This window comes from Pinus tabuliformis, chromosome 8 (genome assembly GCF_031772625.1).
Source record: "Pinus tabuliformis cultivar Carrire ecotype Pingquan chromosome 8, CPIR1, whole genome shotgun sequence".
Lineage (NCBI taxonomy): Eukaryota > Viridiplantae > Streptophyta > Pinopsida > Pinales > Pinaceae > Pinus > Pinus tabuliformis.
In genome coordinates this window covers 1,707,192,110-1,707,264,198 of record NC_142294.1, presented here as the reverse complement: position 1 = coordinate 1,707,264,198, position 72,089 = coordinate 1,707,192,110, and the positions used below count along the sequence as shown (strand labels likewise).

Below are 72,089 nucleotides of genomic sequence, written 5' to 3'. Positions count from 1 at the left end.
GCAATATCTTCATGCCATGGAGTATGAGTAGAAATTGCAAAAAGATATTCATTTGGAAAATATCTTCTACCAGTCTACCTTCATCATTAGTGTCTAATCTAGACAGGAAGTTAGCAACTACATTATCCTTGCTTGGTTTATCTATGATGGTAATGTGAAATTATTGAAGTAATAATAACCACCTTGTGACATGCTAAGAAGTTACAGGTTTATTCATCAAGTACTTGATTCTTACATGATCAATATGCACAAAAGTAGGATATCTAGTAATGTTACTGTACATTTTAATTCAACAGGTGTCAAATTCTTGCTAACATAGTGTACCACATACGGCTTCTTGTCCTCTTGTTGTCCCAAAACTCCTCCTATTGTTGTTTAAGAGGCACTAGTGTGGATGTGAAATAGGAGTTCGAAATTAGGACCTCGCAAGATCAGAGCTTGGTAGATTAGTTCCTTGATTGTTTCAAAAGTGTCTTCATACTCATATGTCCCCAAAAAATCTGGATCTTTAGTTAACATTTGAAAAGGTGGAAATGTTATTCTAGATTTTTTATTTTTTATTTATTTATTTATTTATTTTCTCTGTAAAACATCTGTAATAGCCAGCTCAACCAATAAAACTACCTACATCTATTAGTGCCTTTGGTACAATAAAATGAAATATTACCTCCACCTTGGCCATATCAACTTGAATTCCAGCAGCTCAAAGTAAGTGTCTCATCATGATGCTCTCTTATCTCATCATATGACACTTAACTGTACTTAGAGAAACATGAATTTGTATGCAAATTTTAAGCACCTTCTCCAAGTTTTCCAACCCTTACTCAAATGATCCCCCATATGGTGTAAAATCATCCATATAAATATCGACACTATCATCAACTAGATCAAAGAAAATCCTTAATATTTCCCTCTCGAAGGTAGCAGACGTAACACAATGACCAAATGGGAGGACCCGATATGCAAAAGTCCCTAAAGGGCTTGTAAAAGTGGTTTTATCCTGATCCTCAAGAGCTATTCAAAGTTGGTTATACCCACTAAATCCATTCAAGAAGGAAAATAACTTCTTCCTAGCTAAGGTGTCAAGGACTTGGTCAATGAAGGGTAGGGGAAAATGAACTTTCAAGGTTGATTTTTTCAACTCCCCATAGTCCACACAAATTCACCACTTACCATTATTTTTAGGAACAATAATTAGTGGGGAGACCCATTGACTATCCGAGATAGGGTAAATAAATCCTACATCCAGTAACTTCCGAACTTCCTCTTTGACAATGTTTTTCATAGCGGGATTCATTCTTCTATGGGGTTGTCTCATAGGCCAACAATCTTCTTTAATGTAAATATGGTGAGTGCATAAATTAGAAGGGATACCCTTCATATTTGTATAATCCCATGCAAATGGTTCCTTATGCTCATGAAGAACATTTAGGTGTTGTTCGGTCCGGGATGGTGAAACATTCATATTAATATTAAATGTTTTCTTTGGCTTAATTTCTACAATGATAATGTCACAAGGTGGAACTACATGAATATATTCGTCTTCAATTCCTGATTCAATAGTTTCTCGCATTTCACAACTCATAAGAGATTGTAGAAATTGATGAGTTGTATCAGAAACATCATGGGGGATACTAATAAAATTATTAATAGTATCATCTTCAGTTTCATTTTTAGAACAGAGGGCTTGACTAATAGTAAGGACTAGTCTAGTCTCCTCCCTTTTGGCTTTAGGTCCTTTTAAAGGTAGGGAATTTTGTTTAAATGTTTTTTACCTAATGAACTTGGTTCTGCAGTGGGTAAAGAATAAGGTTATTTGTATTTTCGCGATTATGTATCACCATATTTCCTGATCGTCATCAGATATACGCTTTTGCAGTTGCTAGCTAAGGTCTTCCTAAAATCATAGGATGACCACTGGCTGGGGATTATGTATTTAATACTAGAAGATCAACGACATAGCACCATGAGTCTACTAAAATGGTTATGTCTTCCAAATTTCGTATTGGTCTTACTGTATATCTATTTGATAATTCCAAGACAGTAGGATTTGGTTTCAGATTTCGTAGACCTGATGTGAGCATAGTTTCATATGTGAGAACATTAATTGCAATGCCCAAATCTACCAGCAGATTCAGGATGTCAACCCCATTAATCTGCACTGACAGAATTGGGTTCTTTGGATCTCCATATTTCACAAGTACATATTTTCCCATCATAATGTATGATAGCTTCTGCATAACATGAATGGTAAGCCAATCTTTTGTTTTCTTTCCAGGTTCTTCAAACAATATTCTCTAATTGTCTTAGCATATATAGGCACAATCTTCATATCTTGGAATAAGGGAATTTTGACAAAAAAGTTCTGTAGTTCCCCTGAAAGGTCAAATTCTTGTTGAGGATTCTGTTTACTTAGGGTTAATCTCTATGGATAAGGCGGATCAGTTGGGTAGCCCTGAGTAGTACTCGAATGAGGAGGGGTGTGTTTGAGAGAATTTTGGTTTGACTCATTCTGAGCTACATGGGATTTTGGTTCTAGATATTCATCACCAATATGTTCAATGATAATTGGTGAAATTTGATCATTCACTAACTGACTAGATTGAGGATTTATCTCCTTACATTTTTTGGTAGAAATTGTATATGTAGGAAGTTTGAGAGTGTCAGTCTGTTGAACACCCTTATTATTAGGATTTGGATTAGGTTGGATAGGAAGTTGAGGATGAGGAGGGGTACTTGAGGGAATGTTGGAAAGCAGCTGTAACTATTTTTTTTTCATAGGTTGAGGAAATTGACTAGGAGGAGGGGAAGGCCCTCACAAATTCTGAGAGCATGAATGGTTTGAACTAGACTAAGGGAACCAAGACTTCCAAGGTGGATATTGATAAAATTTTGGCAACGATTGTGAAAAGGGTACTGACTGAGGGCCAATATTTAAATTACTAAAATATTGAGAAAGGTACTAAGACATAACTTGATTTGGGCTTGGTGGCCGTGGCTTCCATGATTTCTTGGAACCCATAAAGCATAGTTTCTCTGCTTGTTCATTTGTTCCCTAGAATACTGCCTTCAACCGGGGAAGCGTTGAACATGACCTAGTGGAGTGAGCCATTTCACATATTGCACAAGTCTCCACAATATTTAAACGGCATTCCTTTAATGGATGTTTCTTCCTGCACTAAGGGAAGAAGATGGCCATGGTCCTTTCTAACTTCATTTTCTTTTCTTTTTCTGGTATCATGTCCATTTGAAAGGAAAGTGTACTTAGGATGTTAGACTTCTAGTTATCCAACAAATTCCCAATTTCTTCCTTTGTAATTCCTCCACTAGATATTTTGGAGGTCTAAATCCCTTGCTTCTTCCTTGCAGCCCCTCATGAACACTGAATGAATAACTCACAGTAGAGTCAAAATCCTCAGATATATCACCCTTTCCTACTATATTCAAAAGATCTAGAGAGTCCTCCCTTAGGCCTCGGAGAAAAATAATTTTCAAGATATCCTTATCCAGGTCACTATGGTCAGATCTCTGTAGGTTATATTTGAAATGTTCCACACAATCCTCCATACTCTCATCCTCCTTCTGCATAAATTTAAAAATGTCTTCCTTTATATCCTAGGATTTACAATAGTCCTGGGACTTCTCCAGAAAATCTTTCCTCATCTCATCCCATGAGGAGATAGATTTTCCACCTAGACCCATAAACCATCATAGAGCCCTCCCTTTTAGAGTAGTAGGGAATATTCTCAATTTCTGATCATCACGTAGTTGTATCCCCTACAAAAAAATATCAAATTTGAATAGAAATGTATTTGGATCTTCTAAGGAAAGGCCATGGAAGTTAGGCAAAGAAGTTAGTGGAATGGGCTTCATTGGCGCATCACCTTTAATGTATCCAAATGGAAATTCAACTAAGGAGGTTGGACGTCCCATGAATACCCTCCAATAATGACATGGAATTTCAACAGGTTCCTGTTGTATGATAACTGATGGTTGAGATCGCTTAACAACACTTCCCTAATCATGCGGTGAAAAAAATCCTTGCAAATTTCCTTCTGCGGGTGCACTTAGATTGATTTTTCTGACCCTCTAGTCACTTCTTCCTCTTCTTCTGCTATTGAAAGGAGAACTTATATTTTCTCTGATGCTTTTCTCTCTACTTCTCCTCCTTTTGTCATTGAAAGGTGTTTCCTCAATCCCAAGGGTAGTATTGGTTGCTCAACGGACTTCCCCTCAGACTGCATATGAGTCCTCACCCTAACAGTGGCTTGTAAAAATGCTTCAGCTTCATCTTTCGCAATGATTTCTTGAATGTAGGTGTTCCTACATAAATCATTCCTTCCTTTCCTTGGGGATCCTCCTATCCCCCTTTTATTCAGATCTTTATTCATGCAATTAAAACATTAAAAGTTCTCACAAATCAGGGTCTGGAGCAGGGTAAGAGACCTTACCTCCCCAGGGTGAGAGAATGGCTTGCAACAGAAAAGAAAAAAAAATAAAAAGGTAAAGAAAACCGTAAACTCGGGGCCTAGAGTAAGGTAAGAAAATGTCATTCCCAAAGGGGAGAAAGTGATTCTTAAGAGAAAAAAAAAACAATTAAGAGAATTATAGACTCAAGGCCTAGAGAAAGGTAAGAAAGCTTCCCTCCCTAGGACGAGAGAAAGGTTTAAAAAAGAAAGAAAAAGGAAAGGAAAATAAGCAAATAAATATTAAGCTCAGGGCTTGGAGTAAGGAAAGAAAAATTCCTTCCCCAGGGTGAGAGAGCGGCTCCTCGGCAATCAATCAAAACAAAGATAGGAAAACCAACAATAATAAAGCTCGAAACCTGAAGAAGAGTAAGAAAAATTCTCTCCCCAAGACACAATATTGATCCAGCAATCAATGTCGTTTATTCTATTGCACCTTTGATAACCTCGTCGACAATGGCACCAGAATGTTGGTGTCCAAGTGTGAAAAATACTATTCATCCCTTTCCCATGTTAATTACTAGTTATTGGAAGGTTAACACACAGTGTATATGCATGGGCAATTGTACAACCCAAAATTGGCCAAGGATTCATTAAAAAATAATAAGCAACTATAACAACAAATGGAAATGACAACAATAATCAATTGTAACAGAAAATAGAAATGGCAGCAACAATTAATTGTAACAAAAATTTTATTGACAACATTTACATTAAAATATCACAGCGAGAGAAAGAAATACATACATGAAAAAGAAACGAAGCATACATTATCTCAGCAACACCTGATTGGGAGAGTGGGCCCAACTCCCTAAATAGGGTTGTGATCAACTAGCGAACTTAGAGAAATATCAGAAAGATGTAAATTTCATTAATATAGAAGTCATTCTTACAAAGATAAATTCACTAGTATGCCAACCACCTATTTCAAAATCCATATCCTTTCCTATACAAAAATAGTTCCTGAGATTAAGGTAATTGTTGCCTGCAATTACATAAAGGATGTAATAAGCCCAAAACTGAATGCAAAAGATAGAAAGAGTAAGTCCGGATCAGTTCCATCGTTACAGGTGTAGTTCGATAATAGTTCTATGAGCTCGATTTTTAAACTTAGCCATTGACTTCGAAATATTCCCATATGACAAAGTTTAGTAAGAGCTTTTGGTCATAATCCCCTAGACTGTGATTCAATTATTAATTAATTCATAAAGACATGATTAGAGGTATCCCTGCAGGATTTAGGATATGTAATAACTTAGCTAGGAGTGAAAATGTGAAGGAAAATAGGATAAAAAGGCAAATAAAAACATGCAAGTTTAGCTCTCAACATGCCCTACGACCTCTTCCACATAATTTCTAGTTTAAGAGTGGAGCAGAAGACTAATTCTTATTATCATACTCTCAGGCTAGAAATTGAGAAGTTTATGAAAAAATATCAATGGGAGGAGAACACCTTGCAGGATGCTGAGGAGTGTATTTTATCTATAGCCACCTCACAGACACCAGTCCTTGAGGAGAAGCATGATAAATGGCCTAGAGAAGAAGTGTCTTCTCCAGTGATAGAAATTGGAGCTAAGAAGTTTTTAATTTATACAAAGAAGCCTAAAAAAAATCCAAACCAAGTTTTCATCTAGGATGATGAAGGACGTGCTACTAGAGTCATGACAGGTACACATGTTCCAACAACGCCGAGAGACATTTTTGTAGGTTCAAGACAACAATATATTTTCTTAGGCTCTCCATATTCCTCAGCCTCATAGGACTCTTCAGATGTAGCTCAGATAATAAATTTGGCTCAAGGCCAAATAGATCCCAACATCTTTGCAAAGTATAAATAAATCAAGCTGAAGAATGAAATGTTGAATGCCAATACTTACTCTTAGTTTTGGAAGAAGACTGCTTCATCTCAACATAGGCTCTTGTCATCATTTGACACTGAAAAAGGGAGAATGCAGATGGCTTTCTTGCAAGCACATGTTTCTTTTCCTAAGTCAAGAATAGATTATGAGAAGACCATCTTCTTCTTTGAGACAAATCAGATCCATCTGATTGATAAGATGGACATGCACAAATAGACTGAAGAGAAGTTGTCTTCTTCATTGACTAACACTTCCATGACAACTTCAAAATTGTAGTTCTCCATCAGCAACATACAGTAAAAATTGAAGCTGGAGAAACTATCATATGTGGTAAACGATAATGAAATTAAAACATAATAGGATTTAGTTATTAAGCTAGGTTATGATCGCGATGATGTAAAGGAGGAAGAGGAACTTATAAGGAAAAACAATGTTGACTAAGCACCATTGAAAAAACATCTCAAGCTGCCATCTAAAGGATCCACATGCCAAGGAGTTGGGAGAAATTGAATAATACAAGGAGGACATGTTTAAAATAATAATTGAACAAAATGTACAAATCAGAAAGATGGAGATATAACTAGAAAAGCTGCTCAAGGAAAAGGTGAAATCCTCACAACTAGTCATTGTACAACTTACAGCAGTACCAATTGTCGTTACAGTAGTAGCAGATGCTTCAACATCAACAATAGTACTAGGACAAACTTCTAAATCATCCAATGAATTAATAATGGCCATGAAGGATATGTCCCTTCAGGGAAAGGAGATTGAGAAGTTGAAAGAGTAGTTGAAGAATTTACTAGAACAAATGTTGAATAATGATAACGCTTATATAGAGAAATTACATAAATCTGATAGGCTTACTTAAAGAATAGAGTTTTTAGAGAGTGAGTCATAAATGGATCAAACTCTAGCACAGGCTAAAGAAAACATATGGACAAATATCAATGAAGCTATAACTGATATTTATCCATCAATCCAAATTATTTTTGACCAGGAAGAGTTGATACAGAGGTCAAAAACATTGATAAAAGAAGTGAGAGAAATGTTGGGCCTAAGACCAGGTGAAACCACAACATTGATGAAAGTCCTAAATTCTAAGACTAAAGAACAATTAGAGGAGATATAGATTGAATATAGGACTGAAACCATCTTAGAAATCAAGAAGGTTTTGCAGAAGAGAAACCTGATGGTTCAATTAGAGAACAAATGCCAGACTCTGGAAACTGTTGTCTAGAGATTTCATACCAGGTTTAATCTACTGAATTAGAGAGGTTTTTCAAGTTTAGTGGCTTTGAATGATAGGTTAATTATCTTGAGTGACTACAGTGAAAAACTTTACACTATTATGAGAGATAAATCCAATTTTGCAGTGGTAAGATGAAGTATGATAGGTAAAGCATTCTTGGAGTCTCTAGATTTTGATCTCATCATCAAACATGAGATTAAACATATTTTCATCAACAATTCTACATTCGAGAAATATAATGAAGTTGATGACACATATAGAAAGCTAATAAAAATTTCTATCCTCGGCGAAGATCGATGGGATCACTTCTGTGAATTACTTGAGTGAAACATTTTTCATCTCAAACAACAATGAAGCACCATTTTAGGTCTAGTCGTTAACAACCATCATAAAAAATAGTGCCAACATCTCTAGTAGTTCCAAATTCCTAAATTTTTGTACTATTTATGTAATTTGTTTTAGATATTTTAGGATTCTCTCTTGATCGTTTGACATCAAGATATTTTGTAAATTATTTTTCTATAAGTACTTCATTGTTCAAAGTAGTAGAGGTTGATGTTCATGTAAAGAACGACCATTGATGTAAAGTTGTTCCACAGAGTTACTGTGGACACATTTCAGTTATATAGAATCTTTTTTTAGGATTCCTGTGTCAAATTTTGGGTGAAGTGGTATTCTCTCTTATTATTGTGTTTTTTTCATATGTGTTTATTTTCACTATTGCTTTAAAGAAAAATAAGTTCAGGATTTGTTTCAAAAGCACCCTGTTCTGGATTAAAACAATATCAAAATTTTCTACTGAAGTTAAGGAATAGAATTCTTAGTTTCTCTATGCTTAATGGACTCTTAATCATTTCTTCTTTCCCATCTCATCAAACATATAAGATCCAATAAATGTCCCTACCTTTCCCTGTTATATCTATCTGTAAATGCTGAAATAGATCCATTCGAAGTATATTGAATCCATTAGACAATGGTGTATTGTTACATTATCAACCAAACAAAAAAACCAAATCTAAAGCCAAACCATTGAAATTTCATAACTAGCTTAATATCTCAATATAAAAAAATCTAAATCTGAAAGAGAGATCCCTCTCTGAATATAGAGGGCTATATCCCATCTTCCAAAGTGGTTTTGTGGTTACCTTTGTATTTCATTCATAGTATTAGGAAATACTGAGTGGTAACATTCTAGCGACTCCACTTGTGACAAACAAACTTGATTCATATTTAAATCTCCCAAGCAAGTAATATTCATCTCAGTTATTAAAATTTCTATTTCTAAAATCTCAGCCAAGATTGTCTGTCATTCATAAGGGTGTATAACATTTGATAACTTTACATATTTTGTAATAGATATGGATCCCAAAATAATACATACTAAAGCCAATCTAGATCCCAATACCTAAAATATTGTAGTCAACCCTGAACTGATCCTTAGAAGGAAAAGTTGAACTGAAAGCCAGAAAAGTAACAACCCTCCATCTAAAACTCAATCTCTCCCTATAGGTTTTGAGAATTTAAATGATGTTGATATTGGGTTGGATCTAGATTTTGAGCATAGTTTATTTAAAACCAAGTTATATTCTTGGATACCTCAAATAGTGGTTGATGAGAATATATTAAAACCTCACATTTTAAAACCTCAAGATGATAAATTTGATCCTGATGATGATGACATTAAACAATTTTAAAAACTTGAGAAATTGGTATCTAAACTAGATCAGGCCATAGAGACATCATGTGAGTAGCATAAAATTACATCCTCTTGCTCCATTGCTTCATCCCTAGAGCCACTTAAGAGTTCTCCTAAAATTTTCACCCCTCCCAAAACTTCCCTTGATCATACCACACTTTTTGAAACTCCTATTGCTTCAATTCCCCTAGGATTTTCTTTCAATTCCACTACCTCTCCAATAATTACTCCCATTACCATCCAAGTTGTTTCATCTTCAATCCCTACCACTACACCTATTTCATCTTGAATTCCTACCATCCCTGCATCTGCATAACAAACTCTTATTACATCTCCTTTCATACCTTCCATACCTATACCTATTTTAGTTCTGTTTGTACCTCACATACCATCCATGGTAGGAAGATGTGTTCCTTTGGCATTATAAGAACCTTTAAGTGATATGCCATAGAACTACGCTTAGAGACTTTCACAATTTGGTGGTACAAGTTCTATGACAACACAACAACATATTGATAGAATGAATGCTTTATTTGACTTAGAAGAAGTCGATGATGATGATGATGATGTTAAAATTAGGTTGTTTCCTCAGAGTTTAATGGGAGAAGTTAAGAAGTGGTATAGGGCATTACCAGCTGGGAGCATAGCAGATTTACCTCAGTTTCACCAAATGTTTCTTACTAGATGGGAAACTAAAAAGAATCCCCTTCAAATTCTAAATGAATACAAAAACTTAAATATGGATGCAAAGACTGGTGAAGATTATTGTGCTAGGTTTAACTGTGTCTATAATGCCATTCCAGTTTATGTAAAACCCCCATCGGGATTAGCCCTTATTCATTTCCCAGAGGGATTTGATGTAGACATGGTATATCATTTAAGAGAAAGAGACCCAACCACTATCGAAGAGATGCAAAGCAATTTTGTTAAGGTAGAGACTATTTTATTAACCAAAATAGATAAATTAAAAATAGAAGGAAGGGTCACTATCAAGGAGAAACCTACCTCCTATTCATTAAATTCAAAACTAGATAATCTATTTAGAAATATGGAAAAATGATGTAGAGGATGGCAGTGGTAGATAGAACACCTCGTAGAGAGTCCCAGGGTGGACCTCAAAGTCGAAACCCCAACTTTGGGAGAAAACCACCACTAGTTAAACAAAGGGAATAGAGAGGCCATGGTGATCAATAACTAGTGAGGCCTCCATTTTAGGAAAATTATACTCATGAAGAACTTGAACTATCTGAAGAACTAGAAGAAAATCAAATAAATCTATTTGAAGAAAGCGAGATAGATCACATATTCTTGACCAAAGAAGAGCAAAACCAATTTTTTCTCTCTCAACCAGAAGATCTCCCATTAGAATCAAAATATTATAAACAAGAATATCAAAATTCCATTATGGAGGTGCATAAACAATAAAAATTAAGAAGAAAAAAGGAAATTGGAACTTCTTCCAGTAAAACTCAAAATAATGGCCCTTGCTCTAGCCAACGAAAACCTAATTCTCAAAAAGAAATTTCTAAAAAAATTCATGTAAATGTCAAGGAAAGTGATAGATCTCAGACATATTTTAATATGGAAGCTGAATTGGCTAAGGTAAAGATCCCCATTCCTTTAACATAATTGATGTCTAAAACTCTATACAAGACTGAAATCATGAAAGCCTTAAAAATAGGAGAAGGGTTAGACACAACCAATTTGACCGATGACCATCATGAACTCTTGTTTGGATGTGAAGTTGAGGGTAAGCTTGAAGATGGAATTGTTCCACCTTTCTAAATAAGCTTGAACATCCTTGATAAAATCATACAAAATGCAATTCTTGACTCTCGAGCCTCTCACAATTTGATGCCTAGAGCTCTCATGGGGAAATTAGGGTTAGAGACCATACAAAGACTTGTACTCTTTTGATTCAAATAAGGTTAGATGTCTTGGTGTGATAAAATATTTATGTGTCACTCTAGTTCATATAACTTCTAGGAGTCTAATCATGGACATCATAATAGCAAGTATAGCTCCAAAGTATGGGATGCTATTGTCTAGATCATGGGGGGGAAACTGCAAGGCACTTTGTAGATGGATATGAATTATGCCACCATTCCTGTGTTTGGCCAACCTAGAAGACTTTATTGGGAAACAATCATGAAGTACATGGTCAACAATCAAGATAAGCCTAACAATTATCCCATCAATTCAGTACATTCAGACATCGACTCTTTCATCTTATACAATGATGATTGTGTGGAAAATGAATTTTTACCCTTAGAGGCAGAAGTTAGTTATACAAAAACAATAAAATTTAATATTGAAGAATCAAATCTAGAGGGAGAATATTCGTGTATTATGAATTTTGATGGACCTGTGTGTAAATATGGATGAGGGGTAGGTGTATTTGTTGTAAATGTAGCAACAAACAGAGCATAAGGACATGGTTACAAACTTAATTTTATGTGCACAAATAACACTGTAGAATATGAGGCACTGATTTTAGGGCTGCAAATTCTAAAGAAACTAGAAGCAAAACATATTTCTATGCATGGAGATCCCGATCTAATTATAAAACAAATTAAGGGTGAATATTTTGCAAAACACCTTAGATTAAGGGAATAAAGAAATGCAATTTTGGATTTGCTACAATGCCTTCCTGAATATTATTTGTCTGTGATACCTCAAAACCATAACATTTTAACAAATTCCTTGGTTGTTTAATCCATTACTTGCAATATGCCTTTCCACTCAAATATAAAATATTTAGTATAAGTTAAAGACATGCCAACTAGGCCTCATAACATCAAATTCTGGCATGTTTTTGGCAATGATGAACAAATTGAAAATTTCTTGAAATTAGAAGATGAATTTGAATGTACACATATAAATTTAGATAATGATGTAGAAATAAATGAGAGTGAAGTAGTGTTAAAATAAGCTAATGAGGATTCAAAACCTTTAGAAGCATTGTAGTTAGAGGATAATTTTTTTCCTAAGGGGTTAACACCTTTATGACATCTATTTGATTTCAATGATGTAGCAAAAAATCCCAAAATTGAACCAGAAGGGGATGGGGTAGAGGAATGCAACATAGGGACTGCATAGATCCCTAAGATTACCAAATTATCTAAATCCTTGCCTCCCAATGAAAAAGATAAATAGATTAAACTTTTGAAAGATTTTTCTAATGTTTTTGTCTAGAGTTATGAGGACTTAAAATCCTATGACACCAACATCATTCAAAATATTATTCCCCTTAAAGAAGATCAAAAACCTTTAAAAAATATATAAGAAGCATCAATCCAGTCCTATTTCCTCGAATAGAAAAGGAAGTTAAGAAGCTATACAATGCCAAAATTGCCTCGAATAGAAAAGGAAGTTAAGAAGCTATATACTGCCAAAATTATTGTAGCTCTTAGATTTTCTAGTGGGTTTCAAACCTAGTACCTACAAGGAAGAAAACAAGAGAAATCAGGTTATGTGTAGAATTCTGAAACTTGAATAAATCCTTTGTAAGGACAACTATGCCTTCCCAAAAATGGATCATATATTATGAAAGTTAGTCAGATCAAGTAGGATCTCTTTATTAGATGGATTTTCAGGTTATAACCAAGTCCTAGTTCACCCTAATGACCAACAAAAGACAAAATTTACTACACCATGGGGTACCTTTATGTATGTAAATATGCCTTTTGATCTAATGAATGTTGGAGCCACCTTCCAAAGCGCAATGGATTTTTCCTTTGCTGATGAAATTGGCAAGTTCATTATCATTTATCTGGATGACATCACTCTATTTTCAAAGACTGAAAAAGAACACTTGCTTCATTTAAGAAGAGTCTTTGAAAAATATAGGAAATTTGGCATCTCACTCAACCCCAAGAAAAAATTGTTTCATTTGGAAGAGGGAAAACGTATAGTCCACATCATTTCCAAGGAATGCATTAGAATTGATCATAACAGAGTTGAAGCTATCCTCAAACTTGACCCTCCCAGGAATAAGAAAGAAGTCCAGTCCTTCATTGGGAGAATAAATTTCCTCAGGAGATTTATTCCTAATTTAGCAGAAATCCTAAGGTCCATCAAAAATATGTTGAAAAAGGATACTGAAATAAAATGGAACTCTGAAGCCAAAAAATCTTTCAGTAAAGTAAAACTAGCTCTAACAATTGCTCTTGTATTGATTAGTCTTGATTTCACCAAAGATTTTATGCTGTTTTCTTTTGCATATGATCATACTATTGTAGTTGTTTTATTGCAGAAGAACAATGAAGGACAAGAGCAGCCAATAGCTTTCTTTAGTAGGGCTTTAAGGGATGCTTCATTGAAATACAATATAATGGAGAAACATGATTTTTCCTTGGTAAAAGCATTAAAGGACTTTAGAGTTTACATTTTACACTCCCATATAATTTCATATGTCCCTAATGCTATTGTAAAATATATTTTGACAAAAACGGATCCTGATGGAAAAGGGGCAAATGGATTTCTATTATGTTGGAATATGATATTGAAATCAAGCATGCCAAGTAGATCAAAGGTCAGGGATTTGAAAAAATGAAGGAAAAATCTAATTTCCATGCACTTGATATAAATTTCAAAGATGAACTGGATGAACACAAAGAGCTGGCAACTCCACAGGTATCATAATCCTTTTCTACCTCTCCATGGTATGAAGACATCCTTTTTGTACTACAAAATTTACAAGTTCCTCCAAGTTTGACTAAAACTAAAGTCAAATTTCTTAAGTTAAAGGCTGTGAGATTGTGTATTTTGGATAATAATGTATAGTGGAAAGATGCAGGTAGAATTTTACTTAACTTTTTGCTAAAAGATGAAGTAGATAAACTTATGTAGGAATTCCATGACGGCGATTGTGGAGGACAATTGTACTGGAAGACAATAACAAACAAGTTTTTAAGGGCTGGGTTCTACTAACCCACCTTGTTTGTAGATGTCCATAGGAAAGTCACGACATGTCATCAATGCAAAATATTTAAAGGAAAAAAAAATTGTTACCCCTACCCTTGAAGCCCATATTAGTTAAAACTCCTTTCTAGAAATGTGGTTTGGATTTCGTTAGAGAAATACACCGGAGTTCCTCAACCCAGCGTAAATCGATCCTTACAGCCACTGAATATTTTACCAAATGGATTGAAGCTATACCTACAAGACAAGCCACATATGCAGTAATGATTAAATTTTTAGAAGGAAACGTTCTTCCTATATTTGGATGCCCAAACAAGATTATTACTCACAATGTAACAACTTTCGAACCAAAGAAGATGGTGGAATTTTGCAACAAATACAACATAAAATTGGGTCACTCTACTACTTACTATCCACTAGGAAATGGGCTAGCTGAGTCTTCCAATAAAATTTTGGTAAATATCGTTAAGAATTTGTTGCAGAATAATAAGAATCCTTGGCATAACAAATTAATCAATGCTTTGTGGGCTGATATAGTCACTACTAAGAAATCCATTGGTATGTCCCCTCTGCAACTAGTTTATGGGATAGATGTTGTTTTCCCCATATCCTTAGGAATCCCTATTTTTATACTACTTCAATATTCCCAAGTTGAACGTAATGACCCGCAGAGAAGAATAAACCATACCATACAACTGCAAAAATGAAGATAGGAAGTCTACAATAAAACCCAAGTCATCCAAGAGAACATCAAGAAAATTTATGATAGGAGAACCAAAGCTGATGATTTCCAAATAGAAGACATTGTACTAAAATGGGATTCAAGAATTGAGGACAAGGGTAAGCATGGAAAGTTTGATAATTTGTGGAAGGGACCTTACAAAATTGATGCTTATAGAGGGAACAATGCCTTTTTTCTGAAAGATATGTCTGGAGCAGAGCTACCTGGTGGACCTGTAAATGGCAGAATGCTCAAACATTACTTTCCTCAAGCATAAAACACTTTTCACTCAAACCATTGTACATACCATTTTATTTTTCTACTGTCAATGTGGGTGGTTTCCAAGAGTAGTTGAAGCCCGAGGAGAAGGCCATAAGCTCCTGATGAGATGTTGCCATATCTACAGCAATAAACAAATCAATTCAGATGTAGAACAAAGACTAAAGGCAATGGACCAAGGCTATTGATCCAAGTGTTCTTGACACCTCACATGGAGGATGTCATCCCCAGTTGGAGCCACTATTAGGGTCCTATGATTCATAGTTTCAATTGATGATTGGCTATTTCCTTTCAGTTGATGAAATTGTAAATAATATTGTATTATGTAAATGATTTACATATATATATATATATAATGATGAAAAGAGTGTATAAAAAAGTGTATTTGAGAAAAAGAAAAAAATATAATAAAAACTATAAAAGAAAAACACTAAATTTATTTTGGAAAATTTTCAAATAAAAGTGTGCAACTTGTTTAAATTCCAAAGAGAAATAAATTTCATAGTTTAATCATATCATTTAATCGTGATTAATCCAAATAAAAAGGATGTATACGTTATATAATAAATCAAACATGAAGCCCATTTTTGGTTGAAATAAATAGCTAGATTAGAGGAATATTAGCCAAAGTGTCTAAAATTCGTTAATTCCCTAAATATGCATTAGAATAGGGTTAGAAGCAACCTTAGAAAAATAAAAAGGGTTGGATAGATTAAATTCACCCTTAGGATACATTAGCTATATTTTGAAAAGATTAATCTTAGTTTAATTCTATTAATCATGTCATTTAAACATGATTAATAAAATTGTAATATTATACTAGGGCACTAATGTTATGATTTTATTATAAGGTTGAAAAGTGACAAGATTTATTTTGTCATCTTATGGTATTTGACGTGCATCATCCACGAAATGTGATTTACACCGCCTAGATCAATGACGCAGAAGCAATTTTGTACCCCCTACCTATTCTATCTTTATCAACATGGGGGTATGAAAAGCGGTATTCTTGTTCATAGACCCCATGATACATGGCGAGTTCTCATCACTTTGCACTCCCCTACTCCAAACTACTTACCCCCCCCCCCCCCCCCCCCCCCCCCCCCACAAAATCTGCCTACCTCCCCGCCAACATTTATCTTCACCCATCACATCATTCCTCTGCCACATCCCTACTTCCCCACCACTCCTATTCCACCACGTGGCCTCCCTACTCCAATATAACATTGCATATCCTCAGTGCCACATCTTTTTTCTCATTTACACCTAAGTAGTTCTATTACACTCTCCTTGTTACACGATGACCCTTGTCATCCAAACGTTCACCACCTGTCATCACACTAGCTCCATAATGAATCAAAAGTAATGATAAACTAATAATTATCTATAAAAGTCCCCAAATTGATCACTGTGGCTCCCTTCTACTCCTTGTCCATTTCAGATAAGCAGGTATAGGACTTTAAACTGCCACCTTATCTGCTCGATTACTCGGTCACCCCTACATATTTCAGTTAGCCATTTTTGACCGCGTACCTATCACATTGATCATATTCCTCATCAGACATTCAAATTTTCATGGGTAAAGAATAAATGCTCATATCTATTCCTGATATTCTCAGAAATGAAACCTAAAGGAAATTCGAAGGAAACCAGTGAAAATCTGATGATCCCTCCTTCAAATGACCTAGACCATATACCATTGGAAGACTAATACTACAAAATTACAGAGACCAATTGTGAGTTTGACGTGTTCGAACTGCACAATTGGCTCAAACAAACCTTTCGGGGCCAAAGTGATGAAATCATCCTCTCGAAATCGCTCTTACCACAATTCATGTTTCCCCAAATTCATCCTCTCCTAGACATTATCATATGGTGTAAATCTAGATATTTTCCTAGCCAGAGAGCCATTGTGGCCCAAAATGGTGACATTCTATTGACCATAACCCCAAAGTCCATTAACCAAATGCTGCAAGTCCCCCATAATGATTTTTTAAGCCATTTTCCTGTATATTCTCTCATGAAATTCTATCAAAAGTTGACCTTCCCCTAGAGAGCTAGGATATTTTAGATTTTCTTACTAAAATATGTTCAACTACCAAAGAATAATGCACCATACTCAACCTCTATGTTTCCTAAAAAAAATAAACAAATTGTGTCATTAGTGTCTTGTCTACTAGGATACCACTCATATCAATGGGTAGATGAACCTATTCTAGGTCTTCTTTCCATCTTTTCCACAAAAGAAAAACCTTCTGTCATATTTAATTATATTCAATTCCTTGTAGACAACATCCATGATCAATTCCTCAAGAACACCACAGAAGGAATGCTTAAACATTCATAATTGTTAGTGTACATGTTTTTGTTTCATCGAGCATACATATTTCCAACAACCTTGCATAAATTAGATGATCAAGGTAATGCATATTCAGATATATAGTTGACCTCTTTAGTAAGGAAGAATTCAACTGATTTTACCTTCAATGACTTCGTTGACAAGTTTATCTATACAATGGTGTGTCTTCTAAACAATAACGTAGAACCCAGAATAGGTTATGATATTTAGAAAACCTTACACCTCAGTGATCAAGCCAAAACAAGAGACTGGTACTTGTACCATAAATACACAGAAATCAAAGTGTATGGTTGTGTGATGCCACCATATAAATTGCCAAAATATGCTCCTATGAGAATTTTCTCATTGGAGTATATCACACAAATGATCAATATGGATGATTTTTATTTTGCCCTAGCCAAGAGGAAGGCCCAATTCAAGATTCAAACACAAGTGGAACCATTTATATGAGAGTAGTAGGCACTAAGGAAGATAAACTTCTCCAGCAGATGAACTTTCAGTTAAGTTTCACTTCATCCTATGACCCCTTCGGCATAATGTCTAGTCTAAGAGTAGAGCATAAGACCACTCCTTATTCTCATGCTCCTAGGCCCGAAATTGAGAAGTTTAAGAACAAATATCAATGGGAGAAGAGCACCTTGCAGGAAGCTGAGGAGAGGATTTTATCTACAACCACCTCACAGACATGAGTCCCTCAGGAGAAGCATGATAAAAGGCCCAGAGAAGAAGAGTTTTCTCCAATGACATAAACTAGAGCCAAGAAATTCTTAATTTATAAAAAGAAGCATAAAAAAAATCCAAAACTAGTTTTGATCAATGATGATGAAGGACATGCTACTATTTTCATGACAGGTACACATGTTTCAACAACAATAGAAGAAATTTTTGTAGGTACAAGACAAGAAGATATTTTTGTAGGTTCTCCATCTTTCTCGGCCTCACAGTAGCTTCTAGATGTATCTAAAACAATAGAGTTGGCTCAAGGCCAAACATATCCAAACACCTTTTCAAATTATAAGGAAATCAAGTAGAATAATGAAATGTTGAAGGCTAGTACCTAAACTTAGTTTTGGAAGAATACTGCTTCATCTCAACACATGCTCTTGTCAGCATTTGACACTGAAAAAGGGAGAATGCAGATGGCTTTCTTGCAAGCACATGTTCCTTTTTCAACGTCATCACCAATTTACAACAAGGCCATCTTCCCCTTTGATACAAATCAGATCCCTATGGTTGATCATATAGGCATGAACAAATAGACTGGAGAGATGTTATATTCTACATTAACTAACACTATCATGACAACTTCAAAATTGCATGCCTCCATTAGCAACATATAACCACAATTGAAGCTGGAGAAAATCTCATCTTTCGTAAAGGATACTAAAATTAAAACATTAGAGGATTTAGTTATTAAGGTGGGTTATGACACCAATGACTTAAAGGTAGTAGAGGAACATATAAGGAAAAAGAATGCTGACATAATAGCATTTAAGAAACAACTCAAGTTTCCGTTTACAGAGGATCCACAAGCCAGGAGTTGCGAGAAATTGAACCACAGAAGGATGACATGTTTAAAATAATATTGGAACTAAATGTATAGATCAGAAAGATGGAGATAGATTTAGAAAATATTCTCAAGGAAAAGGATCAGTCATCACAACTAGCCAGTGTTCCCCTTACATAAGTACCAATTGCAATTGCAGGAACAACAAAGGCTTCAACATCAACAACAGTACCAGGACAGACTTTAGATTCATCCAAAAAATCAATAAGGGACATGAAGGATATGTCCCTTCAGGGAAAGGAGAATGAGAAGTTGAAAGAATAGTTGAATAATTCACAGGCTTTCTCAAAGAATAGAGGTTTTAGAGAGCAAGTTAGTAATGGCTCAAACTTTAGCAAAGGCTAAAGAAAATATATGGATATATATCAATGAAGCTATAAATGAGATTTGGACATCAATCCAAATAAATTTCGAGGAGGAAGAGTTGATACAAAGGTCAAAAATATTGATAGAAGAAGTGAGGGAAATGTTGGGAAAAAGAATAGGTGAATCCACAACATTGATCAAAGTCCTAAATTCTAAGACCAGAGAATAATTAGAGGAGCTACGTATTGAAGATACGACTAAAACCATCTTAGAAATCAAGAAGGTTTTTCAAAAGAGATACCTAATCGTTCAATTAGAGAACAAATGCCAGACTCTCGAAACCGTTGTCTAGAGATTTCATAGCAGGTTTAATTTAATGAATCACAGAGGTCCCCCAGGTTTAGTGGCTTTGAATGATATGTTACTTAGCTTGAGTGAATATAGTGAAAAACCTTACACTATTGCCAAAGATAAATCCAATTTTGTAGGGGTAAAAGGAATTATGATAGGAAAAGCTTTGTCGGAGGCTGTAGATTTTGATCGCATCATCAAACATGAAATCAAACATATTTTCATAAAAAAGACTTCATTTGTGAAATATACTGAAGTTGATGAAACATATAGAAAGCTAATAAAAATTTCTATCCCGAGTGAATATCAATGGGATCACTTGTATGAATTACTTGAGTGAAACATTTTTCATCTCACACAACAAGGCAACACCTTTTTGGGACTAGTCATCAACAACCATCCTTGACAATAGTGCTAGAAGCTCTAGCAGTTCTGAATTCCTAAATTTTTGTACTATTTATGTAATCTATTTTAGATATTTTATGATTTTGTCTTGATCTTTCACCAAAAAGATAATTTGTAAATTGTTTTTCTATAAGTACTTCATAATTCTAATTAGTAGAGGTTGATTTTTATGTAAAGAAAGGACCATTGGTGTAAAGTTGTTCCACAAAGTTCTAGTCGACACATTTGAGTAATAGAAAAGCTTTTTTAGGATTCCTGTGTCACATTTTTTCGTGAAATGATATTCCCTCTTGTTATTGTGTCTTTCTCTAATTTTCATATGTGTTTCTTTTCTCTATTGTTTTAAGGAAAATTAAGTTCAGGGTTTGTCTCAAAAGCACCATGTTCTGGCTTAAAGCAATATCAATGTTTTCTACGGAAGTCAAGCAATATAATTCTTAATTTCTCTATGCTTAATGGACTCTTAATCACTTCTTCTTTGTCCATCTCATCAAACATATAGGATCCAATAAATTTTCCTACCTTCCCTGTTAGATCTGCCTGTAAATGCTAAAATAAATCCATTCGAAGTATATTGACTCCATTACTAATGGTATACTATTACATTGTCAACCAAGCAACCAAATCAAATCTAAAACCAAACCATTGAACTTTCAAAACTAGCCCAATATCTAAATACAAACAAATCTAAATCTGAAAGAGAGATCCCTCTGTGAAGCTCCTAGGGCTAGATCCTAGCGTCCAAAGTGGTTTTGTGGTTACCTTTTTGTTTCTTTCACAGTCTTAAGAAATATAGAGTGCTAACATGTATAAAGGGTTTTCATTGTATAAATTAAGGGACACCCTAATTAAAAATAAATTGGAGTGTTGAAATAATACAGTCACTTAAAATTATACAGTGGAGCATTGAAATTTGCGTCAAAAGAATACCATTGGTTGATATATTTCACAATTCGTTGGTCAAACAGAGGGTCATATAATTTGGTAGTAACAATCTAGTCATATCATAAATGAAATAAAATTAATTGAAATTATATATATATATATATATATATATATATATATAGCAATTATATATGTTATTAAAAGAAGAAAAAATCCAAAGGAATATTACTAATAAGTCATACGTGTCGAGATGATTAATGAGGCTAGTCATATGTACCGAGATGATTGACGAGACGAGTCATATGTGTCGAGATAATTTTCGAATTAACACTTATCAGAACTCACCTATGTTATGAGTTAAATTCATAACAAATAAATAAATATATTATATAATGAAAACAAGGATTATGTTAACTATTCATTATGTTAAGTGAAAAGGCATGTCTAAACGGCATGCCCAGTCATGAAAGGCCACCTGCCTAGGTATATAAGCAGGGCCTCATTGTAATATTCAACATCACTTGTATATTTTTACATATAATAAGTTATTATTTACAATACCTTTGTGTATTTTAATTGAAATATGTTATAGACTACAAGTAGCAATTTTTTTTTAAGTAGTAAATTTTGGTTTTATTTATTTTCTTATTTTGGGTGCTTATTGGTTCACCACTCCTCTTACCATCCCCGATTTGGTGTGAAAAATAAGATTGTAATTCCCAGAAGATTATCTCTATATATTTCTACTAATAAATAGCCATAATGGGTGAGGTGGTTATCTTTGGAAGAATGTTGTATAATATTTTCTTTCATACTTGGTCCATTATGAAACCATATTAGGTATCTTCCTCCATCCATGAAATTACATATGGAGATGAAATCTAAGGTTCAATTAGTATACGATCACATCCAATAATAGTGAAATGTTCTCTAACTATTGGAGGATAATGTGACTATAATGAAAAATACATGAAGCAACAAAAAGACTAATATTGTAGTTAAATTGATTTTTATGTTGGATATTGGGTATTTTTGAAGATGAAACCTACAAATAGGTGCCCCTTAAGAAACTAAAGAATAACAAGAAATTAGCACCCAAGCACTATGATCCCAATAAGGTATTGTACATGATTGTAAATATCTATTACATAATAGGAGTTCCACATTTTTCATGTGTATATTTACTCTTACATATCCCTTGTTTAATAGTGTTTGTAAGTCATAAGATCATATTTCAAACTATTTTTGGGATATTGATGGAGAAAGAAAAATCATTCCGAAACTTAAAATTATTATTAAAAAATAGATAAAACAACCAAAGACCTACAATATTACTAAACACCTCATCAAGTAGAAGAACCTCTCAATAAAATGTGTTACATAGGAAGATAATTCTTGATTAAAAAAATTAATAGATGATTAATAATGACATAAAAAATTAATAGATTGAGAGGAACATATTAATTCCCATTTATAACATACATATTAATTCCCATTTATAACATTAATTCATGAGAGAAACATATTAATTCCCATTTATAACATTAATTCATTATTATTAAATTTGCTAGAAATATTTAAGTTTATTATTAAATTTCATCACATTACATTTTTTGATATAATATTAAAAAACTCATATAAATGATAATGTTTTCTATAAATTTAAAAAGCTATTATATTTATTATAATTACATTAGCTCTGATTTTTTATTTTATTATTAAAATTTGATTACTCTTTGTTTTTTGATATAATATCAAGGAGACTTGTGTAAATGATTATATGTTTTTTTTTATGAATGTTTGATTCATAATGTTACAATATATTTTTCCATGCTTTAACTCATCTTTAGATGCACCTGTTGGCGAGGGTAGCATCCCTTATCCTTGTACCGACTTTTTCTTTAAAAAAAATACTTTCAAATCCATATGGATGTTGCTCACATAAAAAGCACATATATACGTGGGTCCCTCTAAAGAAACCGAGAGATGTTCTTCTTCTAAAGAAACCGAGAGATGTTCTTAAATACATTTAAAAAAATGTAAATATGCATTTTTTAGGTGGTGTTTATGGGTTATCGATAGCTATCTATTGCATCCCATGTGGTAACTACCAAACCAGTTTTTGGCCATATATATACACACCTTAAGTGGCGAACCATATACGTGATTTTCGTTTGTGTCATAACGTTGGAAAAATTATCCTCAGTCAAGTTTGTTATTCTTGTTATTTTAATCATTCTCACTTCTTATGGAAACCCACATTTTTATGTTGTAGTGTCGAGCCTCTTTATCTCACGTTGTTAAATATTTTGTTGGAGGAGATTTTAGTGACCCAAGAAGGATAGATATATTTTCATGGTTTAATGAGGTTATTTTTCTTCTTTTCTTCTTTTGTTGTAGATTTGTACATTAACAGCACGAGCAAGGGTGTGGACCCTTTGGATATACATCAGATAAAGCACGCACTTCTTAGTTCCTAAATCTCTCTTTGTCAATTCAAAGCATATTGTATCATTATTTGAGTTTTCTTTATTCTTTCATTACTTTCGCTATGTCAGGGTTATCAACCTTAGATTTAGGGATTTTGTGTTGCAATCACAAAAGAAAATATGAAAGTTAAAAGAGCTGATAAAAAATAGTCTGCGAATAACCATTATAAACTCTCATGATATCATTTAAGCATTAAAATTAAAAATATCACTCTCATATTTTATAATAAGTTATATATTATAATGTTCACTCTCATGCTTTATAAGAGGTTAGAGATATGTTGTCGAGGTTGAGATTCATGTCGATGTAGAGTTTAATTTTTAGGTATAAAATAAGTTAGATATTGAAATATCATGATTATATCATAGCAATATTTTTACTTTGATATACATTTTAAATAGTTATTGTTATTAAATTATTTTCAGCTATTTATTTAAATAAAATGTTTAAACAAAAAAGATATGTATGATGATGATGATAATAGTTAACGTCCACTGAGACCAAATAATGGTCTATCGGACCTAAAGAAACAAATTATCTATTTTGATTTAAGATTTTATTCCTATGCTCAAAAAGCTTGGAGAGAAGCCTCCCGAGCTCACTATAATTTTGACATTGTAAAAGGCTAGGAAGGTCAGTATTGTAGCAAAGATTGTGAAACTCAGATCTAATGTGGTTATACGCGGGGCACTCTAAAAGAAAGTGGTTTTCATCCTCGATGTCCCTATTCTCACATATATGACAAATCCTTTCCGTCCATGATGTATACATATATATCAATACAATAGGAACATAAAATATAAAAACAGCCGAAGTGTAAAAGTTGAATAAAATAATATAATTCATAAAAGATATGGCTCTACATTACATTAGTTTATTTGCCACACATTTTCTTTGAATAACTTTTGATATTTTAACAAGGTTCCTGAGTTTATGTGTCAAAGATTTTTCTTAGATGTCTGTTGATATTTGCAAGATTTCTATATTTCATATTCTAAATACTGCCACTCTATTTTTATGCAAAAGTTTAACATAGAAAGAACTAAAGCATATGGTCTCCACTCTATGCTAGTTATGAGGAAATACAAGAGTTAGAGAGAGTAATTTATGAATTTATTACAAAAACATGTACGCTTTCCATAAATGACATTCAACAAGAAAATTTATCAATAATTTTTTTTATTTTTCTACAAGTTAAAAGATTTTAATAAATATAAGAATATATTGCACCAGCCTATTTCTAAAATGATTACTTAGAATGTTCAATTTGTTTGTCGTTGATATTTCCATTAATCATTTTTATTAAAATAAATATAAATTAAAATAATAATAAAATTAAAACACAAAACATAATTTTTTAATTAAAATTGTTTATTGCTTTTAAAATAGAGCAGCGAAGGAGCATTTATTTTTCAGAGTAAAAACATATTTTAATTAGTTTTTAATAAAACAAGAGAGGAGGATTTTGTTGTCATATTAAAAGAAGAATATTTTTTTTTAAAATATCAACATTGATATTTATAAATATATATTAATATCAATTAACCAAATACTTATTATAAAATAAGAGAGGAGGATTTTGTTGTCATATTAAAAGAAGAATAATTTTTTTAAAAATATCAACATTGATATTTATAAATATATATTAATATCAATTAAGCAAATACTTATTAATTTTGAAATAAAATATATCTCAATAAACTGGAAGAAATTAAGGAGTCAAGTCACGCTAATGCTTTCCATCTCTCTTTTAAAAAAGACTACCCCTTCAAAAATGATAAACGAAAAGGATGTACAAGTATTTTAATATTCTTGACATGGATTAGCATTGTCAACAGTTACTATATATTTTTAACTCACCTCAAACTTTCACTAAAGTTTTCTATCTCTTTATTGACTTCCAGGGAACAAAGGAGCTATCGTGTATCGTAAACTAATGCGATTCCTTAAGAAAGATAATAAAGTAAACTCCATTAAAAAAATTAGATTTTATTTAATCATCTTCGTACATCATAAAATCCATAAAAGATAGTTTTTTCATAATCATCTTCGTACATCATAAAATCCATAAAAGATAGTTTTTTCATAATCATCTTCGTACATAGAAATTCGGCGAGGTGTATAAGGAATCTAATCAAACTACTAAATTTTGTAAGGTATCATGCTTCTTTTCTAAGCTATCATGCTTCTTTTCGTGTGTGGAAAGTTCAGACGTTTGTTAACTAGTGTGTATAATTTGATATTATTATTATTATTATTATTCAAAAAATTAATATTAGAATCTTGAAGATTATAAACTTTATAGAATAATATTATCTTATAATTTCTATCTCTTTATCTCCTATGATTCCCCACTTCTAATGCTTAACACCGAATTCATTGCTTCTATCTGTATTTTCTATCGGTTCAGTAAAAAAAATAAAGGAATGCTTTCTATCGGTTGAGTAAAAGAAATAAAGGAATGCTATTTAATCTACTTGAGGCTTCTACCTCTACTTTTTTATTTTTTATATTTAGTTTATATTGGGGTGACTAGGTAAATAGATATTAAGGTGATTCAAGATCAACAAAAAAAACTAATATTATAAACTCAATGTATACAAACTTTAAGATAAATATTAAAAATATTAAAATAAATATAGTCGAATTAATAAAATTTAAAAATTATAACAAAATAATAATAATAATAATTATTATTATTATAATAATTATTATTAATTACTATTACTAATATTATTATGAGTTTATATTATTATATAATATTATTAAAATAATCATAAATATATAAATGATGATGATGATAATGATGATGGTTAACGTCCACTGAGACCAAATAATGATCTATTGGACCTAAAAAGACAAATTATTTATTTTGATTTAAGATTTTATTCCTATGCTCAAAAAGCTCGGAGAGAAGCCTCCCGAGTTCACTATAATTTTGGCATTGTAAAAGGCTAGGAAGGTCAGTATTGTAACAAAGGTTGTGAAATTGAGATCTAATGTGGTTGTATGCAGGGCACTCTAAGAGGAAGTGGTTTTCATCCTCGATGCTCCTATTCTCACAAATATGGCAGATCCTTTCTATCCATGGCATTTTAGGAACTGCCCAACGGCCAGTTTCACTATGGAGCTCATGAGAATTCGTTCTAATCTTTGCTATATTAATTTTCTTCTTTGAGCTAGTTAAAATAGAGAGATACTTTAAAAATATCATTGTTATTATTTATATAGTTATTAATATTCATACAAAGTTCGTCTTAAAAAATTATACATAATAATTCCCTTATCACAATTCTAATTATTATTGGATCATAATTGTTATTATGAGTTAATATTATTAATATTATAATAATAATAATTCGATGTATTATTATTATTTTATATAATAATAATAATAATAATAATAATAATTATTATTATTATTATTATAAATACATTTTATTATTATAATAACCCTATACTATAATTGTTTTTATTATTTTTATAATTTGATATTATTATTATAATAATAATATGATAATAATAATAAACAATTTTATAAAAAAATTTATGTCATTATATCATATTTGAGGTATATTATTTTTATAATTTGATATTATTATTATAATAATAATAATAAACAATTTTATAAATTTTTTTTATGTCATTATATCATATTTGAGGTTTATAAGGTAGGAGAAAAAATGGAGTTATGGTTTTTTTCACTGCAACAATGAGTTTTTGGATGTGGCCACCTTGCTCTTCTCTTGGGATGGTTCGCAGGGAGGTCATGGGGTCATGGTTCATGGCGGCGATGGAGGGCTTTGTCTCACGCAGTTTCATCGATTTCGACCTCGCTACCTGGATTCGTTTTACCCCATGGGCATTCGCTACTCTATTCAAACAGGCTCACTAGATTGTCGTGCTGGGCCCTTTCCTACTCGACGAACAAGAGGGACTTGGAGTCCGGGCGGTTGAAGCGGGTTTCCCTCCTGAAGATGCTGTGTGCTCAAGATGCAGCCCAAGAATGGGTTGCGGCCGGTGGCGGCTCAAGGTTTGAGTCTTTGATTTCTGTTGCTCAAGGATCGTTGCATGGGGTCCCGTGGGAGGTTCTCGATGGTTTTTATCGATCGATGGTGGGCATTAGTCGGACGCCCAGGTTGCTTCAGTCACTTGTCTTCTCGAGCTTCGAATTTTCCTCCTCGAGCCGATTATGGACTCCGGGAAATCAAAGTAGGCAGCCTATCTGTTTCCATGCCTCTGTTCAATGGAGACTCCTTTCAAGCCATGGTTCCCCACATTGCAGCTGACTCATTCATTAGGTTTGGAAGCCAATGCGATGGCCCGGGTCCTTTCTTACTCAGACCGGCCCATTGTGGCTCTTGAACCTCCCCTTGTTGCGCGGCTTGGGGGCAAGGAAAATTTTAAGAAACCCCCCAAATTTACATGTATAATAAATGGGCGAATCTCTGTGGTATATAGAAAAAATGGAAGGTGATTTTATCAATAATATGATATGTATATATAATTTTTTGGCGAATCTCTCACCAGGCATGGCGAATATTTTACTCAATTATAAAATCTTGTGTTTATTCAATACACAAATGAAATCATTGCATTTCTTTAAAATATCTTTTGAAATCAAAATTACCAAAATTACATATCGATAACCTAGTGGGTGTAGGATAAAATTCACCCGTGCCATTCACAGAAAGAATGAGAAAAAACCTAATACTATATATAAAACCAAGAAAAACTCAAATTCATCACTTCTAGGGACCTCGTAACCACCCTGCCAATACACAAGTATGTTCCTTTTTGCAATTAGAAAAATTACCCAAATTACAATCTGTTTACTCCACTTCTAGGGACCTCGTAACCACCCTGCCAATACACAAGTATGTTCCCGTTTTCAATTAGAAAAATTACCCAAATTAGAATCTGTTTACTCCAGCATATGTTGGAAAGTTATAGAAGGATGACTAGTGCAATCAATCCATTCCTTTTAGCCTTGGATTGTTTCAATTTAAAACAAAAGTATACAAATATACTTGTCCAATGTCTATGCTTTAACCATTCACCTTAAGATGTTTTTACAATATAATTTTCTTAATATCTTCATTATCATAAAAACCAACCTATATCCATCTTAACTCCACATCTACCACTCTTGGGGGATGAAATCTATTTATCCCTCTCAGCACTTGGTAGACCCAGAATTAAGATGGATCTAAGATAGAATTTCCCCTTTAAATTGTCTATGCTCACATGAATACCATGGGTCAATACCATGGGTTATCATAAACCTGGAGCTTAAAAATTACTATTAGTAATTTATAAAAATTAATAAAATCAATAGTTGATTTTTATTTTAACCAAGCTAAAATGTTTAACATACATTAAATTGCAACATCCATTTTTACTCTTGATCGGATCAAATATTTTTTCACTCTATGCTAGTTTGCATATCACGATATTTGATACCTCTCAGGGGTTAGTAGATCCAGAGTAAAGATGGATCTATGCTGGTTTAATTCCCCCATTTAAATAGGCTACATTCCAAGTGAATACCATAGGTCAATACCATGTGCCATTTTGGTGAATACCATGGGTCAATACCATGTGCCATTTTTATTTTTATTAATACTAATATTAGGGTTAATTATATTTTTTGCATCGTATTAATAACAATCTAGTTCATGGTATTTGTCCCATAGTATAAATATAAGGTGACTTATGAAGTAAATATAAAAAAATGTTTTATTTGTTTACCATACCTCTCGTTTATTTATATTTTTATTAATTTACCATACCATTCATAAATACAAGGTGACTTATGGAGTAAATATAAAAAATGTTTTATTTGTTTACCATACTTCTCGCTTATTTATATTTTTATTAATTTACCATACCTCTTTTACAAATATGGTATTTGGCCCATAGGATTCACTTAAATAAAACCTCTTTCTTGAGCCTTCATAAATAGAATGAGGGTTATGGACTAAATATAAAAAGAGGTTTTATTTATTTACCATGCGTCTAGTTTATTTATATTTTTATTTATTTACTATACATTTTAAGTATAAAAAGACGTTTTATTTATTTACCATACCTCCACTTTACTTTTATTTTTATTTGTTTACACCCTTGCATGTATATAAGGTGAATTATGGAGTAAATATAAAAAATGCTTTATTTATTTACCATACCTCTCATTTATTTATTTTTTTATTAATTTACCATAACTCTTTTATAAATATGGTATTTAGGCCTTTGGCCCATAGGATTCACTTAAATAAAACCTATTCTTGAAAATGGGCGAATGGAAGGTTGTAACTCCTAATTTCAAGGGCTAAATTTACCTTTTTTACCCTCTCCCTTAAAATAAGGTGGGCTATTTGAAGTGATTTGTAAAAATGTACTATGATACAAAATATTCACCCACTAAAAATTTAAAACCCCTTAATTTCGCCAAAGGGCGAACATTCGCCCCTAAAATCACCCCTACTTGGGGGGCTTTTTCTGGGAGGGTGCCTCATGGTTCCGGGTAAACCCTTCGAGTTTTCAAAATTTTATAAAACTTCCAGAGGGTTTTGCTCTTTCAATTTGGATTAGTCATGTAGATATTGTGGTTATCGTGAAGCAATCCATTAGGTAGAAAGTTGGATATCCAAGGCACATGCAAAAACTGATTTATGGAGGTAGAGCTTTACAGAATTGCAGGTTCCTGCAAGATTACAATATACAAATTACATCCACCATTGTCCTGAACATGAGATTAAGGGGATCGGGGTGCAGGTGAGGGGCAGGGATTGTCAAAAAATCGTCCAATGTAGGTATGGGTTCTAGGAGTAATACATCAAAAAATCCAGAAGTCAATCAAAACAAAATGAGAATGTAGGCCCCTCCTTTAAGAATATACTGCAAGGGAAAAGAATAGCGATAGAAAAAAAATAGGAAGGTTCAGCCTCCACCCCATACACAGTGGAGCTCATGAATTAAATGTTAGAACTAAATATAGTGGATACAAAATCAGATGTGCAATGTGTCTCGTTTGAATCAGACTCTATTATTTGTCAATTTAATTGTTTTTGGCCAAAACCTGAGGAACTTTTTCACTGGATTTTGACCAATTTTTCCCTTTATTGTGAAATACACATTTTCTCTAAAGGATTCTTCATCTGCATGAAGGGCCATGGTTCTTGGGAGTGACTGGTCTTTTCATCACTCCTTGGGTCCCATCTTTCAATGCAAACACCGTGGTCATCTAGAGAATGCCGGTGTGGATTTGTTTGCACAACCTTTGTATTCATTGAATACCGGTGTGGATTTGTTTGCACAACCTCCCTATTCATTTTTGGGATGAGTGCATACTTTGAGGCATTGGGAACAACATTGGGAAATATCTCAAGATGGATTCTCAAAGATTGGATGAAAAGATCTATATACATGCCAGGATTTGTGTGAGCATAGATCTTAGCATAGGCTTGCCGGGCTGTATTCATTTAATCCATGAGCAGATGAACTAGACTCAGACACTTGACTATGAAGAAACAACTTTCAGATGTAGATGTAAAATCTACAGACAAACGAGGCATCTTCAAAATCTACGGCCGGAGTCCAAAAAAGACAACGTCAGAAGGAAGAAGAATGGGAAGCAATCAAAAGGGTGGAATTTCCATCCAACCCCATAGGAAATGGAAGAAGACGAAGCTGAGGAGGATTCCCCACAACCCAAGATCAACCAGACATCACAAGTACCAGAAAATAGGAGGCGTTCTTTCAGGCACCTAAGGAAACTCAAGACAATTAGGTACAAACAGCAACCATGTGAGAAACTATGGAAACGAGTGGTTATAAACGTGCCCACACATCAGACACTTCAGATTTAGACATGGACAATGTAGGACCTGATCTTGGAAACCAACTTGAACTTGATCTTGGAAACCAACTTGAACTTGTCTCTTCTTCGCCATCCCAAGGGAAATGGCACACGGTGGAAAAAAAGAAAGGGAGAAAAGACTTGGTTTTTCCTCCCCATTTGTACATTAGTTTGCTTTTATTTCTGTATATTTTAGCCCATCATCAATCATGGACCTGATACTGTTATGAATCATTGCAAATGTAACAAGTGATTTTATTTTCACTAATAAAATTACGCGTTTTTCATTCGAAAAAAAATATAATAATAATAATAATTATTATTATAACTATTATATTATTATTATAATAATATAATAATAATATTATTATTATGTTATTATAATAATATAATGATAATCTAATATTATTATGAATTTATATATTTATTATAATATTAATATAATAATCATAATAATATATATAAAAAATATAGTTGTTATTATTTATATAGTTATTAATAAAAATGTGGTTCTATATATGTTTTATATAAGCTTATCAATATATCAACCACATTAACCATATATCAACCCCATACATATATATATATATATATATATATATATATATATTAAAACTATCAAAAATTACTATATTATTTTAGTGCACGTAAATCTTTCAAAAAAAATTTGTATTTCTTTATTGACTTGCACGGAACAAAGAAGCTATCTTGTAGCGTAAACTAATGCGATTCCTTAAGAAAATAAACTAAAATCTATATATATATATATATATATATATAATTATTTAATAATCTCCATACATCTTAAAATCAATAAAAAAAATTATTTTTTTCATAATCATCTTCCTACATAGAAATTCGGCGAGGTGCATAAGGAATCTAAGCAAACTTCTAAATTTTGAAAGGTATCATGCCTTCTCTTTTCATGTGTGGAAACTTGAAGTTTGTTAACTGATTTGTAATTCGATATTATCATTATTATTTTTTCGGAATTTATGTTTTTTTATAAGTTTTATATTCAGTAGTTAGGTAAAGAAAATGGTTAATATTAAATTAGATTAAAATTATTAATGAGAAAAAAAAACTAATTTTATTTTACATTTTTTTCCATTTATATAAAAGTATTTTTCCTTCGATTATTTATTTCTTATTCATATATATTTTATTTTTTATTAATGTTTCCATACTATTCATCTTAATTTTTATACTTTTCTGGACTTTTTTTACTTAAGTCCAGAGTTGAAAATAATTAATATTATTTTGTATTAATGGAGAAATGATTACACAAGTTGTAACATATCTCCTTATTTTAGGATTTGTTCCTAGAGTTTAGGAGTTTGGTTGCAACTTCCTCATCTCTAGTAATGTACTTAATAATGTAATTGTTCATTTGACGGAAGTAGAGTGTACGGAGAGAGTTCTCTTTGTTTGAGTGCAGTCTCGAGGTGCGGTACTTACCTGTGAGTTATAACTCCTTTTTCAATTCAAGTCTGATTTTTATCTTGGTATCAGAGCAAATAGTAGGGATAGCCTTAATTCTTTTTTTAGGATGCATCATTGATTACAGAACTGTAGTGGCGGTGGAGTGTACAGAAGCATTTGTATAATCAGGTGGACTGCAGTAACACCTAAAGATAGGTCTCAGATGACTGATCATCGCTAGTAATGTACTTAATAATGTAATTGCTCATTTGATAGAAGTAGAGTTTACGGAGAGAGTTCTCTTTGTTTGAGTGCAGTCTCGAGGTGCGGTACTTACCTGTGAGTTATAACTCCTTTTTCAATTCAAGTCTGATTTTTATCTTGGTATCGGAGCAAAGAGTAGGGATAGCCTTAATTCTTTTTTTAGGATGCATCATTGATTACAAAACTGTAGTGGCGGTAGAGTGTACAGAAGCATTTGTATAATCAGGTGGACTGCAGTAACACCTAAAGATAGGTCTCAGATGACTGATCATCTCTGAGCGGAAAATAGGGTCGGTGCGGTTTCGTCGCGAATAGTCACGCCATTTTTTAGCGAAAGGAAGGGTTGGCGTTGTTTATTAAGAAACAACCACACCATTTGGCGCGGTTTTGAGAGAGATAGTCGCGCCAGCGCGCCAGAAAGTGTTATTGGCGTGGAAAATCAAGCCTTAGTCGCGACAATTTCGTAAGAAGCATGGATTTTGTTTTCAGCGCGGGTATTTTGTTGTCGAGAAGCACCAACCTATTTCTCTTTGGAAAATCTACATTTTTTTGCAGGTCGGCCTTGCTCGGTGGTGGAACTTTGAAATTTCTAATCTGTTCGGTGGTATTAGATCGGATTTGCCCGGTGGTGGCGCATTAGAGTTCTTGATCTACTCGGTGGCAGCAGATCGGATTTTCTCGGTGGTGGCACATTGGAGTTCCGGATCTGTTCAGTGGCAGTAGATCAAAGTTATTCCATGGTGGTGCATTAGAGTCCCTGATCTGTTCGGTGGCAGCAGATTAGATTTTCCTGGTGGTGGCGCTTTGAAAGTTCCTGATCTGTTCGGTGGCAGTAGATCGGACTTGCCCGATGGTGGCGCATTAGAGTTACTGATTTGTTCGGTGGCAGCAGATCGGATTTGCTCGGTGGTGGCGCATTGGAGTTCCTGATCTGTATGGTGGTAGCAGATCAGATTTGCATGGTGGTGGCACATTGGAATTCCTGATCTGTTTGGTGGCAGTAGATCAGACTTGCCCGGTGGTGGCTCATTGAAGATTATTCATCAGAGGATTAGAAGTTTTATCAGTCTAATATGAATAACAATGATGAGTACTCTCTTAAGCCAGAAAAGACGTGGTCTATTATCAGGCCAGTATATTATTTGCTAAGGGAGCAGCAACTGCTATTTATTTTGATAAGAATCACAATCACATCGACTTTACTTATCCTTTAGCTTGGTTTTTTGGCTTCTAATGTTAAAATGGAAGGTTTGTGCCTGAAAAACCTCATCGGGTTGTTTATGAGACTCTTGTTTCTCGGTTTGCTCAGTATCATTCGGGTTCGATGGTGAATTCGGGGGCTAAAGTTCCCCTAGGTTTGAAGAGAAAGTCCCTGCGAGTTGTCGTGATGGGTGGAGCTGGCTTTATTGGCAGTCATCTACTTCACACGCTCATGGCAAGAGGCGATAGTGTTATTGTTGTCGACAATTTCTTCATAGGAAGGAAGGAGAATGTTTTGCATCATTTTGGCAATCCAAGGTTTGAACGGATAAGGCATGATGTTGTGGAATCCTTATTTTTGGAGGTTGATCAAATCTACCATTTGGCTTGCCCCGTTTCCCCTGTTCATTACAAAAACAATCCTGTGAAGAATATCAAAACTAATGATGTGGGAATCTTGAACATACTCAGACTTGCCAAGTGTGTTGGGGCACGTTTTCTGCTTACAAGTACTAGTGAGGTTTATGAACATCCTCAAACTGAAGCTTACTAGGGCAATGTTAATTCCATCGGAGTCCACAGTTGCTATGATGAGGGTAAGAGAACAACCGAAACTCTGACTATGGGAGAAAATGTTTAGGTTCGGATTGCTCAAATTTTCAGTACATACGGTCCGCGAATGTGCCATGATGATGGTCGGGTTGTAAGTAATTTTGTTTCTCAGGCTTTGCGTAAGGAGCCTTTGACAGTCTATGGAAATGGGGAACAGACATGGAGCTTCCAGTTCGTTTCTAATCTGGTTGAAGGCCTTATGCAACTTATGGAGGGCGAACATGTTGGTCCTTTCAATCTTAGGAATCCTGGAGAATTTAAAATGTTAGAACTAGAGCAGGTTGAAGAAGGAAAGGATGACTCTAATAGTTATTGGGACATTCCATTGCTAATGGAAGAAAATAGTAAGGAAGATGAAGAGCAGGAGCAGAAGCAAGAAGAAGAAGTAAGAGGAAATGTAATCAATAATGCAAGCCCAGAAAAGGCTGAAATAGATAGATTTGAGGTAAGTCCCCTACCAAGGAGATCAAGTAGGAATACTTGATTACCTTCTAAATTGAAAGACTATGCATTAATGTCAAAGTTTTTAAACATTGTAGAACCTGCAAATTATGAGGAAGCAAGTAATTTTGATGCATGGAGGACTACAATGTATGAAGAAATAGAATCAATAAACAGAAACCATATTTCGGATTTGGTTGAATTTCCTGAAGGTAAAACCCCCATAGGATGAAAATGGCTGTATAAACGAAAAATAAATGCAGATGGGAATATAGAGAAACTTAAAGCTAGACTGGTAGCAAAGGGTTACTCACAACAAGAGGGAATAGATTTATATAACACCTGTGCTCCTGTAGCCAAATGAAACACCCTTAGAATGCTAATTTCCTTAGAAAAAAAACATAAATGGCAGCTAGATGTTAAGTCTGCATTTCTGAATGGTGTCTTGAAGGAAGAAATTTATTTAGTACAAACGAAAGGTTTTGTGAAAAAGGGGCAGGAACATCTTGTGTGTAAATTGAAAAAGGTACTTTATGGTTTAAAACGGGCACGCAGGTCGTAGTATGAGAAAATTGACTCATTTTTTATACTGCATGGCTTTCTTAAGAGCTTGAATGATCCAAATCTGTATACCAAGTTTAATAAATAGATGCAAATTATTTTGATTTCTTTGTATGTAGATGATATGATCATAACAGGGAATGCTAACAATATGATTAAAGAAATCAGATGTCACAAGTGTATGAGATGGAAGGATCTTGGAAACCTTCATTATTCCTTGGGATTGGAGGTATGGAAAGACTCTGGACAAACCTTTCTTACTCAAGGGAAGTATGCCAGAAGCTTGGTGGAAAGGTTTAGAATGGAGTAATGTAGATCAACAACAACACTATTACAACAGAACTTAAAGTTGAGCAGTGACGACGGTACTAAAGAGGTGGATGCTACCATGTATAGACAACTAGTTGGCATTTTGATATATCTGACTACAACTAGACCAGATTTGGCATACTCTATTAGTGTGTTGAGCCAGTTCATGCCAAAACCACTCAAAAGTCACTGGGTCACAGAAAAAGGTGTGCTGAGGTATCTTAGTGGTACTAGTGATTATGGCATTTTGTACACTGACACTTGTCTAGCAGGTTTTTCAGATTCCGATTAGGCAGGTAACTTGGATGATCGAAGATCTATCACAGGTTACGCATTCAGCATTGGAGTCGGGGTCATAGCATGGAGCAACAAAAAGAAGATCACTGTAACTCTACTTCATTGAGAGAAACTATAGTCAAAAGAGATATGTGTTGAATATTGTAAAACTTGTGATAACATGGCTGATATTTTTACTAAGCCTCTTGGGCGTTTAAAGTTTGAATTGTTTAGAGGGATGCTAGGAGTTCAGGATAATCCTTTCTCTATTAAGGGGGGGAGTTGAAAATAAATAATAGTATTTTGTATTAATGGAGAAATGGTTACACAAGTTGTAACGTATCTCCTTAGTTTAGGATTTGTTCCTAGGGTTTAGGAGTTTGGTTGCAACTTCCTGATCTCTAGTAATGTAGATAATGATATAATTGCTCATTTGATGGAAGTAGAGTGTACGGAGAGAGTTGTCTTTGTTTGGGTGCAGTCTCTAGGTGCGGTACTCACCTGTGAGCTGTAACTCCTTCTTTTTCAATTCAAGTCTAATTTTTATCTTCCACAAAAATAAAGAATCTAGGAACATTTTTTTTTCAATGATAAAAATAAAATGTTAACGAATTTTAATTGATCTCTTACTTTCTTAAAGTCCCATAAATGATATTGATATCATTGGATATATATATATATATACCAACCTTTTCACAACATTTTTTCTAGTGAATTTTAACCCAATTGTTGTAGAATTTTAAAAAACTAGAGTTCAAGTTGTTTAATATTTAGAATTTGAGAGCCTTATGGTTTTTTGTTTTTCTTTTTTTTGGGACATCTCTTTATGTATTCAAAAATATTTTTTAGACAACAAAAAAAATGTCAATCTTACTTGAAATTGTATTAGTAGATTTCAATGAAAAATACTATTTCTCATAAGATAGATTGCCTCTCTCTCTCTCTCTCTCTCTCTCTCTCTCTCTCTATATATATATATATATATATATATATATATATATTAACTAGCTTGACCATATAAAGTAAATAATTGGTAAATGCATAAATTAGTTATTTCACAAAAAAAACTCAAGTTGTTAAATTAAACATTATATAAAACTGACTACGTTATATTTCTATTATTATTAATATTAGTTATATGAGGAGTTAAAATATACATTTGGAAAAACATGGATTGGGAAAAAGCATGGAATTAGATTCCATTAAGATTTCCCCCCACTTAACCAAGAAATTCTTAATCTCTAAGTAGATTTTGTTACAATACCATTGACAAATACCATGGTTTATCAATACCACATGCCAAAAAAACAATAATATTTTTTCACATGATACTTGTCCATATGACATTTTTTAATTAATCATGTTAATTGAAAGAGAAAAAAAGGCATAACTAGCTAGCAGATAAATCTCAACTCTTGATTTATATATACTATTAAGAATATTCTAAAATATTCCTTAGAAATTAAAATCTTATCGTCAACCCAATAAATATTGATAATTAAATTAAAATTCTCAAAGCTATATATATAGAGATGTTTTATTTTATGGTTTATCATAAATGAATTATTAAACTATACACCTACCACATAAATTAAATGACAAGAGAGATAAACACCAATCCATTGAAAATATCCAAACACATAATCAATGATATATGGGTGATAAAATTAAAATTATAGCTTTATTATTATTATTATTATAAAAATAATATATATATATATATATATATATATATATATATATATATATATATATATATATATATATATATATATATTGAAGATATATTTACATATTTAAAAAAAACATATATTTTTAATTATGGAGATTTTGCTCCACTTTGTTATGGAGATAACTAATCTACATCTACATGTAATTTTTGTTGTAATGCCAAGGGTCAATACTATGATTTATCAATACCACATCATCATAAAGCCATAATTTATTTCATACTAGATAATTTTTTAAAATAATCAATATAAATAAAATGGAAAAAATGGAATAACTGCTTTGAAAATAAATCTCAACCTTTAATTTGTAGATAATAATACAAATATTCTAAAATATTCTTGGAGGTTAAATCTCTACAATTAACATAATAATTATTTATAATAAGTTAAAATTATAAAAACCCAAAAATAAATAGACTTATCACCTAATTATCTATAAATCTATTTTTATATATTTATTTATTGACAAATACACTTTGTGGAAAAAGAAAAAGAAAAAGAAGTGAAAACTTTAAAATCAGATATTGGGTGAAACAATTGTTAAAAATTGAATAGTTTCTTTTATTTGTTAGTGGAATGACTATATTATTATATTAACATGTGTGTAATATGCAACATTGCTTCTTATGCAAAAATTAATCTGTACTAATTACTCAGTGCCTGAAAAACTTCATAAATCTAATAATAAACACATTTGAATAAAATAACAAAAGTAACTAATGGACTAGATAAACATGGAAAAACATAGAGATAGGCGCATACATAATTTTGGATGCACCATTACTCCCAATATCATCATTTGTTACAAAAGTTTAAAGTTCATTGAAATATGCCTATGCACATTTTATTCCATCTTTAGCTTATAGGACCAAATAAGGAGATATTACAATGTATAGTATCTTTATATTAAATAATATATATGTACAATACAAATAAAATAAGTAATTTTGGAAAAAGATAATTATTGTGACAAATTATTTATTGAACTTTAAATTTATACTCATATTAACTCAACAACAAATAAATAATCCATGATAAAATTTCTATATGGAAAAAATCAAATTAATATGAAGTTCTATTTCGTCTCGGTCTCAATGGCATGGCAAAGAATTTATATGCAATAAAATATATAATATACAAATTTACCATGTCTAGTATATTAAAATAAAAAAAATTAGTTACACAAAGGCTAAGTGTAAGTGCAAAATATTCTTAAAATTATATATTTTTTTTACTTTATATTTTTAGCTTACTATTAAAATTGTAAAGGAAAAATAGAAAATATTATTTATTGTAGTGTTGACTTAAATTTTATTTTATATATTTCATCATGATTTAAAATTGAAGTGTGAAAATGTATAATGTAGGTAAGGTTTACTGTGGAAAACGATTGAACCAAGTCCATTCAATAATAAAAATCAAAATATAAAAAAAATAAGGAAGGAGAAATTCATTGTAATATGGGGTGTTGTTGCCTTTGTTTTATAAATCAGTCACTTTCCATGGTCAGTAAAAGCCCCTAACTTAATGAAAATTGTTTTTTTGGAAAATAAAATATTGATTATAGAAAAATCCATTGATTTGGAAAAAAAATAAAATTAAACAATTGTTTTTTAAGAGAATAATATATTAATTATGGAAAAATTCATAAGTTTGGAAAAACAATGTAAATAATTAATTTATAATTACATTTGGAGATTTAAATTTGTTTTTTGTTTTTGTTTTTTCAAATAATTTTTAATTTTAAAAATTTGATTTTAAATCACATAAAATATTATTAAATTTTAAAAATAATTTTTAAAAATTTACAAATTAATTAAAAATTAAAACATTTTAACCCAAACTAATTACAACATACTTTACTTTTAATAAATATAAAACTACATAAATTATATTTAATATGTAAGTGAAAAAAATTTCATTGATAAAATAACTAATTTTGAGAAGAATCTTTGGCGAAAATCACATAGAGATATTTTTGTCCAAGCGTTTCGAACCAACCAGTGTCGTTCATTATCAGGACAAGTTGAATGAGCAGATCTTGCTATGCATATAAATAGATTGAGCAGAATATCCAATAATCAAATTTCCAGATCAAGTAACAGGTAAAAAGATAACAACTAGATTTGACCAGGAAACGACTAGTTTGACTATAAAGGGTATAAACATAATTTATTCACATAAATTACTAATACTTAAACAATACCAAACCCAAATACAATAACAAATCAAAATTTATTAGTAAACTAAACCTATGAATTATTTAACTTTACGAATATAAAAACGTTTTAGAAAAAATAATAAAATGAAAATCACATTATAAAAGAAATTATTTTTCTACAATAATGTATATTGCACTTACAAAAATAAAATTACATTAATAATATATTAATGTAACTAATACTTAAACAATACCAAACCCAAATACATTGCCAAACCAAAATTTATTAGTAAACTAATATTACAAAAATATTACAAAAATAACTAATACTTAAACAATACCAAACCCAAATACAATACCAAAACAAAATACAATATTACAATACCAAACCAAAATTTATTAGTATCAGAGTAGGCTGGTATATATTCTGCGTAGGTCATCTCAATTCTTGACCATCAACCACCTCGTCGCAATCTCCACATGCTGCTCCCCATTGTGGAAGGTTGGCCCCTCCATCTCAAGCTACATGCTTCCTGTAAAATCTCATGTCGACCTCATCATGTGTCGTCCTCGTGTGAACTGCTGCCATGATACTCCAACACAATGCTGACACATCTCTGCACACTTCTGGACCCCATGTTTGAACTAGTCGGGTGATGAGTCCAACTGTTTGCTCAAACCATGAGAGTGAACATTCTCATGCCATCATCAGTTGTTTCTCAGAATATCCCATCACATCCTCAACTCGATCAAGACTCCATCTCCATACAAGTGTAAGCCATGCTCAGGTGCATGAAGTAGTCCTCATCTCGTCTGCAACATACTGTCCAGGCCAGCGGTGTCAATGTGCTGCATGAAATCAGCCACATCTATCCCAACATCATCATCCATCTGCAAAACATCCATCTCCTCAAGCGAAGAGATCATCTCATCATAATTTGACTCTCAATGTGCCATATCCAGGTCCATGAACCTACCTCCGTCATATCTGCAATGTGCCGTCCCCCGAGTCTGCCATAGAAACAAGTATGAACCTATCTCATCTATCCATGTGCTTCCCATGATCATAGATCAATCAGCTCCCATGTGCTAAAAGTGGTTAAGTCTCAGCTCAGCCCATGCCCAAGTGTTGCCACCAAGGCATCACCATCGTTGTAACTCCATCACTCCAAAGTGTCTCATATTGATCCTCCACATCAAGTCACTCTTCCAAGCCACACCCATACATGTACTCAAAAATATGCACCCCATCTTGCATCAAAGTCTTTGACCTCAACTCCTCAGTGCATCAGATCCTCCAAGTCCACCATATATGAAGTCTCGAAAAGTCAAAACAATCTCATGTCACCATGAGCTCCATGTGTCATCTGCAACCAACATCCAACAAGCATACAAGTCTCAACCCAAAGGTCTCTGCAAGATGCCTCAGCTCTCCATGTAGTAGGAATGCTCCATCGTTTGCTCACAACTCCATCCAACTCCATGGCCTTGTTGTACAAGAGTGCACAACCTCTCCATCGTCTCATAAATAATAAGTCTCCATGTCACATCAGCAATCCACCTGCTCAACATCCCTGCCTTAGCACTCCTCATTGGATGCCCATAAATGACATCTCTACAAGTGCTCCCACATAATGTCCCTGCATAGGACTGCCATGCTCCATGTCTCCAACCTGATGTCCATGACTAAGTTGCCCATGTAGTCCAACCAAGTAGACCCATCACAACAATTGGTCATCCTCATCTAAGTCTGCAATCTTCGGTTTATTGAGCTCGGTCACCCAACCATATCATCATCACGATTCCCTTCTGTCATAGCTCCCCCAGTAAAGTTTCCACCAAGACTTGCTCTTGGTCTCGGCCATGAGAAGTCCACCCAAGTAACTCAAGTGTGTGCCCTCCTCCAATATGTCCATGAATCATGCCGGGCACTTAACCAATCCTCCATGTGGCTAAAGCATGACCTAATCCTCCGCAACGATCATCATGTTCCTCCCTTGTCATGGGCCCTTGTACCTTCTACTATAAGGTCACAAATAACCCCAACAAGTCCTTCAATAGTCAACAATCCTTGCTTCTCCATACAAGGTCTCATCATGAACATCCATGGTAAGATCCTCGCATAAGAAAACTGTTTTTTCCCTTCCCTACATATGGTTTATCTACCAAATGCTCAAATGAAACACAAGTATCAATAGTACTTACATCATCATCATGAGGTTCCCCCATGTGAGTATCCTCATTCATCCATGTCTGCAAATTGCACAATCCTCGTCCAACTTGAGCAATCTCAGGTTCATCTTCCATCATGATCACATCTGCAACATCCTTAATCATCACAACTTCCTCTTCCTTATTAGCACAATCTGCAACTTCATCCTGCTCCATTGTCCAACCAAGTTGAAGAAGTTTGTCTTCAACATTCTCTTTCAATACTTCAAGTTCCTTTCGAATCCAGGGGTTCTCTTCTTTCATTCGCTTCAACCTGTATAAAGTAGGCAAGAGCTTCCCTTCGCATTCTTCCAAACCTGCCATGCCTTGTTGTTCAGCTTGGCTCAAGCACGAAGCTTCTCCTCTGCTAAACCTGTTTCACCATTCACCTGAATCACCCTGATATTCCACCTACCACCTGCAAAACTTGAACTTCCTTTCAAGTCTTCGGTCTTCGTAGAATCAGCTCTTTGATTCAGTTCACCAAGTTTCCTGCAAAATTTGGACCAGCTTTGATACCAACTGTCACGGTAGTGCAGTGGGATCATCATTTCATTGTCAACCCAGTCATTAGCCTGCTCTGATACCAACTGTCATGATGCCAAAGACGACGGTAGTCTTTTAACCGTTCTTGGTGAGGTGCGGCACCACCGAACACTTTCTTTTCACCAATACTTATGTTCATGGACTACGCCTAACCATATGTCCTACTTAGTTTGTGTTTTACAACCAAGTAATTATTATGTTTCCTTTATACCAATGAATACCCATACACATTCATTATTATCAGCAATTATACAAGAGAACACAATTGCACAGTATAAAGGGAGGGGCAACTCTCTGAACAATGAATCTACCCGAATAATATATTATACAATCTTTCAATGTTACAAAGCTTTACAAGTATACTTGGGAAACACCAAGTTTCATACTTAGCCAAAATTAAACTTCTCACACCTCTGTGTGATAACCAAGATTTCTTGCCCAAGTCGGATGGGCACACCCTCACATGGGTTGTCAACCTTACTTCTCAACTGAATCTTGTTCACCTTGCAGATGGGTGGGTGACCTCACCCAGGTCACCCGTGCACCCTCGTTTCTCCTTTACACGGTGGTCACACCAAACTCCATCGCGTTATGTCTTCACACCGGGTGACTTCACCAAGTCTCACCCATGCTCCTTCATCCGAACGACAGGCACTCCTGCCCGCGCTCTCACCCAAGACTTAAGACCCGTGCGTTACCTCCGTGTGGCCTTGCCCAAGGCTAGGCGCATAGAACTGCGCCTCACCTTTCTAACTGCGGCTTCACCTTAGAACTGCGCACTTCTCCTTCTCGCTTAAGTGCCTTGAGTAATGTTCAAATGATGCTCAAATGCCCTCACAACCCACCAATATTAAAATGTAACTAATATTACAAAAATAACTAATACTTAAACCATACCAAACCCAAATACAATACCAAACCGAAATTTATTAGTAAACTAAACCTACGAATTATTTAACTTTACCAATATAAAAACCTTTTAGAAAAAATAATAAAATGAAAATCACATTATAAAAGAAATTATTTTGATACAATAATGTATATTGCACTTACAAAAATAAAATTACATTAATAATATATTTCATATTACACTTTTTATAAAATAAACTTTGTTTTTTCTATTCTTTTTCTTTTTTAACTTCCTAATATCTGACTATAGTACTTCATTGTGAATTGGAAGATAGGATTTCAATTTTTTTCATTAGTTTCGTAGTGTCTTTTTGTTCTATCAAAATGAGTTTTAAATATCGCAACTTCTCTTTAATAGGTAAAGTATTCAATGCATTTCTTCTACTATCGTATGAAAGAGGAAGTAATGAATTTAAACTCAATTATCGACTTTAGTGACTTTGAATTTACCTACTAGTCAACCATCTCCAATAGAGTTTTCCACTAAATAGTCTTGCATCTTTTCACTAAGGAAAACTTCAGTAATTCTACTTTAAAAGAATCGTAAGTCCTTTGCCACAAGCAACAATGGAGAGAATATATATATATATATATATATATATATATATATATATATATATATATATAATTTTAATAAACTAATATTTATATTTAAATTTTATTTCATATTTTTATGACAATTTGATTAAGGAAAATTTATTTAAATTATATTTCAAATATAAATATCAAAATTATATCTTTTTAAGTAATTTATTATATCTATAAACTCTTAATAAAAAGTGTGATAATAACTACTTTAAATATCTATTAACAAGGGTTAAATAATAGCTGGTATTTATGGATTAATTTAAACATAGTTTAATTAAACTAAAAAATAATAGACAAAAATTTCATTGCAAAAATAAAACAACTAATAAAATATTGTAATGTTGAATGTCATCACCAAAAACTAAGAAATATGATTAATTAATATTGATTATATTAACACATATAAAAATATGTGTTTTTATTTTTTAATAACATATATAATTTTTTGTAATTAAATATATAAAATATGTTTTTAATATGTTTGATTTTTTTATTTTTTATTAATATATATATTTTTTTATAATTGCATTTATAAAATATGTTTTTAATATAATTGCAAGACATTTTAAATTGAAAATATGGAGACACGCTGTAAATGGAAATAGAAAAAAAAATAAAATAAAAAAAAATTAAAACTAAAAACCCAAAAAATAGTAACTAATATAAATGAGAGGTACTAAACAACTCATAAGAAGACCTCAACCAATCATCTTACAAATAAATAAATTTAAATAATAATAATAATAAATACCAAAAATTGAATTATCAATATTAAACTATGAATAAAGTGCATAATTTTTTTAGTGAAAAACAAACTAATGTGAAATCAAAAGAAAAACTGAATAAACAATACCATGCCTAAAACAAGTATAATAATTAATTATAAGAAATTATACAATTTGCACTTAAATTTAACTATACATACATACATACATACATACATACATACATACATATATATATATATATATTAAATTAGATATCTTTGAAATGAGATTGTGTGCAATGCATATGTGGAGCAAAAGTGCCATCCTAAGTGCTCATGATTTAAAATTAACCAATCAGGTGTACATAGATTATCGTAAGCTTTTAACAATATAAAGAACTTTGGTGTACACAGATTAATGAATTTTTTAGCGAAGTAATGAACCTTATTAAAGATAAAATAGCACACACTCAAAAATATTCTATATCATGCATCAAGGAAATTACACACATATTTATATAGGCAAAATTCTCAAGATAGGAATTCTATCTTAGACGTACAATAGTGTGGTTTAGAGATTCTCTCAACCACACACTAAACTAGGAGAAACTATATTCTAGCTAATTCCTATTATGTAGAAACAAAGTCCTCAAATAGAGAATTACAACCATAGAAAAGTAGGAATTAATTATTTCTAACTCCCCCCCTTAATGACTACTTGTCATGCTAGTGATTCACAAAGTCTGGTTGTGGTCAAACATAACAAAAAAATATGTTGACGTCCATATAAATTAGCAACCATCCATCGAAATGTATGGGTACCAACTGCTACAACCGCTAGTCCTGTAGGATGTCCTTTGCATACATGATTCTGTCGACCATTATCACTGCATATATGTACCTACAAATCCACCACCATCGGGCGAATTGCATGTGCAGAAATTCCAAAAACAGAGAGAGATCAGTGCCTTTCTAAACCAAATATTCATGCAACAATTGCAAACAGTTGCGCTGATTGCGCCTTTCGACACAACTGTTAGATAGAAAAGTGCGCCAACCCTCTTATGCTTAGACACACCAATATCTGACACCGTGAGCCAGGTGTTACTATAGTCCACCTACTCCTATGAGCACAAAGCTCCTGTGTACATGTTAGCCACTTAGGCAATATGCCACCACTGGGAAAATCTGATCTGCCACCACCGGGAAAATCCGAAACATAAATGTGCCACCTCCAGGCAAGTCCGATCTGCCACCACCGGGAAAATCAGGAACTTAAATGTGCCACCTCTAGGCAAGTCCAATCTACCACCACTGGGAAAATCTGGAACTTAAATGTGCCACCTCCGGGCAAATCCTGTAGCCACTAAGACTTTATAGATGGTTTTTGGCTCACCACCAACCATCATTTTACAGTGACAAAAGATGGTTTCAGTCTGACCATAAAGCATTACAAAGTGGTTTTAAGATCACCACGAACTTTCAGATGACTTTGAAAGGCCTACATTTCATACTTCAACATTTTGGAGTTTCTGGTTATATACATTGACCATTACAACAACTGGACTTGTTTATAACATGCTAGGGAGTCTATTCCACAAACCACACTAACTCAAACAAACATCTACTTTGTTGTCCACCATAAACGTTGTCACTGCTCCTTTACCTCATCTATTCATTGTTCACATCTTGGGCATCTTTTTCAAATAAATTCTTGGAACTCCATGCTTATCCTGTCATTTGTTAGAGTCATGAATTCTAACGAAACAACTTTACCTACATTGAGTTAGCTAGGCTCAATAAGGCTCAATAATATTTAAACATGATTCCAAGAAACTAAATAAAACATAAATTCTTCAGGTTTAATTTCTCTATCTCTGCCCATATATGATTATTTTACAAACATACCAACAACCATTTTTCACCAATGATACTTGTGAGGGGTCTATTGATAAAGAAACGGATTGACGAATTTTCACCTTGACTCAATGCAGTGCATTCAAACACTGATGATCCAGACATAGGCACATAGCCATACAAAGAGAACACAATTTTCCCTTCAAGAACAATAATCCAGGACTCCACGGTCCATTCCTCTATTGCGTTTCAGTATCTACTCCCCTAGAAACAAAGCCACTTCCCCTACAGTATCAAGGCTAGTCATGGCTCTCAAGCATGGTGCCTCATTCTCGGTACTTTCCATCATAATCTACTCCCCTGATGACACAAACGAAATCATCATGTAGCTCCAAACACTATTCTTTGATTCCATTTTCATTATCATGTCATCATCGTATCTGGTGGTAGAACATTCCTGCAAATAAATTTGTCTATTGTTGGAATGGCAAATTCCAACATAGATTTATACTCGTGACAATAGTTTGCCAAGCTAAATGTCACAATAAATAAATTAATTCTTTCATCCAGATTTACATTACTCACATGACCATTCTTAAAACAATATACAACATGACATCATGGCAACACTTTTGATCTGCACCAAACATACTAGTGAATTGCAAAAAAACCACGCAGCAAACTGGTGTAGTAGCAAGGCATTAAGAATGTTGAGGAGATCTGCAATCACCAACAGCTCACCAAATTTTTTTTTACCCACGCTGCTTTCTTCTCCACTCAGCAACTCTTGTTGACTTCCCAATGCAGAGGACTTGAACTGCTAACATTTTACTTGAAGTTGATCAATGCTTGCACATCACTCTGATTGCATTGCTCTTAATGATCACTGAGCACCTTTTGCAACTAGTCCTGCTAACATGATTGGAGATTTCTTAGCTCGTCTCTTTGATCTTCTTTCATGGGAAACCTCTTGCACGATTGCAGGTGGCTTTGTTGTCAACGCATACATTTTGACTGGATACAATTCTTTGAGGAAAGCCTTTCTGGGCCTTCATTTTGTATATATATAATCCCACCTTGGCTCGATTAAAAAAAAATGCAACGAAATCAGCATCTGTAAGGTGACCAATACACCATTGAATCCATATAACATCATATCTGCCTTCGTCTGGGGTGAATTCCCGCAGAGAAATACAGTAAAAATTCACAGAATGATTTGCCACTGATTTGGACTGACTGCCAACCTTCATCTTTTCAGGAGCACTTTTCCAGAAAATGTGAAACAGGTTCTACCAGATCCACCTCATGAAAATGCTTTAGAAGTCAGCTCTTTGTGACCCTCCCAATGCCTGCTCCACAATCCAAAGCAACCAAATGCCCATTCTGTGTTAAGCGTTCACCAAGAATGTGAATTCTTTAACACAGAATCAGACCTTCGTAAAAATAAAGTTAAAACTTATTAAAAATATGAATTCTTTTACATAGAATTAGACCTTTGTAAAAATAAAGTTAAATAGTTTTTTATTTTTTATTCAGTAATTTACCTTTTAATTATATTAAAGGTGTTTTTATGACGAGTTTGGTTATGAATAAGTCAATTAATAGAAAATGCTTAATTTCATCGTTGATTTTGGAAATTGCATCATGAGTAATACTTAAAAATACTTAAAAAAAAAAAGAAAAACAAAAACTGGAAACTTCAAGCTGAGCTTGTATAGTGCACATGCCTGCGATGCTTTAATAAAGCTCTACTCATTCTTCATTTTTGATATTTAAACCAAGCCAATTAATATTTTGTAATATTTAAAAATTTAAGTTACACAAAATTGAGAGGAAGATATTCTAACAAAATATTGTATTTGCTGAACAAATTAATAATAATAATAATAATAATATCTATTTTTAAGGTCACAACCAAGTTAGACACCAAATTGGTGTATGAGACCCCCTTGTTTGTGGGACAAGACACACTCGGACCTTTGTAAAAATAAAGTTAAAAATTATTAAAAATATGAATTCTTAACACAGAATCACACCTTTGTAAAAATAAAGTTAAATAGTTTTTTATTTTTTATTCGGTAATTTACCTTTTAATTATATTAAAGGTGTTTTTATGACGAGTTTGGTTGTGAATAAGTCAATTAATAGAAAATGCTTAATTTCATTGTTGATTTTGGAAATTGCATCATGAGTAATACTTAAAAAAAACAAGAAAAACAGAAACTCGAAACTTCAAGCTAAGCTTGTATAGTGCACATGCCTACAATTCTTTAATAAAGCTTTATTCATTCTTCATTTTTGATATCTAAACAAAGCCAATTAATAATTTGTAATATTTAAAAATTTAAGTTACACAAAATTGAGATGAAGATATTCTAACAAAATATTGTATGTGTTGAAAATAATAATAATAATAATAATAATAATAATAATAATAATATCTATTTTTAAGGTCACAGCCAAGCCAGACACCAAATTGGTGTATGAGACCCCCTTGTTTGTGGCACAGGAGACCCATCTCCACAGTCTACGAAGGCATACATACTCTACCCCCATCTGGTTTTGAACTTGTGACATCTTAGGAGGTAACACATGCTCTTAACCATTAGGCCCACTCAAGCTGACATTAAGAAGTTACACCTATTTAAATGATAAATGGAAAAAATATATATACATAAGAAATAAAAGGAAAAATAAGGGTCACTATTCTTGATTTTTGCTATCCAAACGAACCCAATTAAGAGTTTAATATTTTTTTAATATTTAAAATATAGGTTACACAAAATTGAGATGAAGGCGCTCTAACAAAATATTTCATTCCAATGAAAAAATTAACAATAACAAGTTACAAGTCTTTAATCCGCAAGCACGATGGATTTGGTTCAATAGATTCAACCAATAGTAGAGATTAATTTCGTCATCCTCTGTCAAACAATTTTTTAACATGTCGAAAAACACAACAGTTAGAAAGTTTGGTGAAAACACAAAAAAATAGAAAGTTTTAGCAATGTTCAATCCTTTTCCATGACTATCTAATGACATTGATGATTTTGGAAATTACATCCAAAAAGATTCATTGCATATTTTGGAAATTACATCATGAGTAATACCTAAGAATACTAAAGAAAACCAAGAAAAGCAAACCATCGAGAAAAAAGAATCATCTATAAACTTTACTCCTGTATAGTGCACATTCTTATAGACATTCATTTTCCATAGAGCTACACTTTGATAAAGCTTTACCATATGCCTCTTGATTTTTGATATCCTAACAAAGCTAATTAAAGCTTAATATTTTTTAATATTTAAAATATAAATTACACAAAATTGAGATGAAGACACTCTAACAATATATTGTATTCCAATGATCCAATTAACATTAAAAAGTTACAAGTATTTAAATGATAAATGGAAATAATTTTGTAGACATTAAGAAATAAGAGGAAAAATAAGTGTCACATCTCTTGAATTTTGATATCCAAACAAACCTAGTTAAGAGTTTAATATTTTTTTAATATTTAAAATATAAGTTACCCGAAATTGAGATGAAGACACTTTAACAAAATATTGCATTCCAATGAGCCAATTAACAATAATAAGTTGCAAGTATTTAATCTGCCCCAAAATAATCTTTCATGTTCCAAACCGACCAACTAGGCCTTCCATTTACAATAACTAAAAGTCTTCTTCCCAAGAGGACAAATTTCAGACTAAGGCCAACTTCAAGTGCTTAGCTTCATTATTTTGCATAATCATATTCGCAACTTAAAGTACGTAGAGTGACCAAATGGAATTTGACCTCAAAGTCATAGCTTTATTTCAGTATTGCACATATTTTATAGTATACACAGTGTCGAGATGCATACTAACCCCAAAATTGAGGTCTTAATTCAACTATTTTGGAGAACCCATTTTACGACAAGTATCCATAGTGACCACTGTCAGACACAACAAGCATCTTAGAACTCATATTTTCTTCATACACAACTGAACTTAAAACTATCGAAATCAAAATATACAGAAATCATCAAGAACTGTAAGTTCTTAAACAAGAGGGCACCCAAAACATTCCTTTCTTCACACACATAGAAAAGATATGTCACTAGAAAATTTATATTGACATTAGTGAATATTCGAGGACAACAACATTTGTCATGAATTTAAAGGAAACTTTCAAGTCATGACATAGAATGTTGGCATTAACAATTAATGTATACAAAATTTCTTAATGGATCCAATTATTGTACACACATAATCATCAAAAGTAGGTTAACATAACGATCTGACAATCACTTCAAACTTGAGTAGCATTCGACAGTTAAAAGTTTGGGCCTTTCTACAATTGAGATTGTGGAAACACCATATTTTTATTTTTTTTAGACCTAATAAGTCCCTTTTTAATTCCAATTCAGAATGTGGCACTATGTCCTAAGAAGCTTCCTTTATGATTATGATCCTGATACTGTGGCCATCATTGATTTTTCTACAACCCACCATAATTATCTTACTTTGTGATCATGGGAAATATCCTAATGCTTATGTCGTTTGGAATGACACTTCCAACACCGTTACCTTAATTGGTAGGGAGAATTACAATTCTTAGAGTAGTATAAACTGAACAATACAAGATTCATAAATTTTGGATTCTTTGTGTTGGTATTTGGATTTGTACTGAGTACATATATAGAACTCTTAGTATGTCCCATTGAGATAGGTATTTGGCTTTGTACCTAGCACATATATAGAACTCCTAGAGAGTGCCTCTTCTGAGAGAAGCGATGATCTCTTCCTGAGTTCCCCCATACAATTTTGTTCAGATTTATGCTATGTTACCTACGCTAATCTATATTTTACCTTAATTTATGTTGTCATCTACCATAATGATATATTGTAATAATTTGAAGATGATTTCTCATTTAGAATCTCTTTTATTGATAAATTAATGATCCCAAAAAATACATGACCTTCCAGGAGTACCACAACATTGTTGGGGCATTAGAGAGGGTATTCACATCACAGATCCCAAAATTGTTAGGGAGTTTTCTAGATGCCAATCAACGGCGCAGTATTAAACTAATTGGACAGTTTATCTTGGAAATTATGGGGTATAGTCAGTTTTAAATGCAATATTCCACTGAAATTTATGACCATCCGTAGCTTGGTCTGGTATGCGCTTATATGGAGAGGGATCTATTCTCTCCACTTCCATCTTCCTTTGTAATTCCTAGTGCCCAATTTTATTCATTGTTTGGGGTGTTTTTAAGCATATCAGTAGGAAGCATGGATGATATTTCAAAAATTAGCAATGAAGATGTTGTTGCTCCCAAGTTTCCAATATAGGGGAAGAGGAATGTGTTAGTAACGAGTGCGCTTTCTTATGTGAACAGTGTTCCATGCCTTAGAAATATAATAGCAAATGTTGCTTTATTTGGGATCATCTCAACTTAGTTGTAGATACATCAGAACCCATGCCGCATGCCTATGGAGTCATCATGATCTTCCTTATCTATTATAGTTGCCAAGTTTCATGGTATGGTGAGAGTGTATGAAGATAGAATAATTAAACTCTTGGTAAACTTGGGTATGGTTCCATATTCTTCACTAGTGATTGGCGTAATTACAACTTTTTTTTTCAATAGTTATGTGTTTCTAAGACGATGGATAGGAAATTTCTTCCCGTTGACACCACAATTTTTTTTTACTATGAAACAAGTCCACCCATAAAACTTCTGATAAAAAAATTTAGTTCCTGTTAACTCTCGGAAGTTTCAGACTTTCAGTCTTTAGTCCTGTAGAATATATTACATGATGTTTACTGTACCATAAAACTTCTAATCCCATCAATTGAATTTTTGTTTGAAAAATCCAATTAGTAGAATAATAGAGCCAAGGTTAGGATCGACTCTGGATTATCATTTCCTATTTCATTTTCACAGAATTACTTGGGTCAAACAAATACTAGCCATGGTGGATTAGAAATTACAATTGTAACAACGAAATTCATGCTTTTAAACCATGGAGGAAATTTGATTGATGTCAAATGAATATGAATGGTAGTGTGCATCTCGTAATAAGTCAATACATATGCATGTATTAGCTGGGTAATGAAAATGAAGTAACTGTATGTCTTCCAGTAGATCTGGGTTTTAAACATGGGTTGACCATTAATTATTTATTTCCTAATCATACAATAATATTATATTAAACTTTAATTAACCTGTCACTTATCTTTGAAAAATGTATATTAATTTTCTCGAAGTTTCAGAAGATTGGCAACTACCCTTTTAATAATTTCATAATCCATTTAACAATAATAAATAAACAACAACAAATTTTAGATTGTTTCCCTATCTCCATTAAACTAAACAAAACAAATTTTCTGACTATTTCTATCTAAGACCAAATGTCTTGCTAACAATTTTCTTACTAGATTTGAAACTTGGAGAGATGTCAAACATCTCCATTTTAAAATGGTACGAAAACTCCATTGATTGGAAGACATATCAATGGTGTTTGGAAGGATATGAAATTGGTGAATGGATGTTGGAATGATATAGGGTGGGAAAACATTTTGACAGAAATTGCGAAAGTGGGATTAGAGTAGCCAAACCTATTGTGCAATGTGGGGAGCGAGTCGCTAGTCTTCAATGGAGATCGTTCTTTATATAATATTTATTTTATTATAAATAATAGCTTTTAATGACTATTGATTTAGTTTCTCAAAATAACCGAGTTCCAAATATGTTATTCCTTTGATTTGCCTTTGCACCTTTAGGGGAAATCTCTAGTCATTTGTTTATTGGAATTTGATGAATTAGATCTATGTTTTTTGTATAATTGTTTTACTAGATAATAACATGCATTTTCCCCCTTACACCTAAATTATATTACATGTTAAGTTTATAGCATTTTTGTTTTAAGAATGTTTCTTTGTATAATAATTTTAATGGTTATAACATTAGGCAAAGGTATCATCGACACTTAACATAGATAGATTTTTATCTATGAATACCTTGCAACTCTTACACCTAATAAACATTACAATATTATCGTTAATTAAATCTAATTTAATGTAATAACTTAATAACTAACTAAATTTAGCTTTTCAATTAAATTATTTGAAATAATTTGTTTCTTCATATTATATATATATATATATATATATATATATATAGATATATATATATATATATATATAGATATATATATATATAGATGAGGGAGCAGGATGGTTCGTACGGGGCTAGGGTAATACCCTAGGGTTTTACAGTTTACTGCAGACAAACGTCTCTGTTCCGGCGCCGCGCTCTGCCTGCCTTGCCGTTTCCGTCCACACCCGTCGCTTTCTGTTATAGACCTCTGGCTAAAAATGGGGGACAATATGGAGGTTGAGGCGGTGGATTATTCCGAGGAGCCTTTTCCTGATCGAGTTATCTTTGGAAACCCTAGCTTCTCCCGCTCTCAGCTGCTTGACTCCGCTATCTCGCTATCTTTCCCAGATCCGCCTTTGTCCTCGCCTGTCGTCTCCTTTCCTCGGCATAGCTCGGATCCCCTTCCCTCTGGGTCGCATTCAGTGGACTCTCCGGGGTTTGAAGTTCCACCTTTGTCACCGGGTACCCTCCACATCCTATCCTCGCACACTCCCCCCTCACCCTCCTTCGACCCGCATTCTTCTATCTTCACTATTCCCTCTGTGGATATTCCGGTGACCACAGCCACCCCTCACCCTTCCTGCTCGGGTGCTCGACCATCTGGCTGTTTCGAGACCCCTGCGGTTAAGGTCAGGCCGGTAAAACAAACCCCTCCGGAAGGCATCCCAAACCCTCTGGTGGACCACCCATCGGCACCTCGCACTAGCAAAAAGAAGACTAAGTGCGTCAAGGCGACATCAAAAGATATCACCATCAGATTTGGAGAGACCTCAGCTATCGGTGAATTTGCTATCATGGCTCGCACGGTGTTGGTCGGACATGTACGTGGTCGGGCGTATTCAGAAAACGGGGTATCACAGTGGGTTAAGGAGATTTGGGTTGGTATCTTGATGGAATTACCGGAGGTCCATGTCTTGCCTAGGGGTTGGGAAGATTACATGGACCTGGTACTGGCCAAGTATTGGCACATTGAGATGGCTCCAGTCCTTCTAAAATGACGGAGCCCATTATTCGATCCTGAACATGAACAAATTGGGGCAGGGCCGCTATGGGTTCACCTGCCAGGGCTACCACTATAGTTCTGGAATGAGGAGGTCTTTATCAGGATTGGCAATGCTTTGGGTACTTATTTAGATCATGACCGTACCTTCGTGGAATCCAAAAACAAAACACTTGCTCGCATCTTGGTCCATTTGGATACACGTGAGGGCTTGGAAGAAAAGATTACCCTGCAATGGGGGAAATACATCAGAGTCCAGATCTTAGACTACGAAGGGGTGCCATTTCGCTGCAGACGATGTCACAAGGTCGGACATCTCTTCAAAGAATGCCCACTCAATCGGAGAACTGAGGTTTCACCTAAAATCATGCCTGCACCATCCAGGGAAAATTCCCCTGTCGGTTCGCGCCCCTCGCCTTCAGGTCCGGCTCCAGCGGTCATCCCTCCTCCAACATCGACAGTAGACAGTGGCTCCAGACTGTCTTCGCCTCCAATGACCAGGGCCCGATCTGCTGTGGAGGCCACGATTGTTTCAGGTTATCTCTCTGAACCCTCCTCTCTCATATTTTGATTTTACCTCGCATATGGAAGCCTCTCCGATTCAGTCTTCATTTGCTCATTGCATCATGTCCACTCCTCCGCCCATTGTCACTACTGCCCCCACTAATTCTACTCTCCCTACATCCGCTGCATCGTCGTCATCCTCAGGGCTGTCACCCCCTCACCAATATTTCCTCCGCTCCAGGTCACACACCAAGGAACCCCCGGTCGGTCAGACTGGTCTAGGTCTTATGATGCCTGGTGTCATACCCCTATCATCCAGGGGTCGAAAGTCAGATCTCTCCAAGGCTATCAGGAGGGCTGGGGCGGAGGTCGCTTCTGGTCGCCAATCCACTATTGATGGGGTCCTTAGAGCAGGGCATACCCCGAGAGGTGTCCCTCCATGAAGTGCTTGTCATTTAATTGCAGGGGTTTAGCTAGTGCCCCAAAGAAACTAGCCTTGAAGAGACTACTTGAGACCGAACCGATTGACATTATCCTACTTCAGGAGACTCTGGGTATGGCTGAACAAATCTCCCACTCTCTCCTTTCATTGATTCCGAGTTGGTCTTTCGTAGCCCTAGATGCTGTGGGGAGGTCTGGGGGCCTGGCTATAGGATACAACCCCCGTACAATCAGGGTTGATGCATCTTGGGGGGGATCGGGATACTTGGGCCTGGATCTTTTCTCTGCGGACCTAGGTATGACCCTTAGAATTGTGAATGTGTATGGACCCTGTCATCAAAGGGAACAATTCTGGCAGCATTTTCTAAACCTATCCCTTATGAATTTTGAGCGTACTGTTATTGGAGGGGATCTAAATTTTTCTCTAGGATTCAGAGAATCATGGGGATCTGCAGCCCAAATTGATGCCATCTCGGACCATATGACTAATCTACTGGAGCAGACCGACTTCATTGATGTCCCCATGCAGAAACCGCTTCCCACCTGGAGGAACAGAAGAGTGGGTGATGCTGCTTTAGCCCGCAGACTTGACAGATTCTTAATGAAAGGACCTCTCCTCCAACAGCTACATCACTACAGACAATGGGTGGGATCGGGGGGTATATCAGATCACTCACCCATCTATCTGGAATTTCAGGGGCCTTTCAAAAAGCTGAAAGCCCCTTTCAAATTCAACCATGTATGGTTGAGCGACCCTTCATACATCAAGCTGGTTTCTGACTTATGGAATGCAAACTTGATTAAACGAGATGAGTCCTTTGCAAAAGGTTTCTGCAAAAATATCTCAGAGATCAAACATCTCTCGATTATATGGGCTCGAGAGAAACTTGCCCGAGGAACCACACAACTATCTAATGTTGAAGCGGAGCTGACACTTTACTTGATGATCGAAGCTTGGGATTCATATCTGCAGAGGAGAAGATTCGACTGATTGAGCTTGAAAAATAGAAGGCCACCATCCTAAAGGAACACGAGGAATCACATAGGAGGAGGAGTAGAGCTATTTGGTTAAAATCTTGGGATGACAACACGAGGTTCTTTCAAAATTTCGCCGAGGGCCGTAAGGTATCTAAAACCATTTTAAATCTTCCCATGCCAGAGGGGGGGACTGCAGATGCCTTCGCAAAGCTAGCCCACCTCGTTACTACACACTTCAGGAACCTCTACAAATGCCCTCGTGAAGCAAACCTACCTGACATCATTAATGTGGCAAGACACTTTCCAAGGTTTGTCAATGAGGAGGAAGCATAAGAGCTCTTTGCACCTGTCAGCCCTGGTGAACTTGAAGGCACGTTAAAATGGTTCAAGAAAGATAAGAGCCCTGGCTCGGATGGTTGGACCATCGAATTCCACCTGGCTTTTTATGAGTTACTGGGGCAGGAATTATTGTAGGTTGTGGAGGAAAGTAGAATATCTGGTTCCTTATACCATGCCATCAACTCGACCTTCATCACTCTCATACCTAAGTCTGATGCCCCATCCTCATTTGATGATTACATGCCTATCTCCTTATGCAACTACCTATATAATATTATTTCAAAGATTATCACCAATCGACTCAGGCCGATCCTCTCCAAGCATATTGCTCCTCAACAATTTACCTTCCTTGAGTCCAGACATATCCACGAAGCCATAGGTTCTGCTCATGAAGCCATTCACTCCATCTGGACCAAACACTTGAAAAGCATCATCCTCAAGATTGACCTATCCAAAGGTTTTGACTGGGTCAGCTGGCTGTATATTAAGATGATGCTGATTCATCTAGGCTTCCATCACAATTATATCTCTTGGATCATGGCTTGCATCACCAACCCCTTCTTCAGTGTCCTCATTAATGGATCAGCCTCTCACTTATTCCACTCTGAAAGGGGGCTTCAATAGGGTTTCCCTTTATCCCCACTTCTATTTCTTATTTTCATGGAGGGGTTGAGCCATTTGATTGCATCTGCCAAAAGGGATGGAGATATCTGTGGACACAAGATCACTGAGGACTGCTACATCACTCATCTCCTTTTTGTAGATGATGTGCTCATCCTACTTGATGGCAACATTCGAGATTCCAGAACGTTTTCCAAGATCCTCCTTCTCTTCTCATCAACCACTGGAATGCTTGCCAACCAGTCCAAATCCACCATAAATTTCACCCGCACCTCTGTACAGGAATCCCAATTTGAGCTCTAGGTCTTCCCCTATAGTACACATCCCTTGGATAGAGGACTTAAATACTTGGGTTACTGGCTCAAGCCCACTTGCCACAAAATTTCAGATTGGGTCTAGTTGGTGGAAAAGTTGGAGAAGAGACTATCCATTTGGAGCCACAGATATCTGTCTAGAATGGGTAGAGTAGTGCTTATCAAATCGGTTCTGGAAGCTACTCCAGTTTACTGGATGGCTCTTGCATGGATTCCCAGGAATATATTATCCAGACTGAAGCAATTATGTAACAGATACCTATGGAACGGGAATCAAGACAAAATATTATTTGCATGGATCAGTTGGAAAAAAATTGCACTACCAAAGAAATGGGGAGGATGGGGGCTGAAGGATCTCCCCCAATTTGCCCAAGCCCTAGCTGCAAAAATGGGTTGGACTTTGTTGACAGGTCAGAATCTATGGACTCACATCACATATCATAAATATATCTGGCCACAAAACCTGTTGGACTGGGCTCGTCTTCCATCTTGGTCATCGATGGGTTTTTCATCTGTATGGAAGGAAATGATGCACTCCCTCACCCTTATTAGAGAAAACCTGGCATGGGGAATTAATGATGGATCCTTCGGCATGATAGGATTGGATCCATTAATCGGATGTGGAGGAAGACATATCCTATCTAGAGAACTCATTGTATATTTACATGCACATGGGATCATGTATTTCTCACTCATTGCAGACCCACAAAATTCGAATTTATTTTCACAAGCCTAGAAATCGGCACAACATATCGACCTTCCTCCTCGATGGAACCAAGAATGGAAAGATTATGTACAAGCTCTCCTGGAATCCCACATCAGATTAAAAGAGGGGCTTGATGAATTAGTTTGGAGCTTGGTAGATTATGGTATATACTCCCCAAAGGCTGGTTATTGCGCACTGATACAACATAAACAACCAGATCCAATTATGAATTGGTGGTGTCACATCTGGAAGCTTACTGCACCCCCGCGCACTAGACTTTTTTTTTGGTGCATTCTGAAAGACATAGTGCCCACAGGGGAGCATCTGACACATAGAGCTATGTTTGAACCAACATGGTGCATACTATGTAATCAAGAATCGGAATCCACGGAACACATCTTCCTACTCTATGCGGCAACACAAACACTCTGGCGGAACTTATCCACTTCTATCGGTTTCACGGGTTTATGGTCTCGCAATGATATTCTTAAAGCATGGGAGGACTGGTCTAGAAGCAACAATGTGAAAAACTATTGTGTCTACCCTTAATTACTAACTGGTCTATCTAGCAAGCACGAAACCGGTACATATTCGATAATAAACCTGTGATCTGGCCTCACATTGAAGCTCGAATTATCTCTGCATATCACGAATTGTCGGAACCTACTCCCCCTAAAGACCGCCGCACACACCCACCTCCCAGCATTGATAAAGCTACCCCCTGGGCCTTTTTTGATGGTGCCGCAAATCAACAGGGTTGTGGTGGGGGCTTCATTCTTTACATCAATGAACACCATTTCTACAAAGTAAAGATGGGATTAGGAGTGGGCACCAACAATTTTGCTGAACTCATTTCCCTCCGTCACCTATTGTATTTCTCATTGAGACAACAGTGCTTCAATTTGAACATTTTTGGGGACTCAAAGATTATCATTAATTGGTTCAATAACATATTAGTTTTCCACATTCACACACTCAGCATTATTCTAAATGAGGTGAATACATTCAAGGAGTAATTTAAAAATATCTCTTATAATCACATTTATAGGGAACATAACAATAGCACTGACCAACTATCCAAGGAGACTGCGTCACTACCCAGAGGTGAATGGATAATACAAGAGCAGAGGGGGGCTGATGAATTTCGTTATTACCATCGGCCGTATATGGATCAACAGCAACAGGGGGCTCCCAGCCCTTGACTTACAAATATAAGTGAAAAGAACTTTCAAATGTAATTTTTTGAACTTTTTTTGATAGTATATATATAAGATATCAACTGAAATGGGTCTTGTGAGGCCTATGTACAGGCAAAAACTGATATATAACAGTGTATAAACAACAAATTTTGTTTTATAAAGCAGAACACCCTGCGTGGTGTATCTTAACAGCACAGAGTCTCCTATAGACTCAGAATACAACATATGCAAATGCATCTACAATATGTAATTTTCTCTATCTAATGAAAATTACAGATATTTCTGGTGGAAAAAAAAAATTTTAATGGTTATATGTTCGAATTTATTTAAAACAAACTAGGTATGAAATTTCTTTTAAACTTTTAAACTATTCAAATAATATGATTGATTTTTTCACCCTCTCTTTCCTCGTTTCCTCATTCTCTCACTCTATATTGTTGTTTACTCATTCCTGGCTTTTTTATCTTATCTTCACCTTGTGTTGCAATTTTCTTCCTGAACCGAAGCAATGGTTGCCTTCAAACATAATGAAAAATGACATTCATATGGGAGGTGCAACATTTGGATATTGAGTAAATTGTATGGCTTCATAAGCATTTTGATTTGTTATATGTCAAGGTATGTTGCTCATATTTGCAAGTAGAAAACCCTCTTGTGCCACATTTTCCTACTTGGAGGAAAACTGTAGAAACCTTTAACCATAAGACAATTAACAACTTCTTTGGAAAACAACCTTCTCTTTGGGTTAAACTCTGAAAGTGTGCATTTTCAACTATTTATTTTCAAATTTACAAGTGGTGTTGTGCACTTTGAATTCTAGCGATATCATTATTATTTGTAAAAATGAGTTCAAAGCTATCATGGTGTAAGATTGCTTCTTTGAAAAAAATTCTGTGAGATTTTTGTATGACAACAAAATTGGAAACCAAACCCAGCTACATTAATGATTGATCTCAATTAATGATTTACCTAATGTACATAGAAATACATACAAGAAACCGTTGAATATATTTCCCGGTCTTCTTGGACTCTAATAATCACTCACCATAACACAAACGTAATCCCAAGGATTAGCTTTCTAACATTTCCCCCCTTAATCTAAAGGGATGTATCAAAGTCCAAGAATGAGAGCTCAAAATGAAAAAATGCATCTTAGCCAAGAACTGAATGTCTCTTAGAAATGGTTTTTAAGCATGAACACAAATGAAGGATGGTGGTTTTTAAGATAAAACCACAAACAATACCAAATATAGGAGAACTGAAGGTGTCAACCAACACCAACTCTGGAACCTTCATATAAGTTCTCACATCAATCAAAACAACATGCCAAAATCACACATTCATGCTCTAATCATTCTCATTTTAATAGAGCATAAATCAAAAAATCTATCTACAACTCTGAATCTGAATTTAGACTCTAGACTGTAGCATCAAAATTATCATATGTGTGTGAGGCTAACTTGACAAATATTCGAACCTATAGAAGACTATCAATTCCATCATTTCCCCCCTTGTCGGATAAAATCTAAGAAGATGAAGTACTCTTCCTCACTGCAAGGCTGCTCGACACTCTTGAACATATATTGTGGTATGACTTGTAAAATTTTTGGTCTTCTTTAGACCAATCCTAAGAATAAATCCATCTAAAATTTATTTTCTCTCTTATAGTAGTCTTGTTTCTGGAACATCTATTTGAATGTTGATTTCGCTTTGCATAATGCTCACGAGGGTGAATATGAAAACATCAATCTTCCACAAGTCCATCTCTGTCTCACTATTGGGCTTGATCAATTTGTTATGGAACAACGCCATCCAAAAATCCAGCACTACAAAATTGTAAAGGTTTAGAAAAATAAGGAACATGAAAAGATACATCCAAGACATCTTTTTTATATCCCATACTATCTTTGTGTTTGTTTTGTGTAATTTCTTCCCATGGTCTTATAAAATTTATGGAAACGATAAGCTTCTCATCAGCACTCTCGACTGCATCTAAATTTTCTCTTGAAATACTCTGATCCATCCCTAATATTGATTAGAATCAGGCTCAAACAAAGTGTTTTTCTAATCAAACACTAGTTCAGAATCATAATTTTTCTTCTCAAGTTTGTCTCGTTGTAACTGCGACTCTAACTCCAAGAATTCAATTTCTCTTTGAGAATTTTGCAAACATGTTTGGATGTTAGAGAGCATGTCTTTGGTGATTTAGACACTATTAGGTACATTAGAGATCATTAGATTATTTAATAACTTTATCAAATAATTAATTTTCTCAATTTCGTCCAAAAAGGACTTTCAACAATGCTACGAGATAAACTAATTTTCTTAAAAAATGCTTCAAAACACTCTTTGCGAAAAAATCAATTTTTATCACCAACATTTTCATACCATTTTGATTATCCTATGAAAGAAAAATTGTAAACTTTGAAAAAATTGTTATTCCAAATTGGTGACGTGGGTACAAGCGATATGGACAAACGACATAAACCTGATATAATTTCTTCTAACTTTGGTTGAATTTCTCCTTCTATATCAACTGATGTATTAGTCATCTATTGTTAGACTGACTACTTCATGATTTTTCCCTCTTATCACCCTAACCCTTGTTATGGGGCACAAACCATACCATAGGCATGTTTCCCTGTTTCAGGACTATAGTTCCATAGGAATTATAAAAATACACTATCATTGCTTTCAAATGAGGAAACTGCATTTCAGACATAAAATACACAGTCAACGGGCTTTTGTTCCAAAGGAATGGAATAACACTATTGGTGCTTTAAAACCACTATAATGTTAATTCCAAGGAATACACTATCGACGCAAGATAACATTATCGGCGGTACTATTGGCCTTTCAATATTCCTTCCCTCGATGCGATAACACGTAGTGTTATTGGAAATTGCAATCGGTGATTCCAGTATCCCAAACACTAGACTCGTCCCTCTCCAATCTTCCAATGCAATAAGCCTTGCAGATTCGACAGCTTATCCACCCTGCTCTATAGCATTTCACGTCCGAGCTATCGGAGTTTCAAACTTCAGCGGTTCCAAAGGTCCTTCCCACTCCACTTGATTCTGCAATGCGATAGTGGTTTGGACTGGATACGGATATGAACCAGATTTAATAAAATACTAGGTCCAGAACTTCGTTCAGCTAAGTAATTTCACGATTTTCCTGTGTAAAATAGAGTTTCCACTTGGAAGCTCAACAATGCTTATAATGGAAACAAGGCATGCCAATATAAGGGAAAACACATTAAGAAGATTAAAAAAAATATTATTAGGACGAAACAAAACCAAATCACCATTAACAAGGTTCAGAAGTAAAGAGCCGTAACCAAATATGCATAGAATTTCCAGTTGACAAAGGACCATAAATTCAGATGCATATAGAGATTTATTCAAAGATCAAAATGCCACTGGGATCAATTACCACCGAGAAGTCCCATTATTTCCTTTTGAAAATAATAGATAAAGCCTTCTTGGTCCTTATCCCTTACAAAAGCATCTCAATTACGTAGAGCGATTAAAGCAATTATCCATAAAGCTTACTACAACTTATCCATGAAGCGATTATTACAACATGATATTATTCTTAAATTTTATCCTTATTCTAAGCTAGAAAATCATGGAAATTGATGGCTAAAGGACCCCACTCCTTTGCCTGTAGATTTATTTATTTATTTTTGGAATAAGTTTGAAGATTTTTTCCTCTAAGTGGCATGCTCCTGCATGAGACTCTTGAGGACAAAATTATTCATGGGCTCCTATCCATGAGCTCTTCTATAGAACTACTCAGTTTCTGTACCATGTTTCATATAACCTAGGTAGCTTCGGCGATGGGCTGATCCTTCCATTTTACCAAATACTAGAAGTACTCTCGTCCCATTGTTTTCTTAAACACCTTCTTGTCCAAAATTCTTTCTGGCTGCAATTCCTTTGCTATGGGTAATTGTTTTACCCAGTCAATCTCTTGCGTTTCTTCATCCTTTTATGTATTATTTGCAGTTTCACCTTCATACTTTTACAGGTCAGCAACATTGAAAATTGGTGATATTCCAACATCAGGGGGTAACTCAATCTCATTGGCATTTGCAGAAAATTTCCTCAATACTTTTCATAATCCAATTTTCTTGAACTTCAATTTGTTATACTCCTTGTTTGGAAACCTCTCCTTTCTGAGGTGTGCTAAAACTAGATCTCCAACTTCAAAGTTCACCTCTCTTCTTCTCATGTCTGCTTTAATTTTGTACTTGATGTTACTACCCTGCAGCTACTGTTTCACTTTTTCATGTATTGCTTGCATTTCTGAAGCAAAATCTTCTCCCTTTGCACTTCTCATCTCATCTTTTCCCAAGTTTCTTAACTCAGATACTCCTCTTGGATGCATTCCATAAACAATATGGAATGAACACTTTCCCGTATTACTGTTAGTGAGTCATTATATGCATATTCAGCTTGTGCCAACACTTAATCCCATTTCTTTGGATATTCTGTAGTAAGTCTCCTTAAAAGATTTCCCAAACTCCTGTTCACAACTTCAGTCTATCCATCAGTTTGTGGATGATAGGGAGAGTTGAAACTTAGCTTAGTTCCAAACTTCTTCCATAATTTCCTCCAGAAATGTCCAACAAATTTGGAGTCCCTATCTGAAACAATACTTTTAGGCAACCCATGAAATCTTACAACCTCCTTAGAAAACAAATTAACAATGTGAGAAGGATCACTAGTTTTATAGCATGGAATAAAGTGTGCTATTTTTGAAAATCTATCCACTACAACAAAAATTAAATCATTACCCCTTTGAGTCTTTGGTAAGCCGAAAAAAAAATCCATACTTACCATATCCCAAGGCCTATCTGGAATTGGTAATGGAATATACAAACCTATGTTTTGGCTCCTTCCCTTTGCATACTGACAGAATTTGCAAGTTTTCACATATTTCTCTACTTCAGATTTCATTTTCGGCCAGAAATAAAATCTGTTTAACTACTCATAAGTCCTCTCTATACCAAAATGTCCTATAAGTCCTCCACTATGTTTCTCTTTGATTAAGTTCTCCCTCATAGAATAGTTTGGTATGCACAGATGACTTCTCTTAAACAACAATCCATCTTGTAAGAAGTAATCCAACCATTTCCTCCTATCCACCAACACAGGATTTTTACAAACTTCAAATGCCTCTTTAAAATATGGATCTTTTTCATACAATTCTTTAAGAAAATCAAAACCCAACACTTGGATTTGACTTTCATGAAATCATACACTTCTCCTACTTAAGGCATCTACAACTTTATTTTATTGTCCATTTATATGCATCAAGACAAAAAGGAAACCTTGAAGATACTCTACCCATTTAGCATGCTTCTGGCTAAGCTTTGGCTACTGCATAATATACTGTAGTGCATGGTTATCTGAATAAAGTATGAACTCCTTTGACATTAGATAATGCCTCAATTTCTTCAACGACTGCAAACTACATAGAACTCCTTATCATAGGAAGAATACTTCTTCTTTGAATCATTCAGCTTTTCACTAAAATAAGCTATAGGTTTGTCTTCCTAACATAACACACCTCCAATAGCTTCTTCTCTGTCATCACACTTTACTTGGAAAGGTTTACTAAAATCAGGTAGAACCAAAATAGGCTTTTCAGTGATCTTCTTCTTTAACAGCTGAATTTTTTTCTGCTTCAGTAGTCCATCTAAATGGTTGTTTATCTTTCTTTATGGTCTCAATAATAGGAGCATTGATCTTACTAAAATTATTTATAAATTTCCTATAGAAACTAGCAAGACCATGAAAACTTTTTACCTCAAAAGCACTTTTAGGTGAAGGCCACTCTATGATTGCCTTGATCTTCTTTGTATCCATTTTCAGTCCTTCAGCAGAAATAACAAAACCCAAGTACACTAGCTCTTCTTTCATGAATGAACACTTCTTCAAATTCAACAATAACTTCTCTTTTTGTAGCCTTTGTAAGACATAATTCAGATGTCTCATGTGCTCTTCCTTAGACATGCTGTAAACTAATATATTGTCCAGATATACTATTACAAATTTACCAATAAACTCTTTAAAAACATCATTCATGAGTCTCATAGACGTACTTGGTGCATTTGACAACCCAAAAGGAATTACTCTCCACTCATACAATCCCTCATTTGTTTTAAAGAAAGTTTTCCACTCATCCCCTTTTCTCATCCTCATCTGATGATACCCAATTTTAAGATCTAGTTTTGAAAGATACTTTGCTCCAGTCAAACAATCCCTTAAATCTTCAATTCTAGTTAAAGGAAATTTGTACCTGATTGTGATTTTATTGATGGCTCTTGAATCTGTACACATTCTCCAGCCTCCATCTTTCTTTGGACTCAACACTATTGGTATTTCACAAGGACTCAAGCTTTCTTTGATCAACCCTTTGTCAAGCAAGTCTTGCACTTGCTTAATAACCTCTTCATTTTCAGTATGAGTCATTCTGTAAGCTACTTTGTTAGGTAGACTTTCTCCAGGTATCAAATCTATATGATGGCTAATTCTTCTAATGGGTGGTAACTCATTAGGTAAATCATCAACAATAATATCACAATAGTTCTTCAACATTTCTTGAATTTCAATGGGTAAATTAGAAACTTTAGTGGAAGTCATTATTACCTTGGTTTTGCAAATTACAAAAAAATTTACCCCATTCTCTTCAGTCTACTTCAATTATTCCTTTCCTCCTAGTAACATGGTTTTTGGATCAGTCTTCTTTCCTGATGTATCTTCTTATTGTAGAGGCAGCAACGTATGATTGACACCATCCTTTTTAAACTTGTAGGTGTTTCTTTTCCCAACACGCATAGCTCCTCTGTCATATTTCCAAGGTCTTCCAAGAAATATGTGACACACATTCATTAGCATCATATCACATACAATTTTATCTTTATACTTACCCAACTAAAACTAAACTTCACACTGTTCATTCACTAATAGTTGATGTCTCTTTTCTAACCATGACACCTTGTAAGGTGTTGGATGTTTCATTGTCTTTAGCTTCAATTTCTCCACCACTTCTCTAGAGACAAAATTATCAGTGCTGCCACTATCAATGATCATCTAACAACATTTCCCTTGAACCTTACACACTGTTATGAATAAAGTATTTCTTTGTGATGGTTCAACTATCTCCTTTGCTAGCTTGAGCAAAACTTTATTAACTACCAAAGGTTCTACTCTCTCTAGTATATTTTCTTCTTTTGTCACTAGTGTTGTTGTTACTTCTCCCTTAGGTTGAGCAACAATAAAATTTCTCTAAATTGTTTCTTCTTTCTCTGGGCACTCAAAAGCTCTTTGTCCCATTTTTTTACATCTGTAACATTTTACTTCTCATTCTCTTCCTCTGCCTCCTCTTCCTCTAGAAAAACTCCCTCTTCCTCTTGCATCACCTCCTATGGGTGCATGCTGGGTTGAGCTATTCCTAGCTCCATTTTTAGGTGCTGTAGATCTTTCTCTACCACCTTGACTTCCCCTTCCTCGGAAAGTACCTCTCCCTCTAGTTGACTGCTTCCTCATGAATTTTTCTTCAGCTCTCAGTGCCATCTGATAAGCTTCCTCTATTGTTATATAAGACAGTATACTTATCTCTTCTTCACTGTCCATCCTAAGACCATTCACATATCTATCCACCTTCTCATCTATATCCTGAGTTTCTCTAGCTCTTATGCTTACCTTATAGAATTCCTCAGTATATTCTTTCAATGTCATAGATCTTTGTCTAAGATTTTGCATCTGTCTGAACAAGGTTTGTTGATAATTACTTGGTAAAAACTTACCTCTTAGCTTTGCTACCATCCTGCTCAAATTCTTGATAGGTTTCTTGCCAAGTCTCTTTCTTTCTACCTGCACACCATCCCGCCAAAGTGATGCATGGCCTTTTAGCTTGGTGACAACAAGTTTTACTTTCTTCTCATCTTTTGTTTCTTCATAGTCGAAGAATTTCTCCATGCCATTAATCCAGTCTATCAATTCTTCTGGATTTAGTCCTCCTTCATATATTGAAACCTCGGTCTTTGGCCTAGCTGTGGATCTAAACACTGACTGGAAGAATCTCATCTCAGGAGTAACTGCTATAGCTTCTTCCTCTGCAGCTTCAACGTTAGGTTCACTGACATCTTCACCATCTATATTTCTTCCTGTTGTTAATGCATCTAATGTAGCTTACATCTATTGCACAGCTTCCATCACTTCAGCATTTGCAATAGGTCGTCCTCTTCCACCACATTCTCGTCCTCTTCCAAACCTGAAAGACATACTAACTTTCCTTCTCCTACTTCTGAGATTCAATTCACTGTCAATAGGTTGCTCTGATACCACTAATGGTGGCTTAGGTACAGGTGATATGGACAAACGAGTGAAACCTGATATAAGTTCTTCTAACTTTGGTTAAATTTCTCCTTCTATATCAACTAGTGTACCAGTCATCTATTGTTAGACTGAATGCTTCATGAGTTTTCCCTGTGATCAACCCAAGCCTTGTTATCGGGCACAAATCATACCATAGGCCTATTTCTGTCTTTCGGGAGTATAATTCCATAGGAATTATAAAAATACACTATCGTTGCGTTAAAATGAGGAAACTGTGTTTTAAACGTAAAATACACAGTCGGCGGGCTTTTGTTCCAAAGGAACAGAATAACACTATCGATGCTTTAAAACCACTATAGTGTTAATTCCAAAGAATTACACTATCGGCACAAGGTAACACTATTGGCGGTACTATGAGCCTTTCAATATTCTTTCCCCCGATGCGATAACACGTAGTGTTATTGGAAATCGCAATTGACGATTCCAGTATCCCAAACAGTAGACTCCTCTCTCTCTCATCTTGCGATGCGATAAGCCTTGCGGACCCGACAACTTATCCACGCTTCTCTATAGCATTTCGGGTCCGAGCTATCGAAGTTCCAAACTTCGGTGGTTCCAGAGGTCCTTCCCACTATACTTGATTCTGTGATGCGATAATGGTTCGGACCCGATATGGGTATGAATGAGATTTAATAAAATATCAGATCTAGAACTTCGTTCAGCTAAGTAATTTCACGGTTTTCAAATGTTAAACAGAGTTTCTGCTTGGAAGCTCAACAATGCTTATAATGGAAACAAGGTGTGCGAATATAAGGGAAAACACGTTAACAAGCTTAAAACAAATATTAGTAGAAAAAAAAAGAACCAAATCTCAATTAAGAAGGTTAAGAAGTAAAGAGCTGCAACCAAATATGCATAGAATTTCTAATTGACAGAGGACCATAAATGTAGATGCACAGAGAGAGTTCTTCAAAGATGAAAATGCCCTCGAGATTGACTACCACCGAGAAGTCCCATTATTTCCTTTTGAAAATAATAGATAAAGCTTATCCATACAGGGATTATTACAACATGATCTTATTCTTAAATTTTATCCTTATACTAAGTTAGAAAAACCTCGAAATTGATGGCTAAAGGACCCCACTGTTTTGAGTGTAATTTTTTTATTTTTGGAATAGGTTTGAAGATGTTTTCCTCGAAGTTGCATGCTCTTGCATCAATCACTTAGAATACAATATAATAGAGAATTTGTGGTCAAATTTGGCAAATAAATATAAAAAATTTAGAAACCTCCAACAGATATGACCAACCTTCAATCCTTCAACATAGGGCACCATTTCCTTTGTAATTCTTTCAATCAACTGTCATCTACAAGTTCTACAAAAATGTTTTTCTAGGAGCACACATCTCATGCAACAACCATACTCTGCGTGATGGAATCTATTCAACACAAAAAACTTTGATTTCTCTAGGTAACACAATAAACAACAAAACAATTTTCAAGCTTGCAGACTCACATCAAAAATATCAGCGCATAGTAGTGACAACACATTTGTTCGCAAGATCTTACTGTAACAACTAATCACTTATTTATGCCTTCCTAAACTCCATGATTTCAATGTCAAGAATAAATTCAAATTCAATTCAACTCGATTCTCTAATATGCAGTATTTTCATTAGTGACACCCAAATTTTCGAACATTTAAACTTCAAATTTATCAAACCATAACATCATTGAATCTTTAAATAAATGTTCACTGTAATAAAGGAATACAAAAAAATGGCGAAATCGAGAAATTTGACTGGTTGTGAAAGCAACAATCCAAGATAATGAATATATACTCTTCTTTGATATAAAGGTATACTAGAATCTTAAAGAGGGACTTACATATGAATAATATAAATGTTCGTCATAAATCCTGAATCATAATAATCAAGACATTATCACAGTTAAATCCATGTGCTAATAACTTCAACATACTACATTTCACTTTTCATATGAATATGTGGTCCATGACATGTCAACTTTTCTTTTTCTTTTGGTCTACGATTGTATAGCGCTGTAAGTGCCCTGCTCGAATTATCTGAATGCCATGAAACCCTCCAGTCCGTATGCCCTGGATACTTGAGATTGGGGAAGTATTCTATAAGTGGAATGAATACAATGAATTATCGGCTTTTAGGTTTTCAACAACTACAATTATCGGTAAACAAATCAAACATGGAAACATATCATTCCAAGTGGTTGAAAAATTTAATTATGCACAAGAATCATGAGGAAACTATGTCATCGTTATATTAAAAGTTTTCGGATGTCGACCTCTGTTAATGGGCCACAAATCAATCAACACTTATGGTTCTCGTTACATCTGGTACATTTGTTCTAGCAAACTCGGCATGCAAAGAAAATTGGTTCATACCTACACCACTGGACAGGACACCCATGTTTCCTACGTGGCAACGTAAGGCTTGGCATTTCATATGAATTGCAACAAGAAATGCTTTAGATTTCCTCGGAAATTGAAATTCTCCGGATCCTATCTTTAATTAACGAGATAGGCTCAAATTTGTCAAGAAGATGAAATTTGGGGTCGATGAATCCTCATATCTATAGTTCAAACTTTTCCATATTTCATTCAAAACCTTTATCGTCAAAGAACAAGAAAGCAGATACACCAAAAACGAATTTCAATCTATTCATATAAGGAATAAAATTTTCAATAATCGTGGTAAAACTCAACCATCCAAGTATTCTTATCGAACTTCTAAATTTTTAAAATTAAATACCTATCAAATAAATATGACTGGGTAGAACCAAAGAGCGTGTAATAATTGAGCAAAAATTCATCAAAATCACAATCACAATCATGACCATGAAATAATTCATCTGACTCACAGTCATGATAAGGAATTTCGATTAGTAAAAGGTTATCTGAGAATGAGGAGGAGTAGCATTACAACATACTTCACTAGGAATGGATTTATGCTGGGTAGAGACACAAATTGTTATACATGTATTGTTCCAGAAGTTTGGCTCCCACTCTCGTGATAATTTCTTCACAACTTGATCCGGAAGTTCTCCACTTCCGCTCAAATCTTAATCTCTTTCAAAATCCAACCTTCTCATTAATTTCGAAGTTGCTTGACTCTATATTGAATGTTAAAAAAGAGTGCTCATAAAGGCCTTAAAACCACAAAACTAGTGGCTTATTTTATTGTACAGGGCAGATAAACCTCAGGTCTAATGCCTCTATAAGACACCAAAATTGGAAAAG

At 34.4% G+C, this 72,089-nt stretch overlaps 2 pseudogenes; one reads left to right on the top strand and one right to left on the bottom strand.

Annotated features, from left to right (window-relative positions):
- Positions 1-34,176: 34,176 nt before the first annotated feature.
- On the top strand, positions 34,177-43,920 carry LOC149242835 (UDP-glucuronic acid decarboxylase 2 pseudogene; annotated as a pseudogene).
- A 4,173-nt stretch (positions 43,921-48,093) lies between these two features.
- LOC149242834 (alpha N-terminal protein methyltransferase 1 pseudogene) lies at positions 48,094-48,966 on the bottom strand (annotated as a pseudogene).
- Between the last annotated feature and the right edge of the window lie 23,123 nt (positions 48,967-72,089).